This window comes from Lolium rigidum, chromosome 7 (assembly GCF_022539505.1).
Source record: "Lolium rigidum isolate FL_2022 chromosome 7, APGP_CSIRO_Lrig_0.1, whole genome shotgun sequence".
Classification (NCBI taxonomy): domain Eukaryota; kingdom Viridiplantae; phylum Streptophyta; class Magnoliopsida; order Poales; family Poaceae; genus Lolium; species Lolium rigidum.
In genome coordinates, this window is record NC_061514.1 from 56423591 (window position 1) to 56475712 (window position 52122).

At 44.6% G+C, this 52122-nt stretch overlaps 5 protein-coding genes across 5 annotated transcripts; 3 read left to right on the forward strand and 2 right to left on the reverse strand.

Moving 5' to 3' along the window:
- The first annotated feature begins 18385 nt into the window (after positions 1 to 18385).
- On the forward strand, positions 18386 to 21093 carry LOC124671378 (pectin acetylesterase 11-like). The gene is made up of 12 exons (XM_047207755.1): positions 18386 to 18539; positions 18685 to 18767; positions 18864 to 18990; positions 19074 to 19153; positions 19229 to 19315; positions 19477 to 19601; positions 19760 to 19820; positions 20091 to 20144; positions 20223 to 20300; positions 20407 to 20512; positions 20657 to 20802; positions 20986 to 21093. Exons 1-12 carry the CDS (start codon positions 18386 to 18388, stop codon positions 21091 to 21093), a joined length of 1209 nt encoding a protein of 402 aa, XP_047063711.1.
- Positions 21094 to 23202: 2109 nt separating this feature from the next.
- LOC124674653 (pentatricopeptide repeat-containing protein At3g22150, chloroplastic-like) lies at positions 23203 to 25963 on the forward strand. Its single transcript, XM_047210697.1, has one exon. The coding sequence runs from the start codon at positions 23203 to 23205 to the stop codon at positions 25564 to 25566; it is 2364 nt and encodes a 787-aa protein (XP_047066653.1). The 3' UTR covers positions 25567 to 25963.
- A 935-nt stretch (positions 25964 to 26898) lies between these two features.
- LOC124671380 (alkylated DNA repair protein ALKBH8 homolog) lies at positions 26899 to 29126 on the reverse strand. Its single transcript, XM_047207756.1, has 6 exons — positions 28716 to 29126; positions 28529 to 28615; positions 28011 to 28136; positions 27544 to 27828; positions 27157 to 27222; positions 26899 to 27014 (listed from the first exon to the last, which is right to left on the reverse strand). The coding sequence occupies exons 1-6, from the start codon at positions 29124 to 29126 to the stop codon at positions 26955 to 26957; spliced, it is 1035 nt and encodes a 344-aa protein (XP_047063712.1). The 3' UTR covers positions 26899 to 26954.
- A 948-nt stretch (positions 29127 to 30074) lies between these two features.
- Positions 30075 to 36914, reverse strand: LOC124679231 (dual specificity protein kinase YAK1 homolog). The gene is made up of 18 exons (XM_047215029.1): positions 36705 to 36914; positions 35806 to 36005; positions 35246 to 35399; positions 35057 to 35166; positions 34899 to 34968; positions 34743 to 34825; positions 34564 to 34645; positions 34425 to 34465; positions 34165 to 34287; positions 33847 to 33991; positions 33655 to 33754; positions 32984 to 33072; positions 32591 to 32665; positions 32021 to 32110; positions 31140 to 31912; positions 30904 to 31062; positions 30426 to 30682; positions 30075 to 30343 (listed from the first exon to the last, which is right to left on the reverse strand). Exons 1-18 carry the CDS (start codon positions 36897 to 36899, stop codon positions 30264 to 30266), a joined length of 2826 nt encoding a protein of 941 aa, XP_047070985.1. The 5' UTR covers positions 36900 to 36914; the 3' UTR covers positions 30075 to 30263.
- A 5298-nt stretch (positions 36915 to 42212) lies between these two features.
- On the forward strand, positions 42213 to 46309 carry LOC124676517 (probable protein-S-isoprenylcysteine O-methyltransferase). Its single transcript, XM_047212560.1, has 5 exons — positions 42213 to 42503; positions 44240 to 44483; positions 44659 to 44787; positions 44945 to 45053; positions 45911 to 46309. Exons 1-4 carry the CDS (start codon positions 42290 to 42292, stop codon positions 45033 to 45035), a joined length of 678 nt encoding a protein of 225 aa, XP_047068516.1. The 5' UTR covers positions 42213 to 42289; the 3' UTR covers positions 45036 to 45053; positions 45911 to 46309.
- Positions 46310 to 52122: the final 5813 nt, after the last annotated feature.

Genomic DNA, 52122 nt, shown 5'->3' on the forward strand with positions numbered 1-52122 from the left:
TATTCAATTATGTGATCATTGTTGAGAGTGTCCACTAGTGAAAGTATGATCCCTAGGCCTTGTTTCTAAGAATTGAAACACCGTTTCCAACAAGTTCTGCTACATGTTCACTTGCTGCTATTTTTATTTCAGATTGCATTTACTACTTATAATCATCCATATTACTTGTATTTCACTATCTCTTCGCCGAACTAGTGCACCTATACATCTGACAAGTGTATTAGGTGTGTTGGGGACACAAGAGACTTCTTGTATCTTAATTGCAGGGTTGCTTGAGAGGGATATCTTTGACCTCTACCTCCCTGAGTTCGATAAACCTTGGGTGATTCACTTAAGAGAAACTTGCTGCTGTTCTACGAACCTCTGCTCTTGGAGGCCCAACACTGTCTACAGGAATAGAAGCGTGCGTAGACATCATTCCACCGAACCGTTTTTGGACAGGCCTTGTGGGCTATCCAAATGGGCCACGTTGGTGGGCCGGCCCAATTGGGCTAGGGGTATTTCTTCCTTTTTCTTTTTGTAAATAACTTGTGAGTTCTACAAAATAAAAATAAATGAAAAATACCTCTAAAAATCCAAGAAAAATAGGTTAATGAATAAGAAATTATTCTTAACAAGAATAAAATAAGAAATGGAATTTAATACAAAATTTCAAATTTTGAAATTTTTGGATTTAAATTGGAACTTTAAATTTGGAATTGCAAATTTTCCTTGGATTTAAAAATCAAGGAAAATTCTTTATGAATTCAAATAATTGTTATTCAAATAATTTAAAAAGGAATTCTACTATTCCAAGTCATTTCTTTTGAAAATTAAGCTTTCTAAAAGGGAAATATCTTAATAATTCAAAATTCATTAATATTTCCAAAATGTGGAAAACCCTACTTTTCAAATTCATTATTTGAAACCAATATTTTCCAAAGGAAAATATCAACTACTTTTCAACTCTTTTCTTATTAGAAAAGAAAAACAATGTTAAAGTACTTAAAGAATTATAAATTATCGCCAAAGGCACAAATACTTAACTCAACCCTAAATCGTGATAATCATGTCGGGGCAAGGGATTCAATATGAAATAATACAACCATGCATGCATTATTTGGATCTTATAACATTGTCTTTACCGGACAATGATGCTTCTTAATTTACAGAACCCGAGGTTCAGGTTCAATCCAACATATCGAATTGCCTTATCTCGCAGTCACCAGGCAAGTTCACCCTTGCTCATGTCATCTTGATTATTTTATATGAATTTACCCGCAAAAGTACTATACTTTTCATTCCTGCATTGAAAAGAAAATGTTACTTTTCCAATTATGAATATGACTATGTGGTGGGCAATGGAACCATGGTATGTGTTGATATGGTGGAGGTTCCATTGTAAGGGTTCTATAAATCTAGGACTAATCACCAATGTTGTCTAGTGATTCTAGCGACGTACAACTCGCGTTAACCATGAGATCTATAATGGCTCTGGGAAGTCAGCTGTATCTTTTCCCTCTTGCATATCAACGGACTTGATAGGGCCTGGCTGGGTGTTGGGGATAACACGCAGTAGGTTGGGAAATCCTTTAAAATCCCCATCCGTGTGGATGAGAGGCTCTATCGTCTATGAGGGATTGTCCATAGTACACCGGGGGTAAAGCCGTATGATCGGGAGATGTCTACCGGGGGTGTACGGATGGCAAAAGGGTGGGTATGCAAGGTCGCGGAGAAGGCAGTGATTGGCTTGGATCTTACACCTAGCCCCACACCAAGGAAGTGTGGACGAGAAACGCGTGTCGGTGTTGGTATCAAGGATAAGTTCTCTTATGGGAAGAGTAACGCACCTCTGCAGAGGGTATCAAACTGTGGCAGCCACTCCCTGTTCCGGGAAGGGAACTACGAACGCGACAGGAATGGAACTCCGTGAAGTTCTGTTCAACCTCTGAAGACCGACATAGCACAGGAAGGAGAATACGAGTTGGTCTATGAAGAACCTGATCTGTCCGGAGGGGTGGAAGGCGTGGACTATGGGATAGTCTACGGGCCCGACAACAATGAGGCGGAGGAATAGTGTCATACCCTAGTATCATAGAGCCGAGCAGCATAGAAGCTTACCTAAATAAGTTGCTGAGCTCAGTTTACTATTTTTGTTGGTTTGTAATGAAACTTAAGTAGTATCTTAGGGTGTTCTCATCGGACCTGTGATAATACCAACTTGTTAAGGCTGTGATTGTATTATAATCTCGAGTGTTATGACTTGCAATATTTATGTTGTACCACTCTAAGGGATGTGATATTTGTGAATAAGTCCCTTCATGAAGATCATATCAACGATTTGTATACTACAACATGCAGTGGTATGCTGGGTCACCGCAACAAGTACGTCCTCCTCGGCTTCCAGAGCGCTGCAGGAGACGGTGGCGGCGAGGACGGCGTCTCCAACCTTGGAGCGCCGTTGTGGATGCCATCGATGACGTTCTCTAGGGTGCGCCCTGGAATGCCCCAGAAAAGGACGCGCTCGTCAGAATGTTCAAGGATGTCGCCTAGAGGGGGTGAATAGGCGGGTTGTAAAAATTTCTACTTAAGGGTTAAACAAGGCGGAATAAAACTACTTAAGGTTTACTTGTTTAGCACAAAGCCTATCAACTAGGGTTTGCCTATGTGCACCAACAACCTATGCTAAGCATGATGAGCAATAAGGTGATAGCAAACTAGATAGAGAACATCAAGCACGAAGGCTATCAAAATGTAAAGTGCATAGGTAAAGGAGCTCGGGTTGAGAAGTAACCGGTGCATGAGGAGATGATGATATATCCCAAAGTTCACACCCTTGGGTGATATGTCTCCGTTGGAGCGGTGTGGAGGCACGAGGCACTCTAATGAGCCGCTAGGGCCACCGTATTCTCCTCGAGCCTTTCCACCAAAGGGAAAGCCTCGATCCACTAAGGGACCCTTGAGGGTGGTCACCGAACCCGTACAAGCTTGGGGCAAACATCCAAGTATCAAGCTTGAGGAAAACTCCACAACACCGGAGGCTCTCAAGTACAAGGCCACAAAGGCTACAACACGCCACACACAGCAACAAGGCCACGAAGGCTCCAACGTGCCACAACCGGCTCCAAAACTACAAAGGCTACAACACGCCACAAAGGCAACAACACCACAAAGGTGACAAGGCCATGAAGGCAACAACACCACTAAGGCCAACAAGCCCTCTAGGGCGCCAAGAACCCTAGAGAGAACTCACACGAACTCACGCGAGACCGAAACCCCGGAGAGAACCCAAACCGATGCACCTAATGAAATGGCTAAGAACACCACTAATATGCCCAAGTTCTTCTCTCCCAAATTCCAACAAAGCTACAAAATCCATTGGGGGAATAAGGGAGGAAGAACAAATATGAGGATGAATACCAAATTACTCAAAGATCTAGATCTAGCAAGATCCCCTCACTTGGAGGGGGATTCACTTGATGGAGCACTAGATCTAGATCTCCTCGCTCCTTTCCCCCAAAAAGATGCAAGAAATAGTGGGGAGATCAAGAGGATGAACAAGCTCTTCAAAGTCAATAATGGAGGAGAGATAATAGATGGGAAGAACTTACTTGGACGGAGGTGGAAGAGATGTATAAATAGGGGCCAAGAAATATAGCTGTTGGGGGCTGGAAAAACGACCAGAAATGCGCAAAACCGGTACTACCGCTTGTTGAAGTGGTAGTACCATTTGCGCGGAAAAGACAGACAGAAAATATGCGAAAACCAGATTTTAGGCCGGTACTACCGCCCTATGGGCTGTACTACCGCCCATGTAAAATCAACAACAAATCAGCACATGAAATAGGCCTGGAGGGACTTGGGCTGAGGGAGATGGAGCTGGGCCGGACGTGGGGAGCAGCAGTGGCCCAACATCAGCGCGGGAGGGAGCAAAGCGAGCGAGCGGACATCGCACATGCGTGGGCAGCGAGCGGGCGGGAACTGTGCGTGTGATCAACGCCTTGATCGAGGCGAGCGGGAGTGTGTTGAGCGGCAGCGGCTGCTGGCGAGCTAGGCCGAGCGGGGGCGGCGCGGCCCAAGGCAGGGTGCGGGGTGGAGCGGGCCGGCAAGGGGGCGGTGGCCCAGTGCGGGGCAGAGGCACGGGGAGGGCGAGCGGGAGGCTAGGCCTGGCGCGGGCAAGCGGGCGGAGGTGGGACGGCCGGTAGTACCGGCCCGATACCGGTTGGGTACCGTATGGGCCGGTCGGTACTACCGACCCAATACCGGTTCGAATCCAGGTGGCCTGGTAGGCCGGATGCGGTATCTGGGTAATTATGATATAAATGATTTTAGTAATACTGACGAGGGATCACCTCGCCAATGCCTACGTATTGTAGACTTGGGTTTCGGGAAGAGCGACGATGGAGATTCCGGGGTCGAGATTAGGCACACGACGTACCCAGCTTCGGGTCCCCTCGGTGGAGGATCCCTACGTGCTGCTAGCAATCCAGTATATGCTCATATGTATGTTTACAGGGTGCCGCCGTAGGTGGAGCTATGTTATCTATCTGTTGTCTCTCCCTTCTATCGGGTGTCCTGGCTGGCTTTATATATGCAACCAGCCTAGGGTTTTACAAGAGTCCTAGTCGACTACTTCTCCGGGTTGCCTTGTTGGGCCTTCTCCATATTGGGCCGAGCCGAGCTAGGTATACTAATAATGGGTACCCAAAGGGTATACCCATGTCAGTAGCCCCCGAGTATCTAGGGAAGTCGAAGACTTGCATAGAGACTCCAAGCATAATCATCTCCGAAGTCAAAGAAAATACAAGGCGAGGTCCATGTCGTAGATCATGTGTAGCGTAGATGATGTCGACGATTCTCGAAATTGTTTTTCTGTCGGGTGCGCGGCAGCGCTCCCGATGGGAGTAGCCCCCGAGTCTATGGGTAAGTGCTTGCACTTAGGCATAGACTCAAGTTGTACTACTCGATGAAGAACTTGACTATATTTCTGGGCGCAGCCTCCTTTTTATCGACTCCTGTTGGAGGACTTAATGAAATCCAGCGCCCCTGATGGGAGTAGGCTCCACTCGAGTCGCAGAGTCGAGTTGAGTCTACAAACCTTTGTATATTTACCTGCAAAACAAAAACACGAAAACTCGGGTCGAGTAAACTATTTTGCTATCTTGTCTTATTTTGATATACATTTTTCTTCATGAAGCCGAAGCTTTGGGTAAACAACTTTGCTATATTTATTTGAGTCGCAGAATAGGATGAAATCGGATGAAATCTCCAGACTTCATTTCTTTGTTTTTTATATATTTCGAGTGCACGGAAACACTATATTTTTCTCGACTTCTATATTGCAAAGGGATATTGGTAAATAGGGCTGGTTCATCCGAAAGCTCGGGTACCAGTCAATGCACTTGTGGCAATTCGTATAAACCTACTTCAAACTCACGTCCCCGGACACGAATTCGGGATACTGGCGTAATTCAGAACGTGCCGCTTTAGGACTTACCGAAACTGAATTCCAGCAAAATTATCGGGTCCACAACGCGTCCACCGGGATTTTTCTTCACATCTGTTGATGTGGAAAAAGTGGCAGAGCGCATTCGGGTTCTTACCTTCGTGACCTTTTTACGAGTCACGACATTCGGAGTTTTTACCGCGGCGGACGCGCTCCGCGAATATATTGTCTAGTACCTTGTTCGGCTGATGTAATGACCCATTTTTTGGGTTCTTCTATAATTTTCGCGGCGTGATGGGATAGCCGACTATATTGGGTTCTTCTATATTGTCGTCAGGTACCTCGCCGATGCTCCTTGTTCGGAATAATTTATGAATTAATGAACCCGAAGATTTTTCCACCCCTTTTTTTGTTCCTCCTTGATGAAAATTTCGTCGGGTTCCTCCTTGAATAAAATTTCTTCGGGTCCTCCTTGAGGACAATTCTCCGGGTCCTCCTTGAGGAAAATTTTTCGGGTTCCTCCTTGAGGAAAATTTCTTCGGATCCTCCTAGAGGAAAATTCTTCGGGTCCTCCCTGAGGACAATTCTCCGGGTTCTCTCAAGATTCTGTCGGGTGAGCGGCAGCGCTCCCGATGGGAGTAGCCCCCGAGGCTATGGTCGGGTGCGTGCATCCGAACATAGGCTCAAGAACTTATATACTTTGAAATTTGCTTTCTCCTGCACAAATAAACAAAAAAAATTCTATCTTTTCCTTGACTCTCTTTTTCGCATGCGGTGTCAGATGCTCGGATTCGATGATATGTAAAGTGAATATATGTCGTGCAGACCCCAAGCGTCGGGTGCGGCCAAAGTAAATGATAATCAACTTTATGTGAAATAAAGGAACACTTAGCTTATTGAACACGACAGAGTCGATGCGCGATGAAGTCTTCGAGTGTAGCGAAAAAGTCGAGCCGAAGTAGAAACCACCGAATAGTGAAAGTGGATGCCAACAAATTGTTGATGAAGAGATAGCCGAGCCCCCGAGCACTGCTGGGGTGATGTCATGATTGTTGCTTAGACGCCATGTCACAGCTGTTACTTGGGGCGAAGTCATTGTCGAGCCCCCGAGTATTATCTGTGACACCAAAAGAAGGCCATTAAGGATGAAATACTGAAGATGAATCCAAGATGAAGTACTTGAGATGAATCCATATTAAAGATTACACCATCAAATATGAATCATATATTCAAGATGAATCCGCCGATATCATAGAGGATGAATCCATTGACCCGAAGAATCCAGTAATAACCATAGAAGATGAATCCGCAGATATCATAGAGAATGAATCCATTGAGCCGAAGAAAATAGTTCCAGTAATAACCATAGAAGATGAATCAATTGACCCGAAAACGCATCAGGTAATATTGTATAAGTGAACCAATAATAACCCAAAGAAAACCAATCCAGTAATCCGAAGAAAATAAATCCAGTGAGCCGAAGAAGATAAAGCCACTAAGTCGAAGAAAATAATTCCACTGAGCCGAAGAAAATAATTTCAGTGAGCCGAAGAAGATATATCCAGGGCCGAAGAAAAGAAATTCACCAAATAACCGAGTATATTTGTGATAACGAAGTAATGGCGCAGCCCCCAGTTTTTGGGTGATTTTGCTGTAATAATGTAATGGCGCAGCCCCCGAGTATTCGGGTGTGGCGAAAGTAAATAATAATTGACTCTCAGAAAAGTAACACTTAGCTTTATATCGAGTGCGACGGAGCCAACGTGAAAGCAGATCGTGTAGCGGACGCGGTCGATGAAGTTGCGCGGCGTTTGACCGAAAGTAGTCGATGAAGAGGGCGCAGTCGATGTGATAGATATAATCAATGACGCAATCGAAGTTCACGGCGGGCGAGCTCCCGAGAGAGGCAAGTGCGCGCTGTCGATTTATGGCAGACGAGCCCCCGAACATGCGACTGCGCGCGGCGAAGTAATCGGAGCTTATTCCGATCTGAAGTTTGTATTGGAGCACGGAAATCTGCGCGCAAATAACACCACAAGCCGAAAAAATATTTGACCAAAGAGTAATTAATTAGAAATAGAACACCTGATAGTTTTGTATCGGATGAAATCAGAGTGGCGACTCGCGGCACAAACACGTCGTCTGGTCTGTGATGACAAATTCGTGAGCGTTGCGAAATCCTCCTTAAATGTTCCCCATCGTCCACGTTATGGCGTCAAACGCTTCCATAGCCGCCATTGGTACTATAAGGCCGCATTCAGCCTAGCGGCCGAAATTGTTGATTTGACTTTCGTAATCCTTATAGATGTATATGTCAGTGGTAATAAAAAGTGGTGTAATAGACTAATTTGCAATCACCATGAGGAATAACCTCAGCCGAACTTTGCAACAAGTAAATTAATCGTATGCATAGCTAGCTATTTTCTTGCAATCAAAGAAAAGTAGGGAAGAGATCTTAGCTTATACGTAGGCAGTATTTAGCCTATTGAATCTTGGACTGTTCGGGTCTGTCATGGTGGCGTACACCAATTTGATTTCCTTTCCGCGTAACTTCGCAACTGTGTCGGCCGGTCGTTTTGCTCATCTGTCGATTGCTAACAGGCTGTCGATGCTTTTTCTCCAATCTGATCTGAACATTGTTGATGATGAACTCTAGGAATCCTGCCCGGATAACGAAATCCAGTCGTCGCGATTTCCATAGACGGCGCCAATTGACGATGGATCACCTCGTCAATGCCTACGTATTGTAGACTTGGGTTTCGGGAAGAGCGACGATGGAGATTCTGGGGGTCGAGATTAGGCACACGACGTACCCAGCTTCGGGTCCCCTCGGTGGAGGATCCCTACGTGCTGCTAGCAATCCAGTATATGATCATATGTATGTTTACAGGGTGCCGCCGTAGGCGGAGCTATGTTATCTATCTATTGTCTCTCCCTTCTATCGGGTGCCCTGACTGGCTTTATATATGCAACCAGCCTAGGGTTTTACAAGAGTCCTAGTCGACTACTTTTCGGGTTGCCTTGTTAGGCCTTCTCCATATTGGGCCGAGCCGAGCTAGGTATACTAATAATGGGTACCCGGAGGGTATACCCATGTCAAATACCTCATACTTTTGATTGCATTGAGTTTCACTAAGATATAGGTCCGAAAGGACTATAAGTTCTATTATGATGACATATGGCAATAGTACAAAATAAAAACATTATGCCCTAGCACTCTATCTCACATTCCACTAAAGTTCAGAGCAATAAAGTTGGACATTTCAATGTTGGAAGAACCATTTTTAACTGATCAGATAATGTCGGTTCTTTATGCTTTAGTTGTTAGAAGCAACATGTGGATTCAAGAATGAACACATCCTATTTATGATTGGGATAATTGACAAATATACAATAAGTCTAGAAATGGACCACTCAAAAAGCCAACAAAAAGTCTTGTAGTACATGCAATGAAATAAAGTTTGCACGCTCACCAATAATTAAGAAGTATGGTAGCCTCGATCTCGTGGGTTATGTAGACATTGTTTTTGCGAGGTGTGTTTGTGGATATTAAGGTTTCCATGCCATGTTGAATACTAACCTTCACATGTGGAGATATGTCGTGGGAAATCTCCAAATTGATATTGATGGTATCAGTAATGATGTAAACTATTACGAGACATGTTAAGAGGCTATTGAGAAGGTTGTATGTCAAAAGGTGTTTTGCCGAAATTAATGTGGTAGAAAACTTTCTAAAACCACTTACTGCATTATGGACATGATGTTTTCTATGCGAGTAACATCAAGTCAAATGGTGTTAAGAATATAAGTATGTTTTTTCTATTTTTTACGGAACCATTTCTCGAAGGTTGTCACCCATATTTATGATTATGTTGCCAGCATGAGTTGATAGAAAGTTTTTTTGATCCAGAAAATAAGGACCGTCAAATAAACTAACACCCATAAAGTATTATGTATTCCATTTCGAGATAGGATGGTGTACCAAAAGTATGCAGTAGCATGTCATTGGTCCCTGTAACACCTTACGTTGGTATGTTTATTCCTATTGAGAGTGTTCTTGTGATGTTTGCTATCCATACGATCTAGGGAAGAATGTTGGAATAGATCTGGGCTAACAACCAAGAGAGAAAACAAGGTACATGGTCAACAACCCCATTGTTACGTTGGTGCATGATCCAGCACTCCAAAACAATATTTTGGTTTTGTCCGTGACCCCTTAGCACGGCATAGAAAAAGAAGAGTTGTGTACCTGGAAAGATACCACCCGCACGGATGAAACCGAAATACTACTAACCATCGATCCTAAAAGTGTGGTCAAGGGGATTAGAAGATCAACTACCACCGTCGGCCATTAGGAGGGTCGTGTCGGCGGAATCCCAGACATCTCCACCTCACTGAATTGTTGCACCTGATCTTCTTCTCCAACCTTTTCACCATGCGTGAGTCATCGTTGACCATCATGGCCGTCCCATGTACAAAAGTTCTAATTTAAAGGAGGTTTTCTAAGACGATGTTAACATTCTAATGATGCTTATCCTAAAGCATTAAGTGTAAGAATTTTAGTATAAATTTAGAATGTGTGACAATTATTTTAAAGTGGAGGAAGTACCATTGATGTGGGTGGTGCCAGAGGCCTTGTGTTGGGATCCAGTGACGCGGGTGCACGTTCTTGGCGGGCCAAAGCAGCCACACGATCCGCGTGATGTCACAGTGTCAAAGCATTCTTCCCCGACATCGCACTTGCCTCACTGCAGTCTAGCTCAGTCTTTGTGTATGGGCGATTTGCACAAAAAATAACCCAAAAGTGAAAGAAAAGCACATACTGACCCTCCAGCGAAATTATTTCATCCATCTAATATTTTTGTGTGGCGCCCCTCCCATCGGCGCCACACATGCCAGTGTGGCGCCCCTCCTGCCGGCGTCACTCTCCCAGCCGACGTGGCGACCTCGACGCTGAGCTGGTGCGCCGATCCGACGTGGCAGCATGTGTGGCGCCCCTCCCATCGGCGCCACACATGCATTTGTAATTGCCCAAAACATACTGTGAGACAATTCGTCTGGGACTTAGCCGTTTTGCGACCCTGTTTGTGTGGCGCCGATGCCACGGGCGCCACACCTGATAGTGTGGCGCCGATGCCACGGGCGCCACACAAAGAGGCTCGCGAAAACGGCTAAGGACTTATCGTCCGGAGCCCCTGGATGTTTTCGACCCAGAAGTTGATATAAGTTGGCATGTGTGGCGCCGATGCCACGGGCGCCACACAGTGCATTGTGGCGCCAGTGGGAAGGGCGTCACACATTGACTTGTGTTAAAATCATGAAAAATCCTACCAAAGTCCAACAGTTTTGAGTACAAAATTGGACACCACAAGTAGCAATTTCAGAACATACACATATAACACTTCATAGCTCACATCGTAGCAAGTAGATTCAAACAACAAGTAGCATTACAGACATGGTTCGAAATGACATAGGGTTCACAACTCGATACTTATGAAGATATAGTTCACAACAACACGTAGCACATCCTAGTGTCGTCCTCGACGTGTCGTCCTCATGGGCTGCTTCCGGACGGCCATCCTCTTCGTCCGTTGCCGTGGCTCTTGTTGCTGCTGCTCCTCCTGCTCCTCCTGCTCCTCCTCCTCTGAAGATAACGGCTCGTCGTTCCTCATCCTCGACAAAGATGATCTCCGCGGCGGCCCCTCATCCTCCTCAATGACAACCTTCTTTCCTCGGTTGACATAATCTTCCGGAGTGTACCGGTTTGGAGCCTTGCCCCTTGGCTTCAACTGATAAGCAGACCGTGGGGCTTGCTTCTTGCCGCGACTAATGCTTTGACTCAGAATTTCGTCGTCCTCAGGAATCTTCACAAACATGAACACATGAGATTACAAAAGTTGAAATTAGTAAGAACATATTTGACAGCAACAAAATAGTCCATACCTCCCGCTCTTCAGAAGAGGAGGATGTAAGAATTTCGCCTTCGCGGCAACCTAGCAAGTTGGCTAACCGCCGCATCTTTCGTGCAGTGTTCTGCGTCATGGAACTCATGGTTACAAAACCACCAGAACATAGCGTACATTCAAAGTTGGTGATCATACCTTAATGAAATGCCGCAACGGTCCGACAGGCTTTTCATCTCTCCCGCTCTGGTCCCACATAATCTCGCACTCGTCAGCTGTTTTTTGGATCTCCGTCCGCTGTGACAAACATAGCATACACAATTTAAGCGAGCACATGGCAATCTAGATGATGTACTAGTTAGTGAGAGAATCCATTACCACGAAGTTCAGCTCGGAAGCAATAGAAGTCGATCTCCCTCTGCGAGCAAAGGTGTCGTGCTGGCTTTGCGCAACCTCATCGAACTCGATGGGGTCGTCCAAGATGTCGTCATCATACGCGTGCTTCACTAACTCGATACGCGTGCTTTGATGAAACCATTGGAGATAGTTGTTGAAAGCGGCCAAGTCATGAGGCACAATCTCCACAGGGCCAGCATTCCGTGTCGCTTCCAAACGGTGTTGGAACGCGCGTGATGTGGCCGCTATGATGGACGAGCCAATTTGTGATCTTCCTCTGCCGCTGCCTATCAAGCCTGCAAGAATCAACAAGTTATATTCTACCTCTTCAATCAAGAATCTTCCATCGCATGATTCCAGAAGTTTACCTATGAAGCGCCTTGTCCGTGTCTTGCCACTGAGGTGGGCACTCCTGATACAGCCCGAGCTCGTCTCATCACTCTGTGCGGCTGGTGGTGTTCAACAAGCCACATGCATATGAGTGGGCAGCGCATACGCCAGAACCGCGCCTCCTCTGTGCACTTATGGTTGAGGTCAGTCATCGCCGCGCCAATACGGTAGTAGGTACCATATGGCTTCCATTCCACCTGCAGCATACAAATATTTCAGAATTTAGAACATGCCAGTAGAATCAATGAAAACTAGGATTGCAAAAGAGTGATCGGTTACCTCGCTCAGCCGGTAAGAGTGTCCAACTCCGCGAGTGTACTGCTCTGTACATGATCTTTGGATCGCTCGTCATCTCCGAGACATTGTCCCAAAGGTATGCCCAAGTCGGCTCCCGATCAAGGTTCTCATGGTGATGAGGCCATGGCCTCTCGGGGAGTGTCCTAGGCCGCCCAGCCGATAGGCGGTCCCAGCTCCATACGGAAAGTAGGAGCATGCATCCACCAATACCGCCGCTCCCAGTCCTGCTCCCAGTCCTGCGACAAGCTTCGTCCAACTGCGTACATAAGACATTTGGTTAGTACTTTGTCTAGCACACTACTATAGGAAAATAGTACATAGAACAAATCATCACCTGCCGGTAGAGGTAGGCAAGTGCCGCTGTTCCCCAACTCCACCGGTGCTCCAACACCGTAAGCGCCTTCAGCCAACACCAATGGGCCAGCTTCCCCCCACTGTCAGGAAAGAGAGTCCTCGAAATCATGTACCATAAGTACACGCGGGTGTACGTCCTGATAGTGTCCTCGTTGGCCCCTTCAGGGCATTGTCCAAAGTTAAGCCTAATCCAAGAGAAAGACGCGCCGGCGGGAGCCCTCGCCTTTGGTTCTGCTGGCAGCGGAGGAGCCCTGCCAATAAGCGCCTCCATCTGCTGGCGCCACCCATCAGAAGCTGTGTTCATACACAGTGGCTCGCCCTGAATAGGTAGTCCAAGGATCATGGAAACATCCTGGAGAGTAGGGGCCATCTCGCCGGCCCTCAAGTGGAAGGTGTGCGTCTCCGGCCTCCACCGGTCGACAAGAGCGGTGAGTGCCGCGGCGTTCATGTTCGGCCCCCACGGCTTACAAGGGATATGAACGGGAGAAGACCGGTAGGCTCGATGTGCTCCGTGTACCTCTCGTCATACGGTATATCCACTGTGCCATGGTAACGAATCTTCAAAGGGTGAAGATCCGTTGTCCTCTCCGTCATATGAACAGCCCGGTGATCCCTGTCATACTCTTGATCTAGGAGCCACACCATCCTACATGTTTACACAAATACACCATATTATGAGCAACACATACATGAGAATATATCCAAATAAGCCATCACAAATACATCAAATACATACATATACATTCATATCTAGGGATAGAACACCATATGAGTTATTCCTTCACATACACATTCATGAAATTTGATGCCTAGGGTTCCTCCACAAATCTAGGATACATACATATCTAGGGTTCCTACACATACACATTCAACACATACATAGCCATTTCAAATCTAGTTTCCATGTCTAGGGTTCATGTACAAATCTAGCAAAATTTAACATCTATGGTTCCAACAAATGTATGGTTCAAACACATGCATACAATGAGGCTATCAATTTCAATACATACACACCAATATAGATTCCAACAACAAACATTTCCAATCTAGGTTCCATGTCTAAATCGAATTAAATCGGAGCAAATCTTGGATGAATCGAAGGGGAACGAAGGGGAATACCTTGAGGATTGTATGGGGATGGATTTGGCCGGCCAGATCTGTCCAATCCGTGGAGGATTTGGTGGGGGCGGAGGAGAGGCGGCCGGCGGCGGCAGTTGGAGGAGAGAAAGAGAGGAGAGAAAGAAAGAAGAGAAAGAGAGGGTCGGGCTGGGGGCGGGCGCGGGCGCCACACTTAAGTGGATGTGTGGCGCCCGTGGCATCGGCGCCACACATGCTAGTGTGGCGCCCGCGGCATCGGCGCCACACGTAGAGCCTCGCCAAAACGGCTAAGTCCCAGACATCCGGAGCCCCTGGATGTTTTCGACCCAACTGGTGATATAAGTTGGCATGTGTGGCGCCGATGGGAGGGGCGCCACACATGTTGCCACGTCGGATCGGCGCACCAGCTCAGCGTCGAGGGCGCCACGTCGGCTGCGAGAGTGGCGCCGGCAGGAGGGGCGCCACACTGGCATGTGTGGCGCCGATGGAAGGGGCGCCACACAAAAGGGTTGGATGGGTGAAATAGTTTCGCCGGAGGGTCAGTCTGTGCTTTTCTTTTACTTTTAGGTTATTTTTGTGCAAATCGCCTCATGTATGTAACCACAAATCGCTCGCTGTTCATTTCAATGGCGATCGCCAGCTTTTGGCCCCCGTAGTTTCTTTTTTGTTTGCCCAGCATTTTCGCTCATCTTCTTACTTCTCTTGCAGATCACGAGCAGTCAGGGATCGTTGTCAAAGAAAAACCTACTGATTTTATCTAATAAATATTTAAAGAACCAAACGAGTTAGCACAGGTGGAAGAAAAACCTACTGATTCCCCATTTTGGAAGGGCCTCATGAGAGTGAAAACTGATTTTTTCGCCAGGGGTTATTTTAAAGTGGGAGACGGATCTTCAGTCCGATTTTGGGAGAACGTCTGGTTAGGAGACACTTCTTTAGCGCTTAGATATTCGAGTTTGTATAACATTGTACAGCGAAAGAATGTGTTAGTGTCTACTGTGTTAGCTCAAGCACCTCTTAATATTACCTTCAGGCGGACTTTAAATGAACATAAATGGAACATTTGGATTACTCTTTGTTTTTTTTTTTGAAACGGAGGCAAAAGCTTTGCCTCATCCATTCATTAAGCAGAAGGTGCCCGGTTTTTAGGAGAAAACCGGGCGAAAACCAACAACAACACAACAGTGTCAAGACACACCCACAACCACCCACACTCCCGCGAGGGACACACCTAGCTATCCTGACTACCAACAAAAGCTACACAAGAAGCTCAAGTTGGCCTATGCCAAACAGATGGCCCTTCGAGGAGAGACCGGCAGCTCTGATTCTGAAGACGAGCTTCGGAGTGGAGATGAGCAAGAAAAGCGCCGAATAGGACCTTCACCGGACCGCCCCTCTAAGGTCATCGTACACCGCCCAAGGGCAGCTTCGACTTCACAGCAAGAGGAGACCAGCACGAAGACATCCGGACACGCCGGAACGGAGCCGACTAACATGACCTTGCCGCAACCAGACCTTGGCCACCACAATCGTCGTTGCCTCACAAGCCTCCACCCGGAACACCCGCATCTCCGGTTGACCTCCTGCCAACCCAGATGCCTTGTGTGTACAGCCCGCCGGAGTGCGCGGAGGGGATCATCAACTTCAAAAGGACGCCCTCAAGAGGGGAAACGATGAAGAAACGACGCCGTCGTCCGATCCCTTAGGATCTAGGCTTTCACCCGAAGAAGTGAACCCGAGGGCGCGAAGGTCGGAGAGCTCCACGACCGCCCCCCAAGGAGGATGGCGACATCCGCGGACGCCGCGCGATCAGGCTTTCGCCCGGAGCAACCGAAATCTTCACCTCCTCGCGCGGTCGGACAGCAAGACGGAGCATCGCCGCCAGCCCGCACCCCGCTGAAAACACACCTCCAACGCGACAGCAGCGCCACCGCCGCAAAGGAGCCACCGTCGAGATCCCGGAACAGCCGCCCAACACTGCTGGTGCCCCGGCCCGACCAGAAACAGGACCACGGGCGGACGAGACACCGCGCACGTTGGGCAGAGACCCACGGCCCGGGCGCCGCCGCCGCGACCTGCCTCACCACCAGCCTTCCAGGCGGCCACCCCGCCACCGGGAGAGCGCGCCGCCGCACCTCAGCCCAGGCCGGCCCGCGCAGCGGCGCCGCAGCCGAAGCCGACGCCCCCGAGCCCGCGCCGACGCCTCCAGGACCTCCGTCGCACCCTCGCCCCACCGGGCCCGCGCCAGAGCACCCACCGACGGGTCGCCGTGCCGCACCATGCGACCCCCACAACCGCCGCCTCAACGCGCGTAGGAGAGGTTTCGGGGGCACCCGCCAAGCCCTCCGTCTTCAGCGGCCAGGCGCCGCCACCGCCGCCGGCGCCGGCGGCAGCAGCGGCTAAGGGTGGCCGGGATCTGGGGCGGCTCTGCTAGGGTTTGGGGGTGCCTCCGGAGTCGCCCCGCGCGAGAGCGACCCGGGAGGATGTTGGGTTCGTAAGGTTTTGTGACACCTTATGTTAGTGTGGATCACTCTTTGTCAACAACTCATAGGAGTACAGTTGACGAATAGCCCTGATAATTTTGTCTGGAGGCTTAATGATTCGGGCATCTTTAGAGTCAAATCTATGTATCTTGACCTAATGAATGGACATAGCATAGGCTTACGGAAAAATTTGTAGAAGTTGAAAATTCCATTAAAAATCAAAATATTCATGTGGTTTCTTAATAATAAAGTTTTGCTTACTAAAGATAATCTGGCCAAAAGAAATTGGAATGGGTGTCAAAAGTGTTGTTTCTGTAATGAACTAGAAACTTTACATCATTTATTTTTAGCATGTCCATTTGCCAAAATTGTTTGGCGTATGGTATACTTAACTTTCAATTTACCCCCACCTGCCAATATTACTAATATGTTTGGAAACTGGCTTAATGGGGTAAAGAAATTAGATAAGGCCGAATTAGGATCGGCATATCTGCTATATGTTGGTCTATTTGGACGAGTCGGAATGACATAATTTTTGATAAACAAAAGGGAACTAATTTTTTGCAGGTTATCCGACGTGCGGCGATCTTGGATTCAACAATGGGCTTTACTTCTCCGGAGGATCGGCGGAGACTATGGTTACTGAATGCAACCGTCCGCTAACGGTTACTCGGGACTTTTTTCCGGCATCGCGGGTGGCGACACACTAGTAGGCTACAAAATGAATAATAATATGTTGTTCTCCATTTTTCGTTGGTTGGTGCATGTATCGATCCTCTCTGATCCATGATGTAAGAATTTGAATTGATGTACTTTGGAGATACTTTAATAAAGAAAGCTGTGTGCATCATATTCATATTGATGCAGAGACTGGGCTTTGCCCCATTTGGAAAAAAAAAGTCAGGGATCGTTGTTGTGACGGGGAATTATTCCAGGGAACGAGTAAATACACGGGATGTCTTCTGGTGGACGGGACAAGCAAGGCGTTTGTAAGCTACCTCACCACACGACACGAGCGAGCAGCTGGCTTAGTTTTTCACGTCACGTGTGAAACAACACTGCAGCGTTTTTGTTCTCAGCGCGCATTCCACATTGCGGCCGTGCTGCGACGTACGGTCGTGTGAGTGAGTGGATTTAGCTAGGCTAGAAAAACAGGGATAATACCAACGGTGGCAGTAAGATCAAAATTTTGTAAGGTAACTTAGAACGAGTCTAGCTTGTAGCGGGAGGTGTCTCTAATTTTATTGATGGTTTCTGCTCCAGTGTGTTGGTTCCTTTGAAGTTTTAGCACGATGATCTCCCGATTATCTACTGCAACAAGCTCTAGTACGATAAAATTTGTTCCGTTTCAATAATGGAGGAGCGAGGATGGCGGCGCGCCTTCGGTACGTGCTAGTGTTTGCGGTCTTCGCTAGGTGGTCTAAAGAGCAATTTGTATTCTTTTTTACTACTCTTTTGGGTTCTTTGTACTACCATGAATGATTATCAATAGATTCGGTGGACTTTTTTCGCCAAAAAGAAAACTTTCACCATGACCGGATAGATTAGTTTTGGTAAGTTTTTCTTTTTTCACCAGTCCAGAATATGTAGACTTGCAGAGGACAGAGAAACTCCACACGTCGACATCACCAAAAATTCCATCGAAATTTACCTCATTTAGTAGTGAACTAGATCGAACAACGGATACATGCCATGCTGCAGATTTGGTTCCTACTCGAAGAGCCATCGGCCATATATACCTTGCTTGATGCCACCGCCATTGTCGGCGCCCTCTTTTAATGCTTGTCTTCCTCCTACAGGCTGCGCTGCTATTTATGTCGTCGCTCCCCCCACTAGCTGCGGTGACGAGTGCCCCAGCCTGAGGCTGCGCAGTTCTTCCGCTAGCTCTCTCTCTCTCTCTTCTCCACAGGTACGTGCTACTTATTGTGCTTCGATCTCCTCCTCCTTGATATTTCCATCTCTCTATTCAATTTCTTCTCACTCCTACTACGAGACACTTGATAGGAAGAGAAAGATCTGGTCTTGCATTGCACTGCGTGATGGCTTCTGGCCCGGCTCCGATCCCTTCCGGAGCGTGGCTGCCCCACGCGGCAGCGCTGGTGACGCTGGTGCTGGCTCTTGCGGCGGTGCCGTCAGCTTGGGCGGACAATGTGGACATGGTGTTCCTCAAAAGCGCAGTCGCCAAAGGAGCAGGTGTGTACTAGATTCTGCAACTTCTTAACTACTGTACTATATTCTGTTGAATTCGGTCTCTCTGCATTGCTCACCACGATTTCATCCTCGAGTTCTTCTTCGACAATGGTTACACTTTGTGTGTGCCACTGGCTCATTTGTGCAGTGTGCCTGGACGGGACTCCCCCGGTCTACCACTTCTCCCCTGGCTCCGGCTCTGGCGCCAATAACTGGGTGGTTCATATGGAGGTAATTAAACCAATCTAACTTAGCTTTTATATATCTGCATCAACCTTATACATTTCATTTGTAATGAAACGATCTCCTTTGTACAAAAATTGGAAGGGAGGAGGGTGGTGCAAGACCTCCGAGGAGTGCGCAATCCGGAAGGGCAACTTCAGGGGCTCTTCCAAGTACATGAAGCCACTCTCCTTTTCTGGGATATTAGGGGGCAGCCAGAAATACAATCCTGGTATAGTCTACATGGAATTTGCTCTTCGTCGTTGTCCCCTTACGATTCGCTTCAGCGCTGATTTTTCTCACCTAACATGGCAGATTTCTACAACTGGAACAGAGTGAAGGTCAGATACTGCGATGGTTCATCATTTACCGGTGATGTCGCGGCAGTAGAATCTGTACGTTCTGGACTTGTCGATTGTATGTTCTGTTTTGTTCAAGGTTGTGAGATTGGCCTTGTCTTTGGAATGTAGTCGACAAACCTGCATTACAGAGGGGCAAGGGTTTGGAATGCCATCATCGAAGATCTACTCCAGAAGGGGATGAGCAAGGCACAGAATGTATGTTCTGCTGGCAATTTGTATCAGTACAAGTTAGTTAATGACAACAATATTATTGTTCATTTTACCAATTTGGATCATGAACCATAACTGCAGAAGTTCTTATATTCTAATTTGCATTCTGATCCTAGAAGATGAACTACTGCATTACACCTTTTCAGGCTCTTCTTTCTGGATGTTCAGCCGGAGGTCTAGCAGCAATACTGCATTGTGACAAATTCAGTGATCTGCTTCCAGCATCGGCAAAAGTCAAGTGCTTTTCAGATGCTGGTTATTTTTTTGATGGGTAAGTTATGAACTTATTGCTATTCAATTTGTTATGAGTAATTTATTTTTGGTTTTCATGCAGGTTTCGACTATTTCTGTTTGATGTCTCACTACTTTTACATGTTTTAAGTGATTCACATTTTTTGATAAATGCGATCATTGTTGTTGTCATTGCAGGACAGATATCACCGGCAACAAATATGTCAGAAAGGTCTATAAGGATATTGTAAACCTACATGTATGTTGTCTTCTTACCTTACAGTGGCCATAATCCTAATTATCTAACGCTTAATCTCACAAATCCTAGCTTTTTAGTTCAGTACTTCGGTTCACTGCCCGAGAAAACTTTATTATGTTATTTTTACAGTAACAATTAGATACACATTTTATCTTCACCGGTTCTTCCCTCGCTATCATGAGTTTCAAGACTGATCATCCGAATAATTTATGAAATTTTCATGCAAGTTTTCACCCTTTTTAGCCTAATAACCTTTTCAATCTCTTCCAGGAATCAGCTAAAAATTTGCCATCTTCATGTACATCGACGCAATCACCTGAGCTGGTCAGTTTTATTCACTTAGAATTGAAGGGAACACTTATGTTATAGCATGTGGACTAACATTAAAGGGAAAAAATGCAGTGCTTCTTCCCGCAGTATGTCATCCCAACATTGCGCACACCGCTATTCATACTTAACGCAGCGTATGACTCATGGCAGGTAAATTCCATACCCTTTTAGCAGGTACCCTTGTGCATAGATTCGGTTTGGTTAAGATAGATGTGTATCAGCAACGAAGAATAACAAACTGGTACCTGCATTCCAGATCAGGAACATACTAGCACCTAGCGCTGCTGATAAAAGCAAGGCCTGGGCCAAATGCAAGCTTGACATAAAGAACTGCTCCTCCAGCCAACTCGTGACCATGCAGAGTTAGTGATCCTTTTAACTTCAATGTTGCATTTTACAATCTGCATTTATCATTTCAGCTACTTGGGTGATGATCTTCCTAGATAATCCAACTGTTTTGTTCGTCTGACTTGTTTGATCATTGTATTTGTTGAATTTTGACACAGATTTCAGGAAAGAGTATCTGGCAGCGCTTCCTCAACCGGGGCAGTCTCGTTCTCTAGGCATGTTCATCGACTCATGCTTTGCTCACTGTCAATCTGGAGCACAAGACTCATGGCTTGCCGAAGGTTCCCCTTCCATTCAGAAGACGGTAAGTCTATATCTATTCCCTACTTCCTTAAAAAAAAGTATATTCCTTACTTGTTTTGCTGGACGCCGAACGTTTTCTAGGCAACTCGATTTCAATCTAGGACTAGGACTAAACAATTCAGAGAAAAATGATTGAAACCCGCTCGCAGCTTACTTAATATGATGTATACCTGTCTATTTGCAGCAAATTGGCAAAGCAGTGGGGGACTGGTTCTTTGAACGGGCGGTATCCCAGCGGATTGATTGCCCATATCCTTGCAACCAGACCTGCAAGGACAATGAAGATGATTGAGCAATTGTATCTGGATATCAGTTAGATGCTTTTTTTTTGTCGTGCAGGGGAAACGGGGATTAGATCACATCCATAGCTACAAGTAGAATAGGTCATTCTACATAAATAGTTACTTGCACATCCTACGTTTGTGGATTTTTATTGGTACTGAGAATAAAAAAGAGGAAATTTGGTTTAACCTTGCTGCGGCAACTGCTTATTCAGAATTGATAGGAAACCACATGTTTTATTCTAATGTTTCAGAAACCCACATCTTTTAAAACTAACGCTCATGGTCCATGCGTGCGTTATTTTCGGTGCAGAGGCCGGGAAAACAACAAAGAAATTCTTTTGAAAGAAAGACGACAAGACAATTGTTTTCAGAATTTATACCTGGATGGTGGCTCATAACTAAAAAGCGTGATTTTCTAATGTTGGCAAAAATGTAGTTTTTTGAAACTATTGCTTGACAATGAGGTTAATAAATTTATATATTATAATGTATACAGTTGTTCACTCATCCAATTTCATCCCCGCTGATAAAATATATGGTTCACAATTGCCCGTCTAAATATGGAGACTGCTATTCCAGACATGGTCATAACAAAAATCAGATTATTGATTTTGAAATTGGTACAGAACTCGTGCATTATTTGGCAGTAACTTGTAAATTTTCGTAACAAATATAACTATCAACGACCTGTGCAAAACTTTCCACCCTATACCTCTCTGGAAATTACTTTTGTAACACTCTGAACTTAAAAAGTGATTCTTATTAAAAATTGTGATGTTTGCTAAGTTACAAAAATGGATTCATAGGTGCCAATGATTTGAAAATGTGCTTCAATTTGAAATATATTGTAGGTGAGAATGGCGATCCCAACTATACTATAAAGAACAAAATGTGATTTTCATAAAATGAAATGTGATTGATATTTGCTAAGTTAAAAAACAAATGCTTTTAAATTGTGCTTCAATCCAAATATGATCTATAGGTCCTCCAAAAAAAATGAACCAAAGGTGAGCATGGCAATACCAACTATTCCACACAAGTTCGGCTAATGGATTGTTTACTGCGTGATTGGCAATGAAAATCTATTTTACACTATTTTACTATTATTCAGCAATAGTGAAGTACTACCTCCGCTTCAAGGAATAAGGCGTCCTCGTTTTACGAGCTTTTTGTTTGACCAAGAATTACTTCAAATAGATAAAAATAATATTTGTATGAAATTATTATCATTAAAAAGTGCTTTTAAATACGAATCCAACGATACTATATACATATAATATAATCAAGATTTTGTTGCTTAATTTTTATGGTCAAAGTTCGTCTTGGAATACGCGTGCGCCTTATTCCTTGAAACGGAGGTAGTATTATAATTCAATAAGGATTTGGCAGGTGTATATTTACTCTTTCATGTCTCATTTGTTGATCTATAACCTTGCCAAATACGATAATTTTTTTGGTTAGTTCCGCCATCCCACCCAATGAAGTATAATATTTGCAATTAAATCCTATGCGATAGTAATCATTCTCACCACTCCTTGAATTGTTAGGTTAGAATTCCGCAATGGAGATTCCACTAATTTCGTTCTGAGTTAACTTTTTTATCAGTTTTATAAACCTAGACAGCTCTTTATTACTGCTTTGAACATCGAGTTGTTATTATCTCTTGTTCCACCCCTTCCCCGCTCTTCTCTACCGTCAATTTTCCTAACCTAGATCCTCCACTGATTGCCGGAGAAGCTGTCGTGGAAACTAAATAGTGCATGCTCTCTTTGTAGATTTCTTCAGTCATATTCCATGATACAATTCAATACACTGTTGTTTCATACGCTTCTTAGATCCTACTTAAACCGTAGTATGTTTTTAGCTGTACCCTAGTTATTCACGAGGTATTTTCTCAAAAAGGAAAAAAACTTATGCAAAGAGGTAATGTAGTAGAGTTGAGAAAAAAAAAGGCTATTAAGCAAGGAAAGCGGGTTCCAGAAAGACGCTTCTGCCGTTGATGCGTCTGTGGCTCACCCTCCTCGCTGCTCGAACCGGCACGAGGCACAGCTGAAGAGAGGGGATGAGGAGATGAGCGAGAGCTGAGCTGGTAGGAGGAGCCTCGCGACACCACCCCCATGGCTCCTCCTCAGTGCGCCGTCTCCCCGCCTCCCGCTTCCCCCACCAATGCCAAGAGCAGGACGCAGCTCGCGGCGACGCAGGTCAAGAAGCTGTGCAAGCAGGGCCGGCTCGAGCACGCGCGGCGGCTGCTGCTGGACGCGCTGCCGCGCCCGCCGCCGACGCTGCTCTGCAACGTGCTCCTCATCGCCTACGCCGCCGCCGCGCTCCCGGACCACGCGCTCCGCCTCTACGCGCTCCTCAACCACGCCGCGCGCCCGCCGCCCCGCTCCGACCACTACACCTACTCCTGCGCGCTCACCGCCTGCGCCCGCTCCCGCCGCCTGCGCCACGGCAGGTCCGTCCACGCGCACCTCCTCCGCCGCGCCCGCGCGCTCCCGGACACCGCCGTCCTCCGCAACTCGCTGCTCAACCTCTACGCCTCCTGCGCGCGCTACCGCCACGGCGGCGTGGATGTCGTCCGCAGCCTGTTCGTCGCAATGCCTACCAGCAAGAGGAACGTCGTTTCCTGGAACACCCTCTTCAGCTGGTACGTCAGGACCGGCCGTCCCGAGGAGGCCCTGGAGATGTTCGTGCGGATGCTAGAGGATGCCATCAAGCCCACGCCGGTCAGCTTCGTCAATATCTTCCCGGCAGCGGGAAGCGTAGACCCCAGCTGGCCATTCGTGCTCTACGGTCTGCTGATAAAGCATGGGGTGGAGTACGTCAACGATCTCTTCGTCGTCAGCTCCGCGATCGGCATGTTCTCCGAGACCGGGGATGTGCAGTCAGCTCGGACGGTCTTCGACCGCGCTGCAAAGAAGAACATCGAGGTTTGGAACACGATGATCACCGGGTACGTGCAGAACTGGCGGTTCTCTGAGGCCATGGATCTCTTTACCCAGATACTGGGGTCTAAAGCGGTTCCGCCGGATGTGGTGACTTTCTTGTCAGCGGTCACAGCGGCCTCGCAGTCACAGGATGGCAGGCTGGGCCAGCAACTGCATTGCTACTTGATGAAAGGGTTGCGCAGCGAGCTGCCCGTGATACTCGGTAACGCGCTTGCTGTGATGTACTCGAGATGCGGCAATGTCCAAACTGCCTTTGAGCTGTTTGATCGGCTGCCAGAGAAGGACATTGTTTCTTGGAACACCATGGTCACTGCTTTTGTGCAAAATGATTTCGACTTCGAGGGCCTCTTGCTCCTCTATCAGATGCAGAAGTCAGGTTTCGTTCCTGATGCGGTGACGTTGACTGCAGCGCTGTCTGCAGCTTCCAATACGGGAGACCTGCAGATTGGTAAACAATCACACGGTTATCTCATCAGGCATGGCATTGAAGGTGAGGGTTTGGAGAGTTATCTAATAGACATGTACTCCAAATCTGGTCGTGTAGACATGGCCCAGAAAGTGTTTGATAGCCATGGGACTGGCAGAGATGAGGTCACTTGGAATGCTATGATAGCAGGGTACACACAGAGTGGCCAGCCTGAACAGGCGGTCTTAGCATTCCGGGCGATGATTCAGGCAGGTGTGGAACCTACTTCGGTGACACTGGCTTCGGTGCTTCCCGCTTGTGACCCTGTTGGAGGGGGTGTATGTGCAGGGAAGCAGATCCATTCTTTTGCTCTGCGCCATTCTTTGGATACCAATGTCTTTGTCGGTACAGCTCTTGTCGATATGTACTCCAAGTGCGGGGAGATTTCTGCCGCAGAAAATGTCTTTGGTGGCATGACAGAGAAGAGCACTGTCACCTACACGACAATGATTTCTGGTCTTGGTCAGCACGGTTTCGGCGAGAGAGCACTATCCCTCTTCTACTTGATGCAAGACAAGGGGTTAAAGCCTGACGCTGTGACCTTCTTGGCGGCAATTTCAGCATGTAATTACTCTGGACTGGTCGATGAAGGTCTTTCTTTGTACAGGTCAATGGAAACATTTGGACTTTCAGCCACTCCTCAGCACCATTGCTGCATTGTGGACTTGTTGGCTAAAGCCGGGAGGGTGGATGAAGCATATGACTTTGTAGAAAGTCTGGGTGAGGATGGGAACTTCATCGCTATCTGGGGTTCGCTTCTTGCATCCTGCAAAGCACAGGGCAAGATGGAGTTGGCAGCATGGGCGACTGAGAAGGTGCTCAACATCGAGAAGCAGTATGGTCATGCAGGCTACAATGTCCTGCTGTCCCAGTTATTTGCTGCTGAGGGTAACTGGAGTAGTGCTGATAGTCTGAGAAAAGAGATGAGGTTAAGGAGGTTGATGAAAAAAGCGGGTTCAAGTTGGATCGAAGTCCAAAGTCCAGCATTACAGGACAGGTCTATCGAGAGAAACCAAAATTATCCTGAAAATGATAACATATTGCTGATGCTTGATGGGGATATTTGACCTTCTGGTACGAATAGATTGCAGTTTTGTTGATACCTGGAGATTACAGGGTGGTGATTAGCTCATGCTCTGCCGGATTCAGTTTCCTGTTATCTGCTATAACACGACTTGCCTTCTCCCAGAATTCGGGCAGCTCCTTTTGATTTTTTGACTGGATGAAAGGAAAGATTTCCCACCCTACAGGCAATGCTGCAATGGTCAAAAGGTAAACATGTGCAGCAAGACAAGAATCTACGCATCCATCAAAAACGAAAGAAGAGGCTGGGATCGAGACCATGATGTGCTGGATGCAGAAGTGCAGAACCAACTGCAGCCTTGCAGGTGGCCAAGCTGTAACTTTACAGTGACTACTGAACATTGACAAGTTATCCGTGTCACAAACAGTGTAGCATCATGTTTTGACAGTATTAATTCTAAGGCTGGCATGTGGGTATGCGACCTTGACTGAAGTGTACATCGATTTTTTTTCTTCTTAATACTAGTTTCTGGTGACAGGAGCTGTAAACCTCAATGTAAAGTCTCAACTTAAAGAAAACTATGACACAGTTATACAGGAAATTTGATTATGCAAATATCTCTAAATTCTCTTCTGCACTACAAATATGCATGACAAATTAGGATCAGATGATTACCCAATGTAAAGGTTTGCATTTTTTTTTCTTTTCTGCATTTTGTAATAAAATATTTGAAATTGCGTACAACCAGAAGTATAGGATCAGTAGCGCCTTTTCTCAACAAAACCACTAGATTCATCCTTAGCAAGCTCGTAAATGATGTTACTATTATGTGATGGTGGCGGCAAGTTCCTGACGCACTCTTTTCCTTACCAGGATACCTAAGGGGACTGGAAGGTTTTTAATAAGGCGGCTTGCTAGCCTAATATATATATATATATATGATTTCAAAAAAAAAAAACAGTAGCACCTTCAGTCCTTCACTCAAGAAAACCAGCAACAGACACTGAAATCTCACAGGACATGACCGCACTCAAGTTCAGATGAAACATCCAGCAAGAAATGACCCCAGCAGTGAAAGACTGATACAATTAAATTCCACAATAACATCAACAATTTGACAATCAATGATGATCTGTTATCATCTAAATAATATAAAAATATCTCTCAATTGTTTAAATCGGGTACCAGTGGCAAACTACATGCTCATTCAAGAATGTCAGGCCCCAAATTAGTCTGCTACAATATATGAAGTTGCAGTAGCTATCCACTAGTTTGCTCAATACTATTGCTTCAGCTGACTTCCCTTAGTTGGTGGGATTATACTATCAAAGATCACCAACAAAACCACCATCCTGTGATAAGTTATAGTGGGTTCGCCAACGATTTAGCAGGCGATGTCCAAAATTTTAGCCTTAAGCCAATCTTCATATCTTACTTACTCTGAGAATCACAAAATTGCCCATATTCACAATCACAAAGGCCCATTCTCACCTGAAATGTCAACCCGGATAAGGTACTCTTATAACTGCAGCCAGACAGGTACTTGCAAACCCAAGAACCATATAATATGAATACTAGGATGCCATAAAATTCTGAACTGTTCAGTGAAACGAGTGTCCAATTGAGAGCTGACCTTTCGGAATGTGAAAGAAACCCGCCGCAAACTTCTTTTAATGACTTGACCAGCCACATCATCAATCTACAAGAAAAGAGATTGCATTCAACTACTATACTATGTCGCATTTTGGTACTAGATACAGCAGAAGAATTGCCAAAGAGGACTAGGTACTTTAGCCAACACATACAGTCTGCCGAACAAAGCAAAACTGAAGCTACTGTACTAATCAATTTATGTAAAAAGTCAAATTATTGTATGTGAAAATGGTATATTTAGATCAGGAGCAAGACATCTTAACTATTCAAAATTTGCAAAAAAATACCAGTTAATAGCCGTACTATTGTGTATGAATTGTTGTATTCAGAGCAGGAGCAGAACATTCATAACGTAAATGCCAGATACCTTATGGTGTGGTATATAGTGATGCCAAGCATATCGGCCTTCTCCAGACATCAGTAACATCGACCGAGGAGGAAGGAAGACAGCTTTCCTAATGCATTGTGGACCTTGGATGCTAGTTTCATCAGTTCCATTGACCATACTTGGAGCACGCCAACTGCCTTTAGGATATTGTCTAAACTCCATAATGCAAGGTCCAGCCAAAGAAAGGCTGAAGATCATTTCTTCGAATGCTGAGTGTGTGTCTATATGTGGAGATAAACCTACACCACAAGGATATTCATTTACCTGTTAACATGAGCGGGTTAATTCTACCATTGGATTTCAAAGGGTAATGCTGTTAGTATTAGATAAACAAGAAATACAATCCGCAATTACACCTCGGGCCAAACGAACAACACAATTAATTTCAGCTAAAGTTGCCACCTTCAGTTCGAACCAAAACAGACAATCCTAGGTGCATGACTTACTGTTAATTGATCGACCAGTTTAGTAGTACAGCTCTTCGCGCCAGGGAACGTAACAATTTTTTCAAGGATTTTCGAAACAAAAGATGGCAATTCACCCAGGAACTGCTTCGAATCAACATTCCTCGTCTGAAAAGTCAACAAATCCTTGTTACAATGTAAATATGTCTAGCGGTTAAGATTTGATGATTAAAGGTAAGGAGTGGCAAAGAAGATACAAATTACGAAGGTTTGCGACTAAAGAAGAGTTGCCAGTGTCAAAATGGCACTGCCAGTATTAAGGACCATGGCAGGTGACCACAGCTGCTACAGAGCATAAAAATGAAGGCATGATGCAATTCACATTTTGGATAGGCGCATTGTCATTATTTTTTACTTTGTATTCAAGAAAGAATCATGGCCGTCTGGATAGTACACAAACGTATTGTACTAAAAAAAAGCTCATGAATTGCTAAAGGAGAAAAAACCGTATTGAGAAAAGCACAATCTACATACTCATATACTTACAAGATCAAACTTACTTCATACAGAAACTCATAACCGTAATGCTGAACTCGTCTTTTGGCCAATCTTTTCCACGGTCTGCTATCCACAGCGTCAAGAAGTTCCTACAAATGGAGCAAAATCACAAATGCTACTCAAACCAAATATAGGCGCTAATGAAAGACAACCAGCAGAGAGGAGTGCGATACTCCAATTCACCCACACCTGTTCCTCTGCAGCAGTGACGAACTCCTCGACCAAGTGAATGCCCGGGATACCGAGCTCAGACGACGACAGGGCCACCGGAAGGGAGACGCCGGCCGGGGCCTTGGGCTTGGGGGCCGGCACCGAGTAGCGTATGTGCAGCACGCGCCCGGCGAGGCGGCCGCAGGGGCGCCCGTGGAGCGCGACCATCGCGGCCCCCGCGGCGGCGGGCTCGCGGAACCGGACGATGACGCGCGCGCCGCTGTCGTCGGCGGCGCTGACCCCCTCGACCTCCCCGAAGGCACCGAAGGCCGCGGCGACGTCGTCGTGGGTCAGCCCCACCGCCGGCCCGCAGTTGGCCACGAACAGGATGGCGCTGGGAGCGGTGGCCTCGGCGATGGGCGGCGGGCGCGTGTAGCCGGACTTCGCCATCTGCGGAGAGGCGGGTAGGGGGAGGGGGGAACGAGAGCACGCGAGCAGCGGCGGCGCGGCGGGCGGTCGTGCCGGGGCTTTAGCCTTTCTTCCCCGCGCACGCTACGGCCCAGTTTCGACAGTTATGTTCAGTGTGTCGAGAGAAAAACTGGAATTTCAAACAAAGCCTCAGAAGTTCGAACAAATACCACGAGAGTTTCCGCATTACAAACAGAACCACGGAACATCGACTACATCTATGAAAAAATTCCACATTCCAAACACAAACAGAACCGCGGAATTTCAACTACATAGGAATCTTCAACTACATGGAGTTCCACAGAAATCCATTCAGTTTCTGGAGGTGTCAAGGAAAAATCCAAGGCTCAAGACAGTAACTGTACACGATCAATAAGACAATGCATTGAAACAAGGCGAACAGCGCACAGTTATACGGAAAGTGTCTTTGGTACATGGGCCTCACTTTTAGATTTTTAAGAATTTTAAAATCTCACGTTTCTAAGTCTCAAAAAATTATAATGTTAAATATATAGATAGATATATGCGGGTGGGGTGTATGCAAAAAAATCTCGTTAAAAAATACTTTGTATTTTGAACAATATAAAATAGACAAATTTCTGACAGTTAATGGAAGTAAATTAGTATTAAAATAGTGTATCCTTTTGTCAGAAATTTGTTTTTTTATTTCCTAAAATTTAAAGTATTTTTTACCGGGACTTTTTTGCATACACTTCTCATGAACATATCTATCTACATATTTAACGTCACAATTTTTAAAAACATAAAAGGGTGAAATTTTAAAAATTTCAAAAAACTGAAAGTGGAGGGAGCACTGGCACCCATGTGCACCAAATTCCTGTCCACAGTTATAAAAAAAATATATAATCTGTGAAAATCTTGTGACTAGGCAGCCGTGAGCCTGGGCTCCCGAGGATCCAAAAGTTGCACTAGGTGAACACAGACAATGCTGTAACGACCGATTGTATTATATATGAGTTCTCAACTGTCTTCACAATGGAGGACCCAATGGGGCAATGCAAATACAACATTGCAGGAAAGAAAAATCAATAGCCAGAGTCGATTCCACCCGTACAAATAATTTATCCTGGCAATGAATGGCAGTGCTCTGAGTCCACACTAAACTATGCTCCCATAGTCTTTCCTTGGAAGGGACGAGGGTAAACCGCCTGTCGTAAACGAATGCACACCTGTTCCTCCTGCAAATTGGGACAGCATGGTTAATGATACCAAAAAAAAAAAGGTGTTTCTCCGATCTGCTAAAAGAGTGAGTAAAATTACCCCAGGGCATTCCCTCACCCACGCCATAGGGAGGAGGCCATGCCGGCTGCCCACTTTGATGACTCCCCATTGGCGGTCGCATGTGACTGTTAGTGGTTGCCTGACTGTATCTCGGTTGAAGAAATTGATGTCCATGGCGACCGCGGAGACTTTGCTGAGCATAATTCGGGGGTGTGTAACCACCATAGATGATTGGAACAGTAGGGCGAGTGCCCCTTCCAAGTGAGGATGAGGGGAGTTGTTGATCCCCTCTGTAGCTGAGAAGCAAAACACAAGTAATTTACTTGGCATAACTTTATGAAGGAGCAGATCATATGAGGTGGTTTTGTCGTGTCCTAGTCTCAAACACAAAAGACCAAATCTCTTGAAGCAAAACAACTAAGAAGGGAAGCATAGCAACTAAGAAGGGCATCTCAAAATATTATGTCAGGTGGGTTCTTGTTTCAAGGAAAACTTATCAGAAGGTAGAACGTGATACCTTTGGCCTGTCGGTAGAGGGTTTGAGCTTGCAAAGTTGTGGCTTTGGACACGGGTTGATCTGGCAGATCCGCCCGGCTGACCAGTTGCGTCCCTAAGATGGAGACTGCTGGTTAAATCAGCTGACAATGAATTGTCTTCTTGCAATAGTGACTCCTCGCTGCAAAATCGAACGGCGTAAACGTTAATATTCAGGCTATCTTTACAGGAAGCAACTTCAGCACACGTTTCCTTTACCTATAATCAGGATCCCAGTCAGAAGGATCTTGTGTTGATGGACCTGATGTATCTGGTATAATGTCAAATGAGGGCAAAGGTGGCACATTGTGTGAATGGAATGCTCGGGAAGACCCATGACTAGAAGAAGCCTCCAAGGTAAATCCACCTCCAGAAGCTATTTGCGGTCTCCAACTAGAATGACCAGAACTAGGTAAGGAGTGCTGAGAGTAGCCAGCGTGTCCACGAATATAGGCATCAGAGTGACTAAAACTGACACCATCCCCATGTCGTCCTTGTCCATGCTGAGATGCAAATTCATGTGGCGGCATCGGCATGTTCTTCCTGTTGCTGTACTGGCCTACTGGTGCAGCTTTTCCCAATGGAGAGCCATGAATGCTTCCACTCGCAGGAGAACCAGAACCATGCTTCCCAGTAGAATTAGCTGGGATGTGCATCTGGTAGTTTGGTGGGGTAAACTGAGATGGACTGGTACCAAGGGACATAGGCCCCATACCTCCAGGGCTTAACCGAATGCCTCTATCATATGAGATACGAGGTCTCAGTCTGATATCTGGACTAGAGCCAACATGTGGAAACCCAGAAGGACCTACTGGTGAGTAATACATGTTGACATTATTAACATCACCATAGCTTCCATAGCTGCTAGCAGGACCTGCATTGCCAGCATAGCTACCATGGCTACCAAAGCTTCCATAACTACTCCCATAAGAAAAGGGCATTCTTGGATGATAGGGGTTATTAGGAGGTAGACATCTGTTCGCACTTCCAATCTAATTATTTATCAAAACACAGGACATTTCAGTTAGAGGGGTGAATAAAAAGACGATATAAGATTATTAATCCTGCAATTCAACTCAGGAGCAGCACACGAGTATCACCTGGGGAGAAAGATCTGCAGGAGAAAGACCTGCAGCTAACCAGTGCCCTCCTCCTGGATTGTGATCAACTGCTGCAGCATGAGCAACAGGCTACAAGACAAACCGAAAACAAGATAGGTTTGAGAGAAAAAAATGACTAAATGAATGTGTTCAAAATCTCAAATTAAACCATGCTTTAATAAAGCTACAAAGCTATCTTATATCTACCAAGCGATGCACAAGGCAATCGAATACTCGTCCTGCAGAATAACACTCTCCTGTACAAAGGGGGGCATTTTACCTATTGAAAGGTGTGTCTATTAGTGTATAAGGGAGAGAGAGGAAACTGTGTTAATTATCTGTGGTCCACGGTTCATTATCCCCAAAAAGGGAATATACCAAAAAAAAATCAAGACATAGTAATAAGTTTATTGTCACTGACTAATCTTATTTTTATGAAGCAACTGCATATACTTGTTACTCCTCCTAAGATAATTTTAATCCAAAAGCAAAAGCATATCATCTAGTGTAATTTCATTTCCTTCTTTAAGAAGGACGAAGTTAAGACACTTGAAATAAAACTAAACTCACAATTCTTGGAGTCTCAGAGACAGGCTTATATGGACCAGTGAAAGGTTCGCCTGTAATGAATGGATGGCCAGACGCCTGAAACAGGATTTAGTACAAATAAGTCCTTCTATATGGATCTGAATAATTTGAGATCACAAACTTGTATCTAAGAAGAATGATTTTGTGTTCATAAGTGCAAACCTAGTCAAAACATATATTCTGATAAAAAAAAATGATGATTCATCAACTTAACTTCATGTAGACTCGAATGAGATAAGAGTATATTAACATGAAGGCTCGAACTTTACAACAAAGGACAAGGCAATATAATTGCACAACTAGCATGAGACATGAAGGCTCGAACTTTACAACAAAGGACAAGGCAATATAATTGCACAACTAGCATGAGAATACCTGAAATGGCGACCATCGCTTATTTGGATCGAATTCAAGAAGCCCCCTCAAGAAATCAACTAATACCGAGCGATCTGCCTTTTCTGTCTCTGAATCAAAATGCAACACCTGAGAACATAATATCAAAGTTGCAAGTTGTAGTATTCTAAGAGCTCAATTGTTCAGATTCAAGCTAGCCGTTTCATTATTATGATTATAAGTGTGATTTTCTTACAAAAAATGCAAATCCCAAATTGAAGCAAATACTCAATTGATGTCTATACTCAACAATCCATAGTAAGGAGCTACCATAGCAACGCCCAACTATAACAAGATATCCTTATAAGATCAAAATACAATGCTTTGAAAGAAAAATGTGAAATTACAACTCAAAATGACACCAGCATTAGCTCAGATATGGAAAATTCTACGGCAATATTCATGAAGGCCGGCAAAACTATAATATTCCCAAATTACTTTTGAGCAAAAATACATATTATTTTCAAAATCTGATCATACAGATAATGGTAGTCAAAGTCTCAAGAGTTTGACGGAGGTTGAAGAGTGACATGGTTTTGCAAACTGGGGGGAGTATCAACAAGTACACATGAATGGTCTTAGCCTATTCTAAAACAAGAGCTGAACCAGAATCTTATTCATCAAAGAACTAAAGAGGCAACAAAAAGACTAACCTGACAATTCTGTATTGTCCCAAGGATAGGTAAATATTAGCTGGTCCAACCTTTGCTGAGGGAAGTACCATTTCCCTAATATCGGTCTTGTTGCCCCCCTCTAATATTTGGTATAGATAATGAGGCAGTGGATTAAGACAGTCTAGAATACAAAAGAAATAGATGTTTCTTGTGAAATATCAAGAAACTTACCCCCTCAACCTCCTCTTCACTTAACATTCTGTATGCAGTGCTAGGGCTTTCGTGTGACCTGATACCCGGATTAATGTTTCCAAGAGGTTTAAAAAATCTACCAGTATTTTTAGCTCCCCTTAGCAAGTCATCTGGTGGTTGCCCCCTAAAAAGTTTATTCAAGGAACAACAGAAAAAGAATACAATCATTATAATATGGTGATCAGAGGAGCTAAAGAAGTGCAGGATTAACTTTTTTAACCCAATCAAGGCATCTGATTTAGCATGCTGACATGTACTTGATACAACTAGAAGATAAATTATAGGTACAGGACTTACCCGAGAATCTTTAGCATACGCTTAAGCACATCATATTCTGATGCTCCAGGAAATAGCGGTAGCCCTATAAACAGTTCAGCAACTATGCAACCGAATGACCACATATCTATTGCAGTAGTATACCTGTCACTGTTAAGGTCCACATAATTTGGAAAGGAAAAAAAGGATACACTTCATCAAAGAAGTGCATTAAAGAAAATGGTGCGCAATATGCTTATGGTGAATGATATGCAACAACTTCCCATGTATATATAGGATACGGATAGCCGAGCAGAACTTCTGGAGACCTGTAATAGCGGCTCTAGCAAAAAAGAAAGGATCGAGGTCTTATTTTAAAATAACCATCACTACTTAAATAAGAAAAAAAAGAGAAATGGTGTTAGAGAAGCTCCAAAAAACCTGAATGTATGAGTACACAGTTTTACCCTCCATGCATGCTGATCCAAAATCGATAACTTTCACTGCTGCAGCTGTCTTGGCACTGTAAATTCAACGTACAACCATCAAGCCAGTTTGCCTGGGAAAATAGCATCGAATATCTAATATTGAAAAATTCAATACTGATAGAGGCTACTCACGTTGGGGCTAAGAGGATATTTTCCGGTTTTAGATCACAGTGAATGATGCCACCATCTCTCATCACAATCATGGCATCCAATATCTGAAAACATAACACCAGATCAGGTAACAAGTACAAGTTACTAGTTAATGGGAAATATAGAATGAGACCATACCTGTTTTGAGAAGGCTTGTACATATTTCACTTTCAGACCTCTTAAATGATTCCTTTTTAACAGCTCATACCTATAATGTTGAAGTTTATAGTGAAGTCTAAACAAAGGTAAAAAGGAGTGAACCTACTAGTGAATAAGTTCTGAATAAGTTAACTCACAGGTTTTGACCAAGCATTTCAAAGGCAATACACAGATGATTTTGGAATGTGAGATAATCTAGCATTCTGACAATGTTATGCTGATCATCAGGATCAAATTTCTGATTTAGCTGCAAAGATATACATAATTATAATGGTGAGCTATGGAATATATAAAGAAAGTGGAAGTTCCTAATAAACTGTCAATACCGTTCTTAAGAGTGAAACCTCCACGATCGCCTGCTGATAAAATGCAGGCTGGTTTTTTATAACCTTCACAGCAACATAGTCGTTAGTTTCGGTGTCCCAGCATTTCACAACTTGGCCAAACGTGCCTTGACCAAGCATTTCCTTGACAATGAATCTGAGTACCAAAATGAGAAAGAGTTACAGTTCAATGATATGCTAGTCATGCTCAGCTTCAGCTTTGCTGACTCGGAACAGGAAATGGTGAGACAATGCGCTGGTTTATTAACTGAACTTCTGGCATGTCATTAAAATTGGAAATGCCAGTTCATCTACCTTAAATGCGTATAAGTACAAACTCTGAGTACTTCTCAAAAGACATGCAATAGGGAAGGTCAAGAATCGATATATCTGTTTATTGATCACTGATCAGGATGCATAATGCCAATTTCATATGATTGATTCTGGGGGAATAATTCAGTCCGCTAATTTGTCCGATAACAGCACAACCACTGAAAATATGGACTGGAAGACGAAACAGAGCAAATGGGCATATCGAACAACAAGTCTGAGGAAACAATTACCTTCGGTTTGATGTCTCGTTGAGCAATTCCTGGTTGACAAACAATATAAGGTCCCAGTATTTATTATCGACTCCATTATTGTGGACTGGGGTCGAAGGATGCGTTAGAAAGCGCTTTGGGTTTAGCGCCTCTGAGTACTTAAACTCTGGGTGGCATCTTTCAAAAGTTTGAATGATGTCTGCCGTCAGCCTCACAACAAACTGCATGGTAATAAGTGTCAGCTGAATGACAAAAAAGCATAACGAACAAGTGAGAGAGAAATTTTGTGTCTTGATGCGGTGTACCGAGTTGTTTACAGTGCTGAGTAAAAACTAGTAAGGCCCGCTTGGAATATCGGTTTTAGTTTCCCTCCCGAAATATCTACTGCCGTGTTTTGTTGTGCCCCTGGATTTATAGGGGTACCTCAACCGGTCCGTGAAACTTTCCAGATTCACTATGCAAGACATGCGTGGGGGGGAATCGTAGCAACGAAAATTACAACGAACCAAGAATGTTTGTTCCGGTGTTGTTTGATAATGCAGGGGTTGTCTTGTTGAAATACACATCAAACTTGCAAAAAATCGCCTACAGCATTTGCTTAGCTGAACATGCTAAAGTGGCTAAAATGAATATCGTATCTAGGAACATTCTTAGTCGATACAACTCGCTAAATTAGTTTGCTATGTAAAAAAGGGAAATTTCCCTGTTTGTGAGCTCCATTCAATTTTACTACTCAACAAGTAGTACAATACATGAGCCTACAAACTTGACAGGCAACAAGAGCGTCCTCCAAGCTAGTAGTAAAAAGAGCAAACCAGCAGCAATTGCAAGGGACTATCAGTATGTCGATCAATCAGAAGCTACACCAGCACAAGCAAGCTGAATTCAGCTAGTACATCAAAGAGGTAAATGAGGCTTACCGGCTTCCTCTTGACGCCGTGGAGTTTGCTTACGCGCGGGGCAACACCGCTGCCCGCCGCCCGAGGGGCCGCCTTAGGCGCCGCCCCTCGCGTAGCGGTGGCGCCCACGAAGCGGCGGAACACCGTGGCCCCGCTGGGCGTCCACGGCGGCGGCGGCGGCGCCGCGTCCTCCTCCTGCCTGCCGCTCCCCTCCATCGGGGCGGGGCCAAAGCTACTCCGCCGCGCGGGGAGATCTCGCGGCCGACGTCCACCACCACGCGCCCCCGAACCCGAACCCGAAGCCGACCCTGGTAGCAGCCGAGCGGCGGCGGCCTGAGGAATCCAGCTCCATCCCTATGCGGCGGCCATCGCGATCCTCCGGCGCGACGATGGTAGATGGGGCTGGCAATTCTGCGGTCGGATGATTGGGGACGGATTGGCTAGGGTTTTGTATCACGATTGAGGCGAGGTAAATTCGCGGATAAAGATTAAAGAGCAGTGGTGGTGGTGGACTCCGGATTTGGGTTGGAGCTCTCCCCCGAATCGGCGGCGCGACGAGTCGAATTGGGATTCGGGGGCGACCTAGGGCTGGCTCAATCCGGACTCCCCCTCCCTTCCGGAATTTGCTTCGTCTTCCTCCGCCTCTCGGCTAGTATATTTTCTCTTTTCTTTCCGCGTGGAAAAAGGGACATACGCTCTCGATTAGTTGCTGCTGATGGAGTAATTAAGGGGAGGATAACACCAACCTTTGCCCCACAAAGCCAGCTATTTCCGTGTTTGTTACTACTACTATCTCATCTCATCCTAGGCATCCCTTCCGGTTATTCTATTCCCCGCTGACTGCGCCGCCGTTGTTTTACCTGCGGGACGTGTCGGCGTCTGCGCGTGGGCCAGACGTGTCAGTGGTCAGATCAGGAGATTGCGTGCTGCATCCGACGGCGGGGAGACCGGGCACGCTCGGGAACGGACGGCTGGATGCGTCCGGAAGAAGGGTGAAGGGAGGGACCACGTGACAGGTCATGGTGTCCCGTGTCAATGTCGTGCACGGTATAGGAGGCCGCCACCACCCCGTTTTGTATTCTTCCCTGAAACTGTCTAGGTGACGTTGTGAATTGTCGCGTCAAACGATACCGTGCACATTTTCCCCCTTCCAGGTGGCGCGCATACACGACCATTCCATCACTATATCCATTGCTCCACGCGAGGTTTTTTTTTATAAAACATAAACGTACTACTCTTTATTCATTCGAAATAGAAGTTACATCGTTGGCTACAAAAGGTACAATAGGAATTTGCTCCACGCGAGGTTTATGCTCCCTAGGGGTGTAAAGGGATCAGACCGGATTTTACTCGTACCATATTCTTTACCAATATTTTTGTCGGTTTCGGATCGGAGCGGGTATTGACCGGTTTCGGATTCGAATGTAGATATATCGGACTACGGATTCGAATCGAAAACGGGGAATCGGACCGGAAATAAACATAGTCGGGTATATACTAGTCGGATATATACTCTCTCATAGGTAGATAGTTATAGTCCTTGTAAATCTTGAGAGAGATTTAAACTTTCGGTCTTGTGTCTTTAAGAAAAAGAGACACGATGTATGCTAAACTCAAGAATTGATAGAATCTAGAGCCAAACATGCCTGCCAAATGATTTGGTAACTCAATAGCTACTAATTAACCTTGTGAATTGGTATTGGCATTTGACTCAAAAATCGGATTATTCAGTTTTAAACCTTCGAATTATCCTGCTTAAATTTAGGATAATCTATATCCATCCGGAGCACCACTTCGAAATCGAGTATCCTTATCTGCCCCGTTATTTAAAATCGGATATAGATACCTTAAAACGTACTCGGGGCCGATTTCAGTGTGAAAATTATGCTATCCGTTTACACCTCTAATGCTCCCACATTCCAATTTAAATTTGACAAAACTTTTAGTGTATAGATATATTTATGTCAAGATAAAGCCAGATCGATTAATTAACCTTCTTTTTAATATTAAATGTTGCAGATTTATCTAAATAGATCGACATATATCTGTGTACTAAAATGCGTCTAGGTACATGTGTATTTAAACAAGTCATGTTAATATAAACGGAGGAATTCTATCTCAACTACACGTCTAGAACAAAGTGGACCTACGAATTAAAAAAAATGGCCAGGGCCCATGATGGCATGCCTTTTTCCACGCGTAATGGAAAGTTTTTCGGTACTAAAATATCGCCCAGCTTCAGATTACAACCTTTTAACCTAATGCACCAACAGTCGGGTCGTGCGTATTCGAATATCGCACGCATATTGTAGCAACCCTCATGCTCCGTATCTTAGTCGATCACTCATTTGCTCTTTCATTCTCATTTTCTCCCTCTCCACTCTTCTTCTGCAAAGGCTACACTGTCGACTGTCTTGACTTAGGATCCCAATTGTTGATTAGTCGAGATTTTAGATTTGTGATTAGGTCCATGATAACAACTCCAAATGATAACCTATAGAAACTTTGGGCGTGCGATACCGTGCACATTTTCCCCCTTCCAGGTGGCGTGCGTACACGACCATTCCATCACTATATCCATTGGTCCACGCTAGGTTTATGCGCCCTATGGGTGTAAACGGTTCGAATCGGACCGGATTTTGCTCATACCATACTCTTTAATACTATATTTGTCGGTTTTGGATTTGATCGGATATTGACCGGTTTCGGATTCAAATGCAGATATATCGGACTGCGGATTCGAATCGAAAACGGGTGGACTCGGGCCGGAAATAAACATAGTCGGATAAATACTCTCATGGCTAGATAGTTACAGTTCTTGTAAATCTTGAGAGGGATTTAAAATTTCGGAATTGTTAACTTAGGATCTGAATTGTTGATTATTTGAGATTTGAGATTTGTGATAAGGTCCATGACAACAACTCCAAATGATAACCTATAGAAACTTTGAGACTTTAAGAGTATATTTGTCTAGTTGAATATCCAATATCACTATAATGGTGGTTTTAACACCTATAGGTAGAAGTTGACAATAAATTTGATAGTCATGGAGCTAAGTATGTCACTATAATGGTGTTGTTATTACCTGACGATTTCATGCCTTCAAGAGTCATAAATGGGTTTCGCCACGACGTTATTAGTATATAATGGTACGACGCCATGCTTTCTAATGTGAATAAGTCCTTGTAACTTTATCAATTAGTAGTTCTTACTCTCCTTTTAAAATTTCACAAGTTCCATTTTGGGTGTCTGAATAAGCATTTGGAAATCTAGAATGTTATTATTATCTAGTGAGCAATTACTTATCATATTTCATTTTAGCTTATGTGCTTCTAAAGTGTTATGAATGTGCAGTTATCGATTTAGTACTTATATTTTTAATTGTACATATTTCTAAATATGCCATTTGATTCTCATTTTTTCGCTTAGCTTATGGTTCGCTCATGCTCCTTTCTTTTCATAACTCCATCGTCGTTGTAGTAGATCATATTGACATTTTTATTTTGGAATTTTAAAGATGAAATCTAAGACCGAGAAAACCCTAAACATAACTAAGCATGTCATAGCAAAGTCTGCAAAATAGAAGGATAATACATGTATTTATTTAGAGTACATATTATTACTCGAGCAGTCGACAATAAAAAATAAAAAAATTAGGCAGCTATATTTAAAAGAGTTATTACAATTACTTTTTTTAGAACACGTTATTACAACTACTAATACCAATATTTTAAGATGACAAATGAATAAATATGTTTTTTTACGAACAGGAGAAGCTTTATTGCACAATGTTTATGGGTATACAAAAATGACCCCGTGGATCCAAAAGCCAAACATGACGCCCAACCTCTAAAGTGGTAGCCATCCTAGCTATCATGTGAGCTTCCCCATTTGCTTCCCTCTGTCCGTGACCATATTTGGTCGCCTAAAACGATACTCGACGCTGCTTTATGTCTCGCAGAATCATGTAGTAGTAGCCTTTATAATACTTAGCTTTAATGTCATGGATGACATTCAGACAATCAGATGCTATCATAAGCTTTCTGTTAGTTTAGGTCTTTCGCTCACGGGTACGCCTCCAGCATGGTTTACCTGGGTTGGCAACTGCCAATGCTCTAAGAAGGCAAGAACCTTCCACGCTCGTCGCGACAAACTGCACCAACAACCCCTTTAACACACGACTTCGCTACGACACCATCCATGTTGATCTTGCAGAACAATGGCGTACCTATGAAGGAGTCAGGGGGCCACCGCCCCCCCCCCCCGAGTCCATGGACATTTGCCCAAACGCCGCCACTGTTGCAGAAACCTACATTTGGTGCCAGCCACTTAGTATCTTTATTTCTGATCGCCCCTAGTTTGGTAGGTTCTTTCTTCTCCCACTCAATCTCACTAATATTTTAAGATGACAAATGAACAAACACTTTGTTTGGTTGCAATGAATTGAGGCTGAAAATGGGGAATTGGAATTCGGGCCTCTAATTTCGTTGTTTGGATGCGTGTGGAATATGGGTATGGAAACCGAGTTCAATTCCATCCCCGCACTCGCCCGGGGCGTTTCTATCGTTGGCTAATTCGGAGGTTCCGAGCTCCGTATTTCCTTGGAATCGTACGAAGCGGTACGCGAGTAACACGAGCCTCCTGCCGAGCGACCTGGCGGTGGCGCAACTACCTCCAGTTCCCTGACTCTCCTGGTCGTTCCCATCGTCCTCCGATCGACGGCCCACTCCGGCGGTAGCTTCTGGCCTTCTCCCTTTTCCGTCTCCCTCCTCTAGCATCCCTAACCCTACGATATCTTTGATGCGATTGTCCTCTCCATCTACGATATCTTTGATGCGATTGTGCAGCCGGACGTGTGTCTCTCCAGCAGCTTAGTTGAAGCCGCAGTTTGATTTAATTTCTGCTTCTTCTCGTGAGTCGTGAGATCTGGAGTATGTGTAATTTGATGCTGCTGTTGCTTACTATTTTTTCACTAATGTTCTTGTAGGCCTGAAGATTAATTCTGCCTTCAAGCATCATTTGAAAATTCTAGTTACTCCTCATTTTTATCTTATTGACATATAATTGATTGGATATATGCAAATATTGTCCAGAATTTATTATGATACATGTAGAACACAGGAAAAGCTTCGAACTCACATAAATATGTAATTCCAAACTCTGACCATCCAAACATGATTTGGAATCGGTGCTGCATTCAGATTCCATGAGCCGATTCAACGAACAACCAAACAACACAATTGGAATTCATGCCCAATTCAGTTTCCTTGTTGTTTTGGTATTCCACTCCAATTCAATTCCAAAGCTCAATTACGTGCATCCAAACACAGCGAAAGATTTTTTCTCGAGAGAAACAAATGAACAAAGATGTGAGAGGTGGATTTGGATAACAGGCCCTTGGGCCGAAAGCTCTGGTATCATGGAAAGTAGGCCATACATCCCTCACAAAGGCCGACTCGTAGCCCTATTCGGCCCACTCGACGTCCCAGTATCTCCTCTCTCTCTGACTCTCTCCCGTCGGCCCGACAGCATCCTCGCCTCGCGTCGCCATGGCCGCCCCAAGCTTTCCCCGTACCAGTCCAGGTCCCTAGCAAAAAAGCTTCCGCATGCGGCATCTCCTCCTCCCGGCACCTCGCCAAGCATCTACCCCCACTGCCCAAGCCCTCACCCACAGCGCAAGCTCCGGCCTCCAGATCCCCGCTCTGCCCATGGCGGCGCGGGCGCAGGCGTGGCAGTTCGCCGCCGCCCTGGTCTTCTTCCACGGCTCCGAGTACGTCCTCGCCGCCGCCTTCCACGGCCACCGCAACGTCACCGCCACCTGTGAGTGTGCTGTCTCTTCGTTCCCCTCTTGCAATTCATTAATTCAAGACGGTGGTTGTGAAAATTGTCTAGATACCAGTATTATTGGAGAAAGTGTTGTGTTACCGAAGCATGTCTTTTGTATGCTTAGATTTTAGTTTTATAGTTCATGATACGCGATAATGCGAAACACATATATGGGGTCACAAGGATGCCAAATGCGTCGCCCCAACTGATCCAATTGAATTGTTGCTGATTTGGTCTGTTCAGATAGTTGAGATTGCTTAGGACTTCAGTGGTATTGGCAGAATGCTTACTTTGGCATTTTCCTTAGTTGTATAAAACTAGGTGCCTCAGCAAATTTTCACTTCAGCATTGAGATGGAAAATACCCATAATACACCTGTGCTGACCGATCTGTTGCGATTGTGAGATTCTGTTTAGTTTAGCACTTCAACCGAAACGAGCTACCATGTGCTATACTTCCATGAATTTAGGGGAGAAGAAAAGAACAAGTATCAATTGACTGACATCAAGGTTGACGCGAAACTCCCACACCAGAAAGTACAATTTGAGCGCCTCTGTAGGGTAACTTTTTACAAACAAAACCGGAAGTTGATTAATTAATGGCAAGTGCTGAGCATCCCACCGGGGGATAATTCCCCCTATCCCCCACCTCCAGAGAGCGACACGTGTCCAATTCCCTTCAGTCTCACACCCCAATCCCGCAATTGCTTCATTGAAGCAGAAACCCCCCGTTCGCAGCAAAAAAAAAAGCGTAACAAAAACATCCTGGCCATCATCCGCTTGAAGTGCCCCGTCGGACAATAAAAGTCCGGCGAGACCTCTCCGGCAGCACCGCCTGCAGCATGTCGACTCTGGCTAGCAGCACCGCCGCCGAACGACGGTAGCATCACCGCCCACGTCGCATATGGGAGCAGCGCCAGCAGCCAGGAACCTTGTCGGTGGACGGGAACCACGCCAGTGGCCGGGAACCGCTCCGGCGCACAGAAGCTGCGCCGGCGGACGGGAACAGCGTGCTTGCCTGCGACGGGGAGAAGGGGGCGGTGATGCTACCAGAACGGAGCGGTGTTGGAAGGAAGGAGAGAGGGAGGCAGGGAGGACGAAAGGAGAACGAGTGGAGAACAGCCAAACAAGGGCGATAAGGTTGCTGGTGCTGGGCCCCACCCGTCGATGTGTCCCGCGGGAGGGCCGCGTCGCATGCGATCCCCCGAATGGATACGGGCATTTTCCTTTATTAATTGCTTCATAAGCCATTATAAATGTCTTTAATTGTATTATTATTTGAATTAGGGAATGAAATAGTTATTTGAACTTTGTTTATGCAACTTGCATCCTGTTAGCTCAGTTGACCTTGAATCTATTAGTAGCTCACCGCTAAGAAAAAAAAACAGGGACACGGTTTCTGATTGTTGTTTTTTCTGAAACTCTGTACTGCTTTTCTTATTGGGATGACTATTCAGTAGCAGCGTTTGAAAAGTTTAACTGTTTTTTTTTTCTGGAAACGGAATGTACGATGCACCATATAACATATAACAAAAGGAAAATTTGCTTCGATTTACCGCAGCTTATCAGATGGACAAATAAGAGGCTAAACAGAATTTATAAGAACAATAACAGGCATATATTGGCGACTGCTACTTTATTTCCTTGTATTCTTTCTTAACTACCTAGTTCTAATATTTACAACTTACTGTGTGGCTGTATTGTGAAATAATTAAGGTCCTTTTGATGCAGCGCTTCTTATCAGCAAGCAGTATGTTTTGGCAATGAGTTTTGCAATGCTAGAACACCTGACAGAAGGCTTTCTTTTCCCAGAACTAAAGGGTTATCAGTTTGTCAGTAATATTGGCCTTTTAATGGTGCTTGTTGGTGAAATTATTCGTAAAATCGCTGTCATCACAGCTGGACGCGCATTTACACATGTCATAAGGATTCATTATGAAGACCAGCATCAGTTGATAACTCATGGTGTTTATAGGTAATTGTTCATGTACTTATGCTGCATTACAACTTAACATAGTTCTTGAGTACTGTTGTTGCCTTTCTTTGCTTGAGTTCGAAGTTAAGCAAAAAAATGCAATATAGAAACATGATGTAATTATGCAAGACCACTTATGTGGCATCCTGGCTAAACTTTGTGCTTGATTCGACAGATTTATGCGGCATCCTGGCTATTTAGGCTTTCTTATGTGGGCCGTAGGAACACAGCTTATGCTGTGCAATCCAATATCTACAGTTGCATTTGCATTGGTGTTGTGGCGATTCTTTGCAAAGCGGATACCGTATCCTTCTAAAACAAATTCCTTACATCCTACTACTGGAGCGTTTTCATTAAATGATCCATTTAAGCTCCTTATTTTTCAGGATGTACCCTTTGATACCCTTGTGGATATAAATATTTTATACGTTTTTTCTTGTGATTCCTTCACTCAAGAGTAGGTATGAAGAATTTTTCTTGAGGCAGTTCTTTGGCGCACAATACGAAGAATATGCACAGAACGTGCACTCGGGGTTACCATTTATAAAATGAAAGTTTCGAACTTGCAAAGTATGTTATCAAGTCCTTACCTTTGAGCGTTTTATTCCATCCCATGTGTTTTGGACTAGCATGTTTAACAAACGGCTTGGTCACTTTCCTTTTAAATCTCCAATAATGAGGTTTTGTCACACTACACTGGTACATACCCGATCTGTAAGTAAGAAAGTTGTTTTTTAACTGTCATAATTTGTATATTCTGTTATATCCTGTAGTAGTTTGAATGTTTGATGTAATCTGCACATACTCTTTGTATTATAGAAATCTGCCTTACCACCTGTCTGTATGCAATAACCCCTAAAAGTTAAATTTTCACACTTAGAGTCCAATTTCTCGCTAGGTTGACTTTTGAGAATGTATTCGAGTGAATGGTCAAACTGCCTTGTGACATGGCCGCATGGGGTCTCACATCTTAGTTGCACATGAGTTCCTCAACATTCCTATTTGTTATGGATACCCCGTGGACAAAAAAGTTCATATTGACACATTTATTCAGGAGTCACAGTTTTTTTAAAAGATATTGTGCTTCCTTGAGTGGGGCCTTTGATTATATTCAAAATACTCTAGACATCTTTATGTCATACATATCTGAGAATCGCAAACCTGTAAGAAAATAGAAGGATTATTAGTTTATTACTAATATTGCAGACTGAAACAGAGGAATCTACTGATTACATTCAAAGAAATGAGTTGCTTATGTTGCCAATCCGTGAGATCATTAGCATGTCTTGAACCAACTAGTAATTTAAAGGTGTGGGTAACCTGTCTGTTTGAGGTTCATAAGTGAAAAACAAGCATATTTGTTCCTTCATAAAGCCAGTATGAGTATGGAGACTGAATACTAATGTGTCTCTCCCTTTTTGTTACAGGCGTGATTTCCTTACCACTGATATGTCAAAGCAAAGTACTTTACAATGTGGATTCAAGAGATAGTAAATGAAAGAGCTATGCCATGGATTTCAATACAATAGAAGACAAAATTGAAAAAAAAAATGAAGCAGATGGTCATTCCCCAGCTCTTTAATCTGGCCCGGATGCAAGTACTGCAGCACTAGTCATCTGATGTAAATGGTTCTCCTACAGCTAGTTTTGTGGAAGCTCTGCCGTTCATTAGATTCGAACTGGAACAGTTTCCTCTTTTGACGGTATTGCTGACTCGTTGTGTCAAACCTTTTTCCAACATGGTTGTATCGTGTTCCTAACGTGTATACTCTAGACTCCGCAATGCTTTGCTCCTGGAGATGAAAAGAAACTTCTCATTTGTTTCACCGAATCTGGAAAGCAATTTTAGTAGCACATGCTGCAGTTTTTCCATTTTGTTTGCTTTGCACAGCTCTGGAATGTGAACAATCCGGAGAAAAATGCCTTATTCTTGCCAATAGAAACGCCCTGAAGCTACCAGTGCCGGACAGACTGGAATGAAGGATGCCTTATTCAGTCGACGCGACGGAAACATCCTCCAGTTTACCTGACGGACATTGTATTCGCTGCAGCGACAGCGACATTATTATTTTGTTGGTTCGGGAAACACCTTATTATCATGCCATCAGCATAAACCAAGTCGACATCCGGTGTGCGTAGCTAGGGGGCCTTTGGTCGGTCCAAAAGCACCCGTCCATCTTATCGCACCGATCTAGTGGATCCTGTGAGTCTACTTTTGACGTTTCAACTTTCAGCTACCCACCCTGTATCCTGACAAAAAGCGAGATGAGAGGATGCAAGATATAACAAGAGTGCTGAGGAAAATCAGCTTGCAAGGAAATGGACAAGAACAAGCGAACATAAAATTAAACGCTTCCGCCAACACCCCGTGAGCTGTAATGGTCGCTCACAGAAGGCGAAGTGAATGCCGAAGAAGGCGAGTCGCTGGATAAATCAGCTGGAGTGCCCAAGTTTGTTCACAAAAATTCGATAACACCCCATACTAGTGTGTGACAGCGAATTTTGGTTTAACCTAAAGTCAATGCAAATATCTTCCCTTTTTATATATTTTTGGATTTATGAGCACAAGTGTACAAGAGAATTATATAAATAGAAAATAACAATAAAACCCAGACTATCTAGATGAAGTTCCCAATCCATGTTGCAAACAGACAGGGTGTAGGCTTTGCTAGTAGCTCTGTATTCGATTCATCTCAATTCCTCCTTAAAAAAGGCCAAACATCTTCTCCTTAACCTAAAAACAAATGGGATCAATTTTTGAGAAACCAAATTCAGTTTAAGATAGGGGAAATTAAGATACCAGTTTACGAGCCGTATGAGGTAGGAAACTACAGAGCCCATGAAAGGAAGATCCCGGAGAAGCCCAACGAGAAACTATAAAGACATGGCTGCTGATTCTGAAAAACTGAATTAATTTCGGGTTTTCGAAATAATCCGGGCGCCTGAGATCATGATTTCCATAAAGAAAGGTTAATGTAGCCTTTGTTTCAGCCTAACTATAGAATCTAAATGTGATGCAGCCGGTGGCAGATCCTAAAGAGGACAAATGTAGTTCCAGCAGGCCTTCGCAAAAGGTATACTGGAGGAAGAGATTGTTCATAGTTTCTAGAGCTGAATCATTACACATTGGAATTTTCGGCCCCGAGGCTGCAGGCCGGCGACTGCTATAATTTTTGAGGATCTATAAAAATCCCCTTCTTCCCCATGGGCTGGTGCTTATTTAATTCCACTCTCCTCCATTATTGATTTTAGAGAGCTCATCTTAACTCTATATTTCTCCTATAGTTCTTGCATTTTTTAGGGGAAAGAGAGAGGCGACCTAGATCTGCATTTTCACCAATCATTATTACATGTTAGTGAGGGAATCCATTAGTTCTAGATCTTTGAGAAATTTGGTGTTCTCATTTTTTTAATTCTTCTCTTAATTTCCCATAGTTTTTGTAGCTTTAGTGTAGTTTGAAAGTGAAGGATTTTGGCACCTCATATGTTCTTTCCATTGCATTTTGTGCATCGATTTAAGTTTTCTACGGAAATTAATAGAAGTAAAAGTTCGTGAGATAATTACTCTCGGGTGCCTGAGCTTCTTCCTCTTAGGTCCTTGCATCCTAGATGGCTTGGTGACCTTACTGATGTTTACTTGGGAGCCTCCAATTTGTACTGAAGATTGCCCAAGCTTGTGAACCTTGTGAATATTACTTGGGAGCCTCCAATTACATTCTAGAGATTGTCCCAAGCTTATTTGGGTTCAGTGGTCTTCCTCAAGATTCTCATTGTGGATCGATGATTTTCCTTTTGGTATGAAGGATCAAGGAGAATACAATAAGCAATTGTGGTATTTGGGGAGCCTTGTGCCTCCACCGTGAGGGTGTGAACTTTGAATACATCATCATCTTCGCGTACCTTGGTTATTCCCATACCCGAGCTCTTTACTTATGCACTTCAGTTTTTGATAGACTTTGTGTTTGAAATTATATATCTTGCTATCACATAGTTGATTGTCTTGTTTAGAATAAGTTGTTCGCCCACATAGGTTAATCCTAGTTTATATATGTTTTGTGCTTGACAAATTAAACACTAGTTTTATTCATCATTTGTTCAAGCCTATATCGTAAAAGTTTTAAATCTCCTATTTACCCCTCTAGGTGAAATCCGTGTCTTTTCGGAGGTAGTAGAACCACTTTTCCCGCGGGAGTTCAATATCAACCCGGGAATCAGCCTTTTAGGGAAAACTTAAGCTTACTGAATACACTATGTGTGCGAAGTTCCAACGATTTGGTAAACACGTGTAGTATGTTGCCATCAAACACTGCATTTAGGTCTCCTTTATCTTTCCCTAAAGTATCAACTAGATTAAAGCACTAGGGATGAGAGATCTCAGAAGATTAAGCTCTTGCAACAATGGAGGAGCGGAAAAAGTCGTCCTCAGGGAAGAAGGGTCCTTATTGTTGGAGATATGCCCAAGAGGCAATAATAAAAGTGGTTATTATATATCTTAACTAGCTTGTTGATTAATAGATGATTAGTTTCATAATCATGAACATTGGATGTTATTAATAACAAGGTTATATCATTGTATGAATGATGTAATGGACACACCCAATTAAGCGTAGCATAAGATCACGTCATTAAGTTATTTGCTATAAGCTTTCGATACATAGTTACCTAGTCCTTATGACCATGAGATCATGTAAATCACTTATACCGGAAAGGTACTTTGATTACATCAAACGCCACTGCGTAAATGGGTGGTTATAAAGGTGGTATTAAGTATCCGGAAAGTATGAGTTGAGGCATATGGATCAACAGTGGGATTTGTCCATCCCGATGACGGATAGATATACTCTGGGCCCTCTCGGTGGAATATCGTCTAATGTCTTGCAAGCATATGAATAAGTTCATAAGAGACCACATACCACGGTACGAGTAAAGAGTACTTGTCAGGAGACGAGGTTGAACAAGGTATAGAGTGATACCAATGATCAAACCTCGGACAAGTAAAATATCGCGTGACAAAGGGAATTGATATCGTATGTGAATGGTTCATTCGATCACTAAGTCATCGTTGAATATGTGGGAGCCATTATGGATCTCCAGATCCCGCTATTGGTTATTGGACGGAGAGAGTTCTCACCCATGTCCACATAGTTCACGAACCGTAGGGTGACACACTTAAGGTTTGATGTTGTAATAGTAGAACTTGGATATGGAATGGAGTTCGAAGTATTGTTCGAAGTCTCGGATGGGATCCCGGACATCACGAGGAGTTCCGGAATGGTCCGGAGAATAAGATTCATATATAGGAAGTCATTTTATAAGTTTGAAAATGATCCGGTGATTTTACGGAAGGTTCTAGAAGGTTCTAGAAAAGTCCGGAAGGAATCACTAAGGAAGGAGGAGTCCCGGAGGGACTCCACCTCCCCATGGCCGGCCAACCCTAGAGGGGGGAGTCCAAGGTGGACTCCACCTAAGGGGGCCGGCCACCCCCACATGGAAGGGGGGAATCCCACTTGAGGTGGGAGTCCCACCTTGGGTAGGTTTCCCTACTACATGGAAGGTTCTTGTGTTGGGGTCTTATTCGAAGACTTGTAGTCCAACACTTGGGGATCCACCTACATAATGAGGGGCATAGGGGAGGGGGCCGGCCACCAGCCCACCACAAGCCATAGCTTGGCCGCACCCCCTTAGTGGCCGGCCACCCCTCTCCCAAACCCTAGCCGCCCCCCTCTCCTCCACCTCTCCCGCACGCTTAGCGAAGCTCCGCCGGAGTTCTCCATCGCCACCGCCACCACGCCGTCGTGCTGCCGGATTCAAGGAGGAGCTACTACTTCCGCTGCCCGCTGGAACAGGGAGAAGGACATCATCTTCATCAACACCGAACGTGTGACCGAGTACGGAGGTGCTGCCCGATCGTGGCACCGTGATCAAGATCTTCTACGCGCTTTTGCAAGCGGCAAGTGATCGTCTACCGCAGCAACAAGAGCTTACTCTTGTAGGCTTTGGAAATCTTCAAGGGTGAGTCTCAATCATCCCCTCGTTGCTCCCGTCTTCTAGATTGCATCTTGGCTTGGATTGCGTTCTCGCGGTAGGAAATTTTTTTGTTTTCTATGCAACGAATCCCTACAGTGGTATCAGAGCCGTGTCTATGCATAGATGGTTGCATGAGTAGAACACAATGGTTTTGTGGGTGTTGATGCTCTTGTTGTCTTTAGTTTGAGTACTTTTGCATCTTTGTGGCATAGTGGGATGAAGCGGCTCGGACTAACTTTACATGACCGCGTTCATGAGACTTGTTCCTCGTTCGACATGCAACTTGTATTGCATAAGAGGCTTTGCGGGTGTCTGTCTCTCCTACTATAGTGAAGATTCAATTTACTCTTCTATTGACAACACTAGTATCACCGTTGTGGTTCATGTTCGTAGGTAGATTAGATCTCTCTCGAAAACCCTAAACCACGTAAAATATGCAAACCAAATTAGAGACGTCTAACTTGTTTTTGCGGGGTTTGGTGATGTGATATGGCCATAATGTGATGATGAATATGTATGAGATGATCATTATTGTATTGTGGCAACCGGCGGGAGCCTTATGGTTGTCTTTAAATTTCATGTTGAGTAGTATTTCAAAGTAGTTGTAATAGTTGCTACATGAGGTGAACAACCATGAAGACGGCGCCATTGACCTTGACGCTACGCCGACGATGATGGAGATCATGCCCGAAGATGATGGAGATCATGTCCGTGCTTTGGAGATGAAGATCAAAGGCGCAAAGACAAAAGGGCCATATCATATCACATATGAAGTGCATGTGATGTTAATCCTTTTATGCATCTTATTTTGCTTAGATCGCGACGGTAGCATTATAAGATGATCCCTCACTAAAATATCAAGATAATAAAGTGTTCATCCTTAGTAGCACCGTTGCCAAGACTTGTCGTTTCGAAGCATCTCGTGATGATCGGGTGTGATAGAATCAACAAGTGCATACAACGGGTGCAAGCCAGTTTTGCACATGCGGATACTAAGGTGGCCTTGACGAGCCTAGCATGTACAGACATGGTCTCGGAACACGTGATGCCGAAAGGTAGAGCATGAATCATATGATTGATATGATGAACACTTTGAGTGTTCGCCATTGAAATTACATCTTGTCTCGTGATGATCGGACTTAGGTGTGGTGGATTTGGTTCGTGTGATCACTAAGACAATGCGAGATATTGTTTTGAGTGGGAGTTCACCTAGATTTTTAATTATGTTGAATTAAAATTTGAACTCAATTTGTCATAAACTTAGTCTAAACTATTGCAAATATATGTTGTAGATATGGCGTCCCCAATCAATTTTAACCAGTTCCTAGAGAAAGAAAAGCTTAAGAGCAACGGTAGCAACTTCACCGACTGGTTCTGTCATGTGAGGATCTTCCTCGCTGGCGGAAATCTGCAATATGTGCTTGATGCACCGCTAGGTGACCCTCCTACAGAAACTGAAACCGATGAAGTAAAGAATGTTTACGCAACTCGGAAAGCTCGGTACTCTCAAGTTCAGTGTGCCATCCTGTGCAGTCTGGAAGCCGATCTTCAAAAACATTTTGAGCACCACGATCCTCATGAGTTGGTCAATGAGCTGAATGTTGGAGATATG

Excerpts from the sequence above, each read along its gene's own strand:
- LOC124676517 (XM_047212560.1), top strand. The coding sequence starts at position 42,290 with ATGCGGCATCTCCTCCTCCCGGCACCTCGCCAAGCATCTACCCCCACT. Across the intron at positions 44,484-44,658 it reads ATAACTCATGGTGTTTATAG|ATTTATGCGGCATCCTGGCT; the intron begins GTAATTGTTCAT and ends TTGATTCGACAG. Across the intron at positions 44,788-44,944 it reads TTCTTTGCAAAGCGGATACC|GTATGAAGAATTTTTCTTGA; the intron begins GTATCCTTCTAA and ends ACTCAAGAGTAG.
- LOC124671380 (XM_047207756.1), bottom strand. The coding sequence starts at position 29,126 with ATGGCGAAGTCCGGCTACACGCGCCCGCCGCCCATCGCCGAGGCCACC. Across the intron at positions 28,137-28,528 it reads GTTATGAGTTTCTGTATGAA|ACGAGGAATGTTGATTCGAA; the intron begins GTAAGTTTGATC and ends TTGACTTTTCAG. Across the intron at positions 27,829-28,010 it reads AACTGGTCGATCAATTAACA|GTAAATGAATATCCTTGTGG; the intron begins GTAAGTCATGCA and ends TCATGTTAACAG.
- LOC124674653 (XM_047210697.1), top strand. The coding sequence starts at position 23,203 with ATGGCTCCTCCTCAGTGCGCCGTCTCCCCGCCTCCCGCTTCCCCCACC.
- LOC124679231 (XM_047215029.1), bottom strand. The coding sequence starts at position 36,899 with ATGGAGGGGAGCGGCAGGCAGGAGGAGGACGCGGCGCCGCCGCCGCCG. Across the intron at positions 34,826-34,898 it reads TACAAGCCTTCTCAAAACAG|ATATTGGATGCCATGATTGT; the intron begins GTATGGTCTCAT and ends TTATGTTTTCAG. Across the intron at positions 32,111-32,590 it reads TCTCTGAGACTCCAAGAATT|CCTGTTGCTCATGCTGCAGC; the intron begins GTGAGTTTAGTT and ends TTTGTCTTGTAG.
- LOC124671378 (XM_047207755.1), top strand. The coding sequence starts at position 18,386 with ATGGCTTCTGGCCCGGCTCCGATCCCTTCCGGAGCGTGGCTGCCCCAC. Across the intron at positions 18,991-19,073 it reads CAGCCAGAAATACAATCCTG|ATTTCTACAACTGGAACAGA; the intron begins GTATAGTCTACA and ends CTAACATGGCAG. Across the intron at positions 19,602-19,759 it reads GCTGGTTATTTTTTTGATGG|GACAGATATCACCGGCAACA; the intron begins GTAAGTTATGAA and ends TTGTCATTGCAG.